The sequence below is a fragment of the Atractosteus spatula genome, chromosome 8, assembly GCF_055471065.1.
Source record: "Atractosteus spatula isolate fAtrSpa1 chromosome 8, fAtrSpa1.hap1, whole genome shotgun sequence".
Classification (NCBI taxonomy): Eukaryota; Metazoa; Chordata; class Actinopteri; order Semionotiformes; family Lepisosteidae; genus Atractosteus; species Atractosteus spatula.
The window spans coordinates 2,633,299-2,705,008 of record NC_142713.1 but is presented as its reverse complement, the minus strand read 5'-3'; the positions used below and the strand labels follow the sequence as shown (position 1 = coordinate 2,705,008).

At 51.9% G+C, this 71,710-nt stretch overlaps 4 protein-coding genes across 6 annotated transcripts in view; all 4 read right to left on the bottom strand.

The window, feature by feature from the left end:
* The window catches only part of chmp2a (charged multivesicular body protein 2A), a 23,018-nt gene extending 12,057 nt beyond the window's left edge, over nt 1-10,961 (bottom strand). Inside the window, exons 1-3 of the mRNA XM_088922719.1 lie at nt 10,735-10,961; nt 8,880-9,047; nt 6,232-6,411 (exon numbers count right to left, since the gene is read on the bottom strand). Of these exons, the coding sequence (XP_088778845.1) occupies nt 6,232-6,411; nt 8,880-9,047 (348 nt within the window). The 5' untranslated portion in view covers nt 10,735-10,961. The remainder of the gene's footprint in view (nt 1-6,231; nt 6,412-8,879; nt 9,048-10,734) is intronic.
* A 1,876-nt stretch (nt 10,962-12,837) lies between these two features.
* On the bottom strand, nt 12,838-25,123 carry ube2m (ubiquitin conjugating enzyme E2 M). 2 transcript variants are annotated; one of them, XM_088922716.1, is made up of 7 exons: nt 24,182-25,123; nt 23,422-24,079; nt 21,315-21,409; nt 19,886-19,924; nt 19,572-19,675; nt 19,420-19,483; nt 12,838-14,816 (listed from the first exon to the last, which is right to left on the bottom strand). In XM_088922716.1, exons 2-7 carry the CDS (start codon nt 23,534-23,536, stop codon nt 14,676-14,678), a joined length of 558 nt encoding a protein of 185 aa, XP_088778842.1. In that variant the 5' UTR covers nt 23,537-24,079; nt 24,182-25,123; the 3' UTR covers nt 12,838-14,675. The 2 variants fall into 2 exon arrangements, with proteins under 2 accessions (XP_088778842.1, XP_088778843.1); XM_088922717.1 differs by having other exon boundaries at nt 24,206-25,114.
* Nucleotides 25,124-27,584: 2,461 nt separating this feature from the next.
* On the bottom strand, nt 27,585-49,426 carry LOC148829066 (CD82 antigen-like). Of its 2 annotated transcripts, none has more exons than XM_088922715.1 (9): nt 49,255-49,426; nt 41,689-41,756; nt 40,565-40,637; nt 39,460-39,584; nt 38,932-39,006; nt 37,961-38,068; nt 35,818-36,159; nt 35,155-35,238; nt 27,585-27,985 (listed from the first exon to the last, which is right to left on the bottom strand). In XM_088922715.1, the coding sequence occupies exons 2-9, from the start codon at nt 41,752-41,754 to the stop codon at nt 27,908-27,910; spliced, it is 951 nt and encodes a 316-aa protein (XP_088778841.1). In that variant the 5' UTR covers nt 41,755-41,756; nt 49,255-49,426; the 3' UTR covers nt 27,585-27,907. The 2 variants fall into 2 exon arrangements, with proteins under 2 accessions (XP_088778841.1, XP_088778840.1); XM_088922714.1 differs by lacking the exon at nt 49,255-49,426 and adding an exon at nt 48,200-48,416.
* Nucleotides 49,427-53,504: 4,078 nt separating this feature from the next.
* Nucleotides 53,505-64,839, bottom strand: LOC148829065 (uncharacterized). Its single transcript, XM_088923831.1, has 13 exons — nt 64,772-64,839; nt 63,948-64,104; nt 63,591-63,755; nt 62,677-62,781; nt 62,448-62,537; nt 62,195-62,350; nt 59,535-59,758; nt 59,260-59,421; nt 57,567-57,679; nt 57,326-57,440; nt 57,136-57,234; nt 55,330-55,501; nt 53,505-53,638 (listed from the first exon to the last, which is right to left on the bottom strand). Exons 1-13 carry the CDS (start codon nt 64,811-64,813, stop codon nt 53,505-53,507), a joined length of 1,734 nt encoding a protein of 577 aa, XP_088779957.1. The 5' UTR covers nt 64,814-64,839.
* Nucleotides 64,840-71,710: the final 6,871 nt, after the last annotated feature.

Below are 71,710 nucleotides of genomic sequence, written 5' to 3'. Positions count from 1 at the left end.
AGATACAGGACAGTCTCACAGTACAGAGCCCTACGGGGACAGTGTGATCCAGATACAGGACAGTCTCACAGTACAGACCCGTACGGGGAGAGTGTGATCCAGATACAGGACAGTCTCACAGTACAGAGCCGTACGGGGACAGTGTGATCCAGATACAGGACACTGTCTCACAGTACAGAGCCTACGGGGACAGTGTGATCCAGACACAGGACAGTCTCACAGTACAGAGCCGTACGGGGACAGAGGAGCTACAGTGTGATCCAGACACAGGACAGTCTCACAGTACAGAGCCGTACAGGGACAGTGTGATCCAGATACAGGACAGTCTCACAGTTCAGAGCCATACGGGGACAGTGTGATCCAGATACAGGACAGTCTCACAGTTCAGAGCCATACGGGGACAGAGGAGCTACAGTGTGATCCAGATACAGGACAGTCTCACAGTACAGAGCCATACGGGGACAGAGGAGCTACAGTGTGATCCAGATACAGGACAGTCTCACAGTACAGAGCCGTACGGGGACAGTGTGATCCAGATACAGGACAGTCTCACAGTACAGAGCCGTACAGGGACAGTGTGATCCAGATACAGGACAGTCTCACAGTTCAGAGCCATACGGGGACAGTGTGATCCAGATACAGGACAGTCTCACAGTTCAGAGCCATACGGGGACAGAGGAGCTACAGTGTGATCCAGATACAGGACAGTCTCACAGTACAGAGCCATACGGGGACAGAGGAGCTACAGTGTGATCCAGATACAGGACAGTCTCACAGTACAGAGCCGTACGGGGACAGTGTGATCCAGACACAGGACAGTCTCACAGTACAGAGCCGTACGGGGACAGTGTGATCCAGATACAGGACAGTCTCACAGTACAGAGCCGTACGGGGACAGTGTGATCCAGATACTGGACAGTCTCACAGTACAGAGCCCTATGGGGACACAGGAGCTACAGTGTGATCCAGACACAGGACACTGTCTCACAGTACAGAGCCGTACGGGGACAGTGTGATCCAGACACAGGACAGTCACACAGTACAGAGCCGTACAGGGACAGTGTGATCCAGATACAGGACACTGTCTCACAGTACAGAGCCGTACGGGGACAGTGTGATCCAGATACAGGACAGTCACACAGTACAGAGCCGTACGGGGACAGAGGAGCAACAGTGTGATCCAGATACAGGACACTGTCTCACAGCACAGAGCCGTACAGGGACAGTGTGATCCAGACACAGGACAGTCTCACAGTACAGAGCCGTATGGGGACAGTGTGATCCAGACACAGGACAGTCACACAGTACAGAGCCGTACGGGGACAGAGGAGCTACAGTGTGATCCAGATACAGGACACTGTCTCACAGTACAGAGCCGTACGGGGACAGTGTGATCCAGATACAGGACACTGTCTCACAGTACAGAGCTGTACGGGGACAGTGTGATCCAGACACAGGACAGTCTCACAGTACAGAGCTGTACGGGGACAGTGTGATCCAGACACAGGACAGTCTCACAGTACAGAGCCGTACGGGGACAGAGGAGCGACAGTGTGATCCAGACACAGGACAGTCTCACAGTTCAGAGCCGTACGGGTACAGAGGAGCTACAGTGTGATCCAGACACAGGACAGTCTCACAGTACAGAGCCGTACGGGGACAGTGTGATCCAGACACAGGACAGTCTCACAGTACAGAGCCGTACGGGGACAGTGTGATCCAGATACAGGACAGTCTCACAGTTCAGAGCCGTACGGGGACAGAGGAGCAACAGTGTGATCCAGATACAGGACAGTCACACAGTACAGAGCCGTACGGGGACAGTGTGATCCAGATACTGGACAGTCTCACAGTACAGAGCCCTATGGGGACAGAGGAGCTACAGTGTGATCCAGACACAGGACACTGTCTCACAGTACAGAGCCGTACGGGGACAGTGTGATCCAGATACAGGACACTGTCTCACAGTACAGAGCCGTATGGGGACAGTGTGATCCAGATACAGGACACTGTCTCACAGTACAGAGCCGTACGGGCACAGTGTGATCCAGATACAGGACAGTCTCACAGTACAGAGCCCTACGGGGACAGTGTGATCCAGATACAGGACAGTCTCACAGTACAGACCCGTACGGGGAGAGTGTGATCCAGATACAGGACAGTCTCACAGTACAGAGCCGTACGGGGACAGTGTGATGCAGATACAGGACAGTCTCACAGTACAGAGCCGTACGGGGACAGTGTGATCCAGATACAGGACACTGTCTCACAGTACAGAGCCTACGGGGACAGTGTGATCCAGATACAGGACAGTCTCACAGTACAGAGCCGTACGGGGACAGAGGAGCTACAGTGTGATCCAGACACAGGACAGTCTCACAGTACAGAGCCGTACAGGGACAGTGTGATCCAGATACAGGACAGTCTCACAGTTCAGAGCCATACGGGGACAGTGTGATCCAGATACAGGACAGTCTCACAGTTCAGAGCCATACGGGGACAGAGGAGCTACAGTGTGATCCAGATACAGGACAGTCTCACAGTACAGAGCCATACGGGGACAGAGGAGCTACAGTGTGATCCAGATACAGGACAGTCTCACAGTACAGAGCCGTACGGGGACAGTGTGATCCAGATACAGGACAGTCTCACAGTACAGAGCCGTACAGGGACAGTGTGATCCAGATACAGGACACTGTCTCACAGTACAGAGCCGTACGGGGACAGTGTGATCCAGACACAGGACAGTCTCACAGTACAGAGCCGTACAGGGACAGTGTGATCCAGATACAGGACACTGTCTCACAGTACAGAGCCGTACGGGGACAGTGTGATCCAGATACAGGACAGTCTCACAGTACAGAGCCGTACGGGGACAGTGTGATCCAGATACAGGACAGTCACAAAGTACAGAGCCCTACGGGGACAGTGTGATCCAGATACAGGACAGTCTCACAGTACAGAGCCGTACGGGGACAGTGTGATCCAGATACAGGACACTGTCTCACAGTACAGAGCCGTACGGGGAAAGTGTGATCCAGATACAGGACAGTCTCACAGTACAGAGCCGTACGGGGACAGAGGAGCTACAGTGTGATCCAGACACAGGACAGTCTCACAGTACAGAGCCGTACGGGGACAGAGGAGCAACAGTGTGATCCAGATACAGGACAGTCACACAGTACAGAGCCGTACGGGCACAGTGTGATCCAGATACAGGACAGTCTCACAGTACAGAGCCCTACGGGGACAGTGTGATCCAGATACAGGACAGTCTCACAGTACAGACCTGTACGGGGAGAGTGTGATCCAGATACAGGACAGTCTCACAGTACAGAGACGTACGGGGACAGTGTGATCCAGATACAGGACAGTCTCACAGTACAGAGCCGTACGGGGACAGTGTGATCCAGATACAGGACACTGTCTCACAGTACAGAGCCTACGGGGACAGTGTGATCCAGATACAGGACAGTCTCACAGTACAGAGCCGTACGGGGACAGAGGAGCTACAGTGTGATCCAGACACAGGACAGTCTCACAGTACAGAGCCATACGGGGACAGTGTGATCCAGATACAGGACAGTCTCACAGTTCAGAGCCATACGGGGACAGAGGAGCTACAGTGTGATCCAGATACAGGACAGTCTCACAGTACAGAGCCGTACGGGGACAGTGTGATCCAGACACAGGACAGTCTCACAGTACAGAGCCGTACGGGGACAGTGTGATCCAGATACAGGACAGTCTCACAGTACAGAGCCGTACGGGGACAGTGTGATCCAGATACTGGACAGTCTCACAGTACAGAGCCCTATGGGGACACAGGAGCTACAGTGTGATCCAGACACAGGACACTGTCTCACAGTACAGAGCCGTACGGGGACAGTGTGATCCAGACACAGGACAGTCACACAGTACAGAGCCGTACAGGGACAGTGTGATCCAGATACAGGACACTGTCTCACAGTACAGAGCCGTACGGGGACAGTGTGATCCAGATACAGGACAGTCACACAGTACAGAGCCGTACGGGGACAGAGGAGCAACAGTGTGATCCAGATACAGGACACTGTCTCACAGCACAGAGCCGTACAAGGACAGTGTGATCCAGACACAGGACAGTCTCACAGTACAGAGCCGTACGGGGACAGAGGAGCTACAGTGTGATCCAGACACAGGACAGTCTCACAGTACAGAGCCATACGGGGACAGTGTGATCCAGATACAGGACAGTCTCACAGTACAGAGCCGTACGGGGACAGAGGAGCTACAGTGTGATCCAGACACAGGACAGTCTCACAGTACAGAGCCATACGGGGACAGTGTGATCCAGATACAGGACACTGTCTCACAGTACAGAGCCGTACGGGGACAGTGTGATCCAGATACAGGACACTGTCTCACAGTACAGAGCTGTACGGGGACAGTGTGATCCAGACACAGGACAGTCTCACAGTACAGAGCTGTACGGGGACAGTGTGATCCAGACACAGGACAGTCTCACAGTACAGAGCCGTACGGGGACAGAGGAGCGACAGTGTGATCCAGACACAGGACACTGTCTCACAGCACAGAGCCGTACAAGGACAGTGTGATCCAGACACAGGACAGTCACACAGTACAGAGCCGTACGGGGACAGAGGAGCTACAGTGTGATCCAGATACAGGACACTGTCTCACAGTACAGAGCCGTACGGGGACAGTGTGATCCAGATACAGGACACTGTCTCACAGTACAGAGCTGTACGGGGACAGTGTGATCCAGACACAGGACAGTCTCACAGTACAGAGCCGTACGGGGACAGTGTGATCCAGATACAGGACACTGTCTCACAGTACAGAGCCGTACGGGGACAGTGTGATCCAGATACAGGACACTGTCTCACAGTACAGAGCCGTACGGGGACAGTGTGATCCAGATACAGGACACTGTCTCACAGAACAGAGCTGTACGGGGACAGTGTGATCCAGACACAGGACAGTCTCACAGTACAGAGCCGTACGGGGACAGAGGAGCGACAGTGTGATCCAGACACAGGACAGTCTCACAGTTCAGAGCCGTATGGGGACAGTGTGATCCAGACACAGGACAGTCTCACAGTACAGAGCCGTACGGGGACAGTGTGATCCAGATACAGGACACTGTCTCACAGTACAGAGCCGTACGGGGACAGTGTGATCCAGACACAGGACAGTCTCACAGTACAGAGCCGTACAGGGACAGTGTTATCCAGATACAGGACACTGTCTCACAGTACAGAGCCGTACGGGGACAGTGTGATCCAGATACAGGACAGTCTCACAGTACAGAGCCGTACGGGGACAGTGTGATCCAGATACAGGACAGTCACACAGTAAAGAGCCCTACGGGGACAGTGTGATCCAGATACAGGACAGTCTCACAGTACAGAGCCGTACGGGGACAGTGTGATCCAGATACAGGACACTGTCTCACAGTACAGAGCCGTACGGGGACAGTGTGATCCAGACACAGGACAGTCTCACAGTACAGAGCCGTACGGGGACAGTGTGATCCAGATACAGGACACTGTCTCACAGTACAGAGCCGTACGGGGACAGTGTGATCCAGATACAGGACAGTCTCACAGTACAGAGCCCTACGGGGACAGTGTGATCCAGATACAGGACAGTCTCACAGTACAGAGCCGTACGGGGACAGTGTGATCCAGATACAGGACACTGTCTCACAGTACAGAGCCCTACGGGGACAGTGTGATCCAGATACAGGACAGTCTCACAGTACAGAGCTGTACGGGGACAGAGGAGCTACAGTGTGATCCAGTTACAGGACACTGTCTCACAGTACAGAGCCGTACGGGGACAGTGTGATCCAGATACAGGACAGTCACACAGTACAGAGCCCTACGGGGACAGTGTGATCCAGATACAGGACAGTCTCACAGTACAGAGCCGTACGGGGACAGTGTGATCCAGATACAGGACACTGTCTCACAGTACAGAGCCGTACGGGGACAGTGTGATCCAGACACAGGACACTGTCTCACAGTACAGAGCCGTACGGGGACAGTGTGATCCAGACACAGGACACTGTCTCACAGTACAGAGCCGTACGGGGACAGTGTGATCCAGACACAGGACAGTCACACAGTACAGAACCGTACAGGGACAGTGTGATCCAGACACAGGACAGTCTCACAGTTCAGAGCCGTACAGGGACAGTGTGATCCGGACACAGGACAGCCTCACCTGTCTGTTCATGGTGGCCATGGCCTTCGTCACGCCCTTCATAGCCTGGGCCATGCTGTTGTTGGACTTCAGCGTCTGGATCTTCAGGCTGACGGCCTGGATGTTCGCCCTCATCATGATGAACTTCTTCACGTAGCGCCGCGTCCGGACCAGGTCCTTCGCCATGATCTTCACCGCGTCCTGAAAACAAGCACAGCGCCCGCCCGTCATCACGGAGGAGGCTCATCGGGAGACCTCCCCTTCCGCAGCGATCCGAAACATCCCGGATACCACCATCCCCCAGTCTATCCCAACAGCCAACACTGAAAGGCCGATAACTCCCTGAGAAAAATCACCAGTCTGCCGTCGGTAGACAGCGTGGACTGAAATGAATATTGACAGTGTATAATGAAGCTCTACAGAGCAGAATGAGACAGATCTGAGAATATAATGAAAATCTGGGTCATGATGTGACAGAAAAAACTTCTGCAACCGGATACATTCCAGGGTTTAAGGGAGTGTCCCAGACCGACAGGCTGGAGGAGCTGAGTCTCTTCAGTCTGAAGGGAGTGTCCCACACTGACAGGCTGGAGGAACTGAGTCTCTTCAGTCTGAAGGGAGGGTCCCAGACCGACAGGCTGGAGGAGCTGAGTCTCTTCAGTCTGAAGGGAGTGTCCCACACCGACAGGCTGGAGGAACTGAGTCTCTTCAGTCTGAAGGGAGGGTCCCAGACCGACAGGCTGGAGGAGCTGAGTCTCTTCAGTCTGAAGGGAGTGTCCCACACCGACAGGCTGGAGGAACTGAGTCTCTTCAGTCTGAAGGGAGGGTCCCAGACCGACAGGCTGGAGGAGCTGAGTCTCTTCAGTCTGAAGGGAGTGTCCCACACTGACAGGCTGGAGGAGCTGAGTCTCTTCAGTCTGAAGGGAGTGTCCCACACCGACAGGCTGGAGGAACTGAGTCTCTTCAGTCTGAAGGGAGGGTCCCAGACCGACAGGCTGGAGGAGCTGAGTCTCTTCAGTCTGAAGGGAGTGTCCCACACTGACAGGCTGGAGGAACTGAGTCTCTTCAGTCTGAAGGGAGGGTCCCAGACCGACAGGCTGGAGGAACTGAGTCTCTTCAGTCTGAAGGGAGTGTCCCAGACCGACAGGCTGGAGGACCTGAGTCTCTTCAGTCTGAAGGGAGGGTCCCACACTGACAGGCTGGAGGAACTGAGTCTCTTCAGTCTGAAGGGAGTGTCCCACACCGACAGGCTGGAGGAACTGAGTCTCTTCAGTCTGAAGGGAGTGTCCCACACCGACAGGCTGGAGGAACTGAGTCTCTTCAGTCTGAAGGGAGTGTCCCACACCGACAGGCTGGAGGAACTGAGTCTCTTCAGTCTGAAGGGAGTGTCCCACACCCACAGGCTGCAGGAACTGAGTCTCTTCAGTCTGAAGGGAGTGTCCCACACCGACAGGCTGGAGGAGCTGAGTCTCTTCAGTCTGAAGGGAGTGTCCCAGACCGACAGGCTGGAGGACCTGAGTCTCTTTAGTCTGAACGGAGTGTCCCACACCGACAGGCTGGAGGAACTGAGTCTCTTCAGTCTGAAGGGAGTGTCCCAGACCGACAGGCTGGAGGAGCTGAGTCTCTTCAGTCTGAAGGGAGTGTCCCACACCGACAGGCTGGAGGAACTGAGTGTCTTCAGTCTGAAGGGAGTGTCCCACACCCACAGGCTGCAGGAACTGAGTCTCTTCAGTCTGAAGGGAGTGTCCCACACCGACAGGCTGGAGGAGCTGAGTCTCTTCAGTCTGAAGGGAGTGTCCCAGACCGACAGGCTGGAGGACCTGAGTCTCTTTAGTCTGAAGGGAGTGTCCCACACCGACAGGCTGGAGGAACTGAGTCTCTTCAGTCTGAAGGGAGTGTCCCACACTGACAGGCTGGAGGAACTGAGTCTCTTCAGTCTGAAGGGAGTGTCCCAGACCGACAGGCTGGAGGAGCTGAGTCTCTTTAGTCTGAAGGGAGTGTCCCACACTGACAGGCTGGAGGAACTGAGTCTCTTCAGTCTGAAGGGAGTGTCCCAGACCGACAGGCTGGAGGAGCTGAGTCTCTTCAGTCTGAAGGGAGTGTCCCACACCGACAGGCTGGAGGAACTGAGTCTCTTCAGTCTGAAGGGAGTGTTCCACACTGACAGGCTGGAGGAACTGAGTCTCTTCAGTCTGAAGGGAGTGTCCCACACTGACAGGCTGGAGGAACTGAGTCTCTTCAGTCTGAAGGGAGTGTACCACACTGACAGGCTGGAGGAACTGAGTCTCTTCAGTCTGAAGGGAGTGTCCCACATTGACAGGCTGGAGGAACTGAGTCTCTTCAGTCTGAAGGGAGTGTCCCACACTGACAGGCTGGAGGAACTGAGTCTCTTCAGTCTGAAGGGAATGTCCCACACCGACAGGCTGAGGGAACTGAGTCTCTTCAGTCTGAAGGCAGTGTCCCACACTGACAGGCTGGAGGAACTGAGTCTCTTCAGTCTGAAGGCAGTGTCCCACACTGACAGGCTGGAGGAACTGAGTCTCTTCAGTCTGAAGGGAGTGTCCCACACTGACAGGCTGCAGGAACTGAGTCTCTTCAGTCTGAAGGGAGTGTCCCACACTGTGTCTGACATGACCCGCCACCAACCCCTCAATCAACGTCCTCTCTACCATCTGGCCCTGCTTGGCCATCTTCTTGATGTCGGCGATGATCTTCTTCTCCTGCTGCTCCAGCCTCTGCCGCTCGCGGTCCAGATCCCTCATGGCCCGGTTCAGAGCCCGCTGGTTCTGCCGGAGCATCTCCTCAGGAGTCTTCCTCTTCCCAAACAGGAAATCCATCTGAGAAAGAGAGAGAGAGAGGGGTTAATACAGACACACTGACTGGACACTCCAGTACATTAACAATGCACTGAGAGAGAGAGGGGTTAATACAGACACACTGACTGGACACTCCAGTACATTAACACTGCACTGAGAGAGAGAGGGGTTAATACACACACACTGACTGGACACTCCAATACATTAACACTGCACTGAGAGAGAGGGGGGTTAATACAGACACACTGACTGGACACTCCAGTACATTAACACTGCACTGAGAGAGAGAGGGGTTAATACAGACACACTGACTGGACACTCCAGTACATTAACACTGCACTGAGAGAGAGAGAGAGAGGGGTTAATACAGACACACTGACTGGACACTCCAGTACATTAACACTGCACTGAGAGAGAGAGGGGTTAATACACACACACTGACTGGACACTCCAGTACATTAACACTGCACTGAGAGAGAGAGGGGTTAATACAGACACACTGACTGGACACTCCAGTACATCAACACTGCACTGAGAGAGAGAGGGGTTAATACAGACACACTGACCAGACACTCCAGTACATTAACACTGCACTGAGAGAGAGGGGGGTTAATACAGACACACTGACTGGACACTCCAGTACATTAACACTGCACTGAGAGAGAGAGGGGTTAATACAGACACACTGACTGGACACTCCAGTACAGTATTTCAATGTGTGAAATACTGAAAACATGTATTGAACTATAGACATGTAATATATTGGGAAAAGCCGTGAATACTCCAGCAACAGCCACTACCTGGCTCGACAAGAACATAAGCTCTTCCGCTCACATCTTTACACTCTAGATAAGCCATTTCTCTGCACTACCTACCACCCCTAATGGAACTACAGTACATGTTTTTTGTTGTTACATATTATTTTGCTGTGTTAAAACCTTGGGAGTGGCTTAAACTGTTCTGATCGCACGTTGCCTCCTTTAAAGCAGTCGATCAGATAAACTAGTTCAGGTGGGTAGCTGCGTCAGCATGCGTAGGCTGCAAAGGAACAAGTAATAGGTTTATTCCATGCTGAAAAAAAGAAGAAAGAGAACACAACGTTTCGGCCGTGGAGCCTTCTTCAGGTGTGACACCTGAAGAAGGCTCCACGGCCGAAACGTTGTGTTCTCTTTCTTCTTTTTTTCAGCATGGAATAAACCTATTACTTGTTCCTGATCAGATAAACTACCAAGAAGAGCTCGAGTACCACGATGACTCCGCAGGGAAGGGGGGAGGGCGATTAGGGATGGGCGATTACGTCACGTTCGCCGTCTGACGTCACAGGGGAAACCTCGATCAGGAGGATATCGGGTTTCCGTGACAACCGTCTTTCGTTTAAAAAATGACCTTCCATAGCGATCGACAGCAGTGTGTGGTAATGGTGGCTTGCAGTAAAAAAAAAAATGCCAGCTCGGTGAGAAACCGTCACGGCGGAAACAAATTTAACACTGACCGTATCGGCTGAGTATTTCCGCCTTAGAACCACTCATTTAAAATGACGGCAGAAACAGTCATCGCGTCCGGGTTGACAAACACTGCTAAGCCTGCCGCTCAGATCGTAACACTGCTCTCAGTGGAACCAGCAGGCTCAGCGCGGCGGAAAAATAATGTCGTTATTGTGGGCTCGACCCCGGGCCTACCGGACCGGAGCCTCGCCTGCCCCTCTCACCGTCTCTCTCTCTCCTCAGTCCGGCTGTCTCTCGGCGATCGGGGTCGGTTTCTACCCCGGGGTTACCTCTCCCCACCCTGAAACTCCTGGTTGTTTATCCGCTTTCTCTAACACCCCCCCGTCTCGTCCTCAGCTCTTGCGAGTCCCGTCTTGTTTATTATTTTCGCCTCGGTCACTTCCTGGTCGCCGCGCTTCCTGTTTCCGCCCCCCTCCGCCCTCACTGCGCCTGCGCGGCGCCGACGTCACTGCCGCATGACCACGCCCCCCCCATGCTTGCCGACGTGCGTGGGTTTAAAGGCGGCGTGTTAGGGCGCAGCTTGCACTAGGGGAAAAATCAAGTTTATTTGCGATGAATCTGTCAGTAAGTCTAGGTTGAGACCGGGTGGTTGAGAGCGCAGCTTGACGTTCCGTTATTTTATGCCAGACGGCAAAACGACGTTTATTTACAAATCCCTCTGTTAGTAATTCTGGGTGGAGATCGCCTCGCCACACGAGGAAGTCTGACGCTACCCCCTCAGAAGGTGCAAATGCAGTCTTCAACACCCTTAAAAACCCGAAGACAAAAACCCCCACCGCCGAGGCGTACGAGCATGTGAGCTGCTTGCGTCGTGATGTAGAATGACCTCTGGCACTGACCCGCTTGGTGTTCTCTTCACTCGTCCGAGTCTGTTCTATACCTTTTTCTCCTTTTGTATTATGTGACGTGAAATAAAAGTTGTTTGTTTTTTTTAAAGTAAGAGGGAAGGCAGGGCGGTTGGTTTCCATTGCCCTGGGGCGGTTGGACAGGATCTCCAGCTGACCAGGTGCCGACACCTGGAAACACAGCACGGAACACAAGGGCATTTAATGGCCCCGCGTGTTTCGTGTCGTCATCGCCGCGGAAAGACGCATCTCGGTCGCTGAAGTCGGTATTCTGCTGCCACCTCAGACACGGGACGCGGGTGGAAACTCCTCCCCCGCGCGCTCAGCAGGTGCGAAGAGCTTTGATCACTGATCACGGGGGGGTTGAGTCGATACGCGTTAGATCGATGCGGCGAGTCAATGAAAGGACAGGAAACTCCGAAAAGATTCAGGAGTTTTTATTGCTTGATGTAGAAGCCGTGTAAGACTTTTTGAGGTATAGCGCCGAGACAGAGGGCGTCTCTCGAGAAGAGTAGGGGTGTTACACCCTGGCCTTTACCCCTCATGGCCTCCTAATAACCCCCCCTCTCTGAACTGGCTTCATCCCTCTGCTCTCCTCCCCACTGAGAGCTGGTGTGTGTGAGAGGACTGGAGCATCATCCAGGTGGGGCTGCACACTGGTGGGGGTAGTGGGATTCCCCCTGACCTGGGAAGAGCTCTATACAAGTGTAAGGGTGATTATTATTATTATTATTATACAGTAACAGACTCTCTTACTGTGGTATAATAAAGTACACTTTTGTATTGGAGCACCAGTCATGGCCTCCTAATAATCCTCATCTATTAACTGGCTTCATCACTCTGCACACTGGTGGGGGTAGTGGGATTCCCCATTGCCTGTAAAGAGCTCTGAGTGGAGGGTCCAGAAAAGTGCTATATAAGGAATTACAAATTCCTCTCCGCTAAAAAATGCACAGAACTCCTCCTGGAGTGCTCACACGCACAGGGGGTGGTTTCCAATAAATGCCTGCAGCACTGCATATACTGGAACCTGTGTAAAGGTCAGGCAAGAGCATTTAAAACTGAGAACAGGAGGCTCTACTGTACACAGAGGGCGGTGGGGGAGTGGAACAAGCTGCTCAGCCCTGTTGTTGGAACCAATACCCTGGCTTCTCTCCAGACACAGCTGGGTGAGCTCCTCCAGTCAGGACAGGAGGCTCTTCTTTACACAGAGGGTGGTGGGAGAGTGGAACAAGCCGCCCAGCCCTGTTGTTGGAGCCGATAACCCGGCTTCTCTCCAGACACAGCTGGATGAGATCCTGAGATTAACTACCAACCACCAAACCAGCTGATCTCTCGTTTATAACTTACAGTGATTGTTAGAACGTAAGTAGACACAGACAGGTCAAAGACATACCTAGACACCAATACACCAGGTATAAAAACTGCATACATACAAGTTGCATAATCTTTAAACACAACTACTTAAAAAAACACTTTATTTTTTATTTATCCAGCTTTTCAGTACAGAGTTGACTGTTTAATTAATTTCACTATTATTTATATTTTCATTAATATCATAATCAGTGTTTGTTGCCCATGAACAGCTGGGATTTAATATACAGGATATAACTGTAACTTTGTGCCCCTTCACACTCAGACCCGCCCCCCAACGGTACACTACTACTACCCAGGATCCCCTAATCCAGCCCTGCGTCCGTTTCCGTCTTCCAATAGTGTACTGGTGTGTGTCAGCAATCAGCATCACCGCGTTTATAGTCCTGTCCAGTGTGTATCCACGGCAGTCCAGTCAGGGTGTAAGCCAGGGTGTACTTGCGACTGTGCAGTCGGGGTGTAAGCCAGGGTGTACTCGCGACTGTGCAGTCGGGGTGTAAGCCAGGGTGCATCCACAACCCTCCGGTCAGGGTATAAATGAGGGTGCATCCACAACCCTCCAGTCAAGGTGCAAGTCAAGGTGTACTCACGACCGTGCAGTCAGGGTGTAAGTCAGGGTGTATCCACAACAGTGCAGTTGGGTTTGTAATTCAGGGTGTACCCACGACAGTGCAGTGGGGTGTAAATGAGGGTGTACCCACGACAGTGCAGTCGGGTGTAATTCAGGGTGTACCCACGGCAGTGCAGTCGGGGTGTAATTCAGGGTGTACCCACGGCAGTGCAGTCGGGGTGTAATTCAGGGTGTACCCACGACAGTGCAGTGGGGGTGTAAATGAAGGTGTACCCACGACAGTGCAGTGGGGGTGTAAATGAAGGTGTACCCACGACAGTGCAGTCGGGTTTGTAATTCAGGGTGTACCCACGACCGTGCAGTCGGGTGTAAATGAGGGTGTACCCACGACCGTGCAGTCGGGGTGTAAGTCAGGGTGTACCCACGACCGTGCAGTCGGGGTGTAAGTCAGGGTGTACCCACGACCGTGCAGTCGGGGTGTAAGTCAGGGTGTATCCACAACAGTGCAGTGGGGTTGTAATTCAGGGTGTACCCACGACAGTGCAGTCGGGTGTAAATGAGGGTGTACCCACGACCGTGCAGTCGGGGTGTAAATGAAGGTGTACCCACGACAGTGCAGTCGGGGTGTAAATGAGGGTGTACCCACGGCAGTGCAGTGGGGGTGTAATTCAGGGTGTACCCACGGCAGTGCAGTGGGGGTGTAATTCAGGGTGTATCCACGGCAGTGCAGTGGGGGTGTAAATGAGAGTGTACCCACGACCGTGCAGTCGGGGTGTAAATGAGGGTGTACCCACGACCGTGCAGTCGGGGTGTAAATGAGAGTGTACCCACGACCGTGCAGTCGGGGTTGAATTCAGGGTGTATCCATGCCAGTCCAGTCGGGGTGTAATTCAGGGTGTATCCATGCCAGTCCAGTCAGGGTGTAATTCAGGGTGTATCCACGACAGTGCAGTCGGGGTGTAATTCAGGGTGTATCCATGCCAGTCCAGTCGGGGTGTAATTCAGGGTGTATCCACGACCGTGCAGTCGGGGTGTAATTCAGGGTGTATCCATGCCAGTCCAGTCGGGGTGTAATTCAGGGTGTATCCACGACAGTGCAGTCGGGGTGTAATTCAGGGTGTATCCATGCCAGTCCAGTCGGGGTGTAATTCAGGGTGTACCCACGACAGTGCAGTCGGGGTGTAATTCAGGGTGTATCCACGACAGTCCAGTCAGCGTACGCCAGTGTATCCACGACAGTCCAGTCAGCGTGTACATCAGGGTGTATCCACGACAGTCCAGTCAGCGTCCGTCAGTGTCTCCACGACAGTCCAGTCAGCCTGTACTAACAGCGGTCCAGTCGGGAGTCTCGGCGTTACTTGAGGCAGCGCTCAAAGTAAGTGGCCCCCACATAGCCACCCCGCAGGGACCTCTGGACGTTCTGCTCAAACAGCCGGCGATTCGTCTGCAGGACCTCCGCTGCCTCCTTGTTGAGGGGGTCCTCTGGATTGGGCTCCTGCACAATTGAAACGGAGTCAGTTTAAACACACGCAAACTCCCCACTGGGGCAGGCTGCTGCAGGGTCATTATTAACAGAGACTGCCTCCACACTGACTATACTACTGTCAATACAGTGTACTGAATACTATCCAGTGAAGAGAGTACTACCTCTCTTTACTGAGGAGGCCCTATAGAGACACTATTCACAACCTCTCTTTACTGAGGGGGCCCTATAGAGACACTATTCACAACCTCTCTTTACTGAGGGGACCCTATAGAGACACTATTCACGACCCCTCTTTACTGAGGAGGCCCTATAGAGACACTATTCACCACCCCTCTTTACTGAGGGGGCCCTATAGAGACACTATTCACAACCTCTCTTTACTGAGGGGGCCCTATAGAGACACTATTCACAACCTCTCTTTACTGAGGGGGCCCTATAGAGACACTATTCACAACCTCTCTTTACTGAGGGGGCCCTATAGAGACACTATTCACAACCTCTCTTTACTGAGGGGGCCCTATAGAGACACTATTCACAACCTCTCTTTACTGAGGGGGCCCTATAGAGACACTATTCACAACCTCTCTTTACTGAGGAGGCCCTATAGAGACACTATTCACAACCTCTCTTTACTGAGGAGGCCCTATAGAGACACTATTCACAACCTCTCTTTACTGAGGGGACCCTATAGAGACACTATTCACGACCCCTCTTTACTGAGGAGGCCCTATAGAGACACTATTCACCACCCCTCTTTACTGAGGAGGCCCTATAGAGACACTATTCACAACCTCTCTTTACTGAGGGGGCCCTATAGAGACACTATTCACAACCTCTCTTTACTGAGGAGGCCCTATAGAGACACTATTCACCACCCCTCTTTACTGAGGAGGCCCTATAGAGACACTATTCACAACCTCTCTTTACTGAGGAGGCCCTATAGAGAGACTATTCACAACCCCTCTTTACTGAGGAGGCCCTATAGAGACACTATTCACAACCTCTCTTTACTGAGGAGGCCCTATAGAGACACTATTCACAACCTCTCTTTACTGAGGGGACCCTATAGAGACACTATTCACGACCCCTCTTTACTGAGGAGGCCCTATAGAGACACTATTCACCACCCCTCTTTACTGAGGAGGCCCTATAGAGACACTATTCACAACCTCTCTTTACTGAGGAGGCCCTATAGAGACACTATTCACAACCTCTCTTTACTGAGGGGACCCTATAGAGACACTATTCACGACCCCTCTTTACTGAGGAGGCCCTATAGAGACACTATTCACCACCCCTCTTTACTGAGGAGGCCCTATAGAGACACTATTCACAACCTCTCTTTACTGAGGGGGCCCTATAGAGACACTATTCACGACCCCTCTTTACTGAGGAGGCCCTATAGAGACACTATTCACCACCCCTCTTTACTGAGGAGGCCCTATAGAGACACTATTCACAACCTCTCTTTACTGAGGGGGCCCTATAGAGACACTATTCACAACCTCTCTTTACTGAGGAGGCCCTATAGAGACACTATTCACCACCCCTCTTTACTGAGGAGGCCCTATAGAGACACTATTCACAACCTCTCTTTACTGAGGAGGCCCTATAGAGAGACTATTCACAACCCCTCTTTACTGAGGAGGCCCTATAGAGAGACTATTCACAACCCCTCTTTACTGAGGAGGCCCTATAGAGACACTATTCACAACCTCTCTTTACTGAGGAGGCCCTATAGAGACACTATTCACAACCTCTCTTTACTGAGGAGGCCCTACAGAGACACTATTCACAACCTCTCTTTACTGAGGAGGCCCTATAGAGACACTATTCACCACCCCTCTTTACTGAGGGGGCCCTATAGAGACACTATTCACAACCCTCTTTACTGAGGAGGCCCTATAGAGACACTATTCACAACCTCTCTTTACTGAGGAGGCCCTACAGAGACACTATTCACAACCTCTCTTTACTGAGGAGGCCCTATAGAGACACTATTCACCACCCCTCTTTACTGAGGGGGCCCTATAGAGACACTATTCACAACCTCTCTTTACTGAGGAGGCCCTATAGAGACACTATTCACAACCTCTCTTTACTGAGGGGGCCCTATAGAGACACTATTCACAACCCCTCTTTACTGAGGGGGCCCTATAGAGACACTATTCACAACCTCTCTTTACTGAGGAGGCCCTACAGAGACACTATTCACAACCTCTCTTTACTGAGGAGGCCCTACAGAGACACTATTCACCACCCCTCTTTACTGAGGGGGCCCTATAGAGACACTATTCACCACCCCTCTTTACTGAGGAGGCCCTATAGAGGCACTATTCACAACCTCTCTTTACTGAGGAGGCCCTATAGAGACACTATTCACAACCCCTCTTTACTGAGGAGGCCCTATAGAGACACTATTCACAACCCCTCTTTACTGAGGAGGCCCTATAGAGACACTATTCACAACCCCTCTTTACTGAGGAGGCCCTATAGAGACACTATTCACAACCCCTCTTTACTGAGGAGGCCCTATAGAGACACTATTCACAACCTCTCTTTACTGAGGAGGCCCTATAGAGACACTATTCACAACCTCTCTTTACTGAGGAGGCCCTATAGAGACACTATTCACAACCTGTCTACTGAGGGGGCCCTATAGAGACACTATTCACCACCCCTCTTTACTGAGGGGGCCCTATAGAGACACTATTCACCACCCCTCTTTACTGAGGGGGCCCTATAGAGACACTATTCACCACCCCTCTTTACTGAGGGGGCCCTATAGAGACACTATTCACAACCTCTCTTTACTGAGGAGGCCCTACAGAGACACTATTCACAACCTCTCTTTACTGAGGAGGCCCTATAGAGACACTATTCACCACCCCTCTTTACTGAGGAGGCCCTACAGAGACACTATTCACAACCCCTCTTTACTGAGGAGGCCCTATAGAGACACTATTCACAACCTCTCTTTACTGAGGATGCCCTATAGAGACACTATTCACAACCTCTCTTTACTGAGGAGGCCCTATAGAGACACTATTCACAACCTCTCTTTACTGAGGGGGCCCTATAGAGGCACTATTCACCACCCCTCTTTACTGAGGGGACCCTATAGAGACACTATTCACAACCTCTCTTTACTGAGGAGGCCCTATAGAGACACTATTCACAACCCCTCTTTACTGAGGAGGCCCTATAGAGACACTATTCACCACCCCTCTTTACTGAGGGGACCCTATAGAGACACTATTCACAACCTCTCTTTACTGAGGAGGCCCTATAGAGACACTATTCACAACCTCTCTTTACTGAGGAGGCCCTATAGAGACACTATTCACAACCCCTCTTTACTGAGGAGGCCCTATAGAGACACTATTCACAACCTCTCTTTACTGAGGAGGCCCTATAGAGACACTATTCACAACCCCTCTTTACTGAGGAGGCCCTATAGAGACACTATTCACAACCCCTCTTTACTGAGGAGGCCCTATAGAGACACTATTCACAACCTCTCTTTACTGAGGAGGCCCTATAGAGACACTATTCACAACCTCTCTTTACTGAGGAGGCCCTATAGAGACACTATTCACAACCTCTCTTTACTGAGGAGGCCCTATAGAGAGACTATTCACAACCCCTCTTTACTGAGGGGGCCCTATAGAGACACTATTCACAACCTCTCTTTACTGAGGGGACCCTATAGAGACACTATTCACAACCCCTCTTTACTGAGGGGGCCCTATAGAGACACTATTCACAACCCCTCTTTACTGAGGGGGCCCTATAGAGACACTATTCACAACCTCTCTTTACTGAGGGGACCCTATAGAGACACTATTCACAACCCTCTTTACTGAGGGGGCCCTATAGAGACACTATTCACAACCATCTTTACTGAGGGGGCCCTATAGAGACACTATTCACAACCTGTCTACTGAGGGGGCCCTATAGAGACACTATTCACAACCTCTCTTTACTGAGGGGACCCTATAGAGACACTATTCACAACCTGTCTACTGAGGAGGCCCTATAGAGACACTATTCACCACCCCTCTTTACTGAGGAGGCCCTATAGAGACACTATTCACAACCTGTCTACTGAGGAGGCCCTATAGAGACACTATTCACAACCTGTCTACTGAGGGGGCCCTATAGAGACACTATTCACCACCCCTCTTTACTGAGGAGGCCCTATAGAGACACTATTCACGACCCCTCTTTACTGAGGAGGCCCTATAGAGACACTATTCACAACCTCTCTTTACTGAGGAGGCCCTATAGAGACACTATTCACAACCCCTCTTTACTGAGGAGGCCCTATAGAAAGACTATTCACCACCCCTCTTTACTGAGGAGGCCCTATAGAGACACTATTCACAACCCCTCTTTACTGAGGGGGCCCTATAGAGACACTATTCACAACCTCTCTTTACTGAGGGGACCCTATAGAGACACTATTCACCACCCCTCTTTACTGAGGGGGCCCTATAGAGGCACTATTGTATAGTGTGGGGGGGGTTTCAGCTGGGATCCAAGCACCCCCAGGCCTTCTGACCCCCCCCAGGCCTGGAGCTGCGAAGAGCAGGAGCACCTCTCTACTCACCAGAAACAGATACTGTAATCCGTAGATAATGGAGTTTACCGTCAACACTGGCTTCCAGTCCTCCCTGAGAAAGAGAGAGAGAGATGAGTGTCAACAGGGGGGACCCCGAGTGGAGCGCGACCGCACCCCGCCCTGAGCGCGGCCCCCCCTACCTCAGGATGTTCAGACAGACGTTGCCCTCCAGGTCGATGTTGGGGTGGTACACCATCGTTTCACACTTCACTTTTGGGGGGTCGTGGGGGTATCCCTGTCCCACCTGCCCGGGTCAGAGGTTAAATTGGAAAGTGACTCTCAAATTCTCAGCCAGACCGGGACAAACCCCCCCCCCCAAAGATAGAGAGAACCGCACACAGATGGGACGATCGCAGAAGAGCAGAAACGCCACAGAGGAAGGGAACAGAGTGGGACTAGCAGGCAGACAGGTCCAGGCAGACCCAAACGCATTAAAACAAGCCGAGAGTCTCACCTTGAAGCTGAAGACAAACCTGCCGCCTTTGTAGAAACCCTGAAAGGAGAGGACGAGGCAAGGTCAGATCCGGAGAGCAGGACAGCGGGGAGGGGGGCGTCTGTGGGATTCAGGCACGGGCCGAGCCGGAATGACGTCTGGCTGAAGCGGACCCGCCGAACCAGCATCGCCCGGCTCTGTACCGCAGCCTCGCCGGCCCCTCTCCACACAAGCTCACACACTCTCTCTCTCGCTTAAAAACAAATGCTCCGTGCCCAGGAGAAGAGAAAGAGACGGTGCTTTCCCCCACCCCCCCAGAAGATGCAGTTAAATGTGATCACAGCCCAGCGACAATGTTGGTCGTGTCTTGGCTGATTTTACCCCCTTTTCCTCCTGTGCAACTCTGCCTCACAGGGATGTAACAGGATAACGACAGTTTACCGCACAGTCAGGGCTAAACTGACCGCCAATTAGGTCTACTTCCAAATAATACATACAAGCACTCCGAAGGATTTTGTGAGCAATACTGTACGCTGGTGTTTGAAGAACAGGCCACATGAAGGCACCAGTGTATATCTGTTTTGTAAAAGTCCCCAGTCATTGATCGAGGTTACTGTGACTTGTGGCAGGCAGCCCTCAGACGTGAACGCAAGAAAGGGGGCAAACGAGAGGCATTCTGGCCCGTTGGGTAGTTCACGGCATTTCGACCGGAGGATCTCGGCCAGCTGTTTCTTTACACAGAGGGTGGTGGGAGGGTGCAACGGTGGCAGAACAAGCTGGTTGAAACCGATGTCCTGGTTTCTTTCAAGACACAGCTGGAGGAGATTCTCCAGTCGGGACAGTAGCCAGTTCTTTACAAAAGAAGTGGAGGGAGGGTGGAACAAGCCGAACAAACCGCGCGATAAGACCCTTGATTTGATTAGCTATTAACTACCAGCGAAACCAGATGGGGCTGAATGGTCCCTCTAATTTACTTTACACGGGGGGGGGGTGGGAGTGGGGAACGAGCTGCCCAGCCACGTTGTTGAAGCCGATACCCCGGCTTCTCTCCAGACACAGCTGGGTGAGCTCCTCCAGTCAGGACGGGGGGGGGCTTCTTTACATCAAGAGTGGTGGGGGTGGGGAACAAGCTGCCGAGCCCTGTTGCTGAAGCCGATACCCCGGCTTCTCTCGTTCGCAGCTGGATGAGATCCGGGGATCAATTAACTACCAGCGACCCGGACGGGACTACCAGGCCGGACCGCCGCCTCGCGCCTGCGACCCGTCTTTGCCGCCACGGCGTCAAAGGGGATTACGGAGCGAGACGGGGCGGGGGGGGAAGGGGGGGGGCGTAAAAAAAAAAATCCCAAGGCAGGGGGGCAATCAGTGAGCACGAAAAACAAAATCCACATCAAACGGACAAACAAACTCGGAGAGTCGAGGAAGGAGGCCGACAGGCCGGCTCGCTCACCTCGTCGGGAGAGATGACGAGCTTGAAATTCAGCAGGTCGTCCTGGTCCGGGAACACGATCTCGCACGTCTTCGGGAGGTTGAGCTCATTGATATCTGTGGGAAGACGGGGGGGACGGGGGGGGGGGGGGGTCCCCGATCCTGTGGTTATCCTGCGGGCGTGCCGGTGAGCGGCGTGGAACTCGTCGAATTAAGAAGGACCCTCCCCACCGACCGCCGAAACCACGTTGATGAGGGCAGGTGGACCCCTAGCCCCCCCCCACCCCACACACCTCTGCCACCAGGCTCGTCGCTTCAGCTAATCCTTAATCGGACCAATTAACGGGGCAGTTCGATCAGAACCTCTGGTGGGCTTTTCTTCTCCTTTGAGAAGCCACCTTTAAAAGGCGCTATATATATATATAAAATGAAGTTTTGCTACCACTGCTACTACTTAAAGGCCTCAAGGCTGGAGATGAAGTTACTAATGAAGCACGACAGCGGAAAGGCCACCCTAACACCTCCAGAACCTGAAGGCAACTGAGGAGTTCGCCTTACACCTATTACTCAGTCCATCAAGAGCTCAGGTGGAGGGGGAGCCAGCGGGTACTGGGGTCCCCCAAGACCGGGACTGGGAACCCCTGGGCTACAAGAGCCCCATCTTCGTGGTTCTGAGCAAAGGAGACCCGCGAGGTCGGGATGGGATTCGAAAAACCTTCCCAACACCCAAGGGTCACCCCCGAACCGGAACCCCAGGGACGAGACCCCCCGAGATCGACTAAGGGGAGTCCCCCCCACCCGCCCCAATATCCAACCCGAGGAGGCTCCAGTGGGAACGTTGGGGTCCTCAATCCGAAATTAACCCCCTTCCCCTGCTAGCGCTCCACGGCGCCCAATGCGAATCACATCCCAGTTTGGCAGCGAGACAGATTGTCCCCAGGGCCGCCCCCTGCTCTCTCTTCGTGTACCCCCCCGGGCACTGGAGGGACTGTAACCCTAACCCCCCCAAACGCAGACACCGGCCGAGTCGCCCCCAGCGCAGGGCGGGAGTGACACCAGGGCAGACGGCAGCCCTGCGGGACAAGGGACAAACGACAAAGTAAATCAGAATCAAGTCCTGACACTCATACAGCGCCTGTCTGGACCCTCCACTCCGAGCTCTTCCCAGGTCAGGGGGAATCCCACTACCCCCACCAGTGTGCAGCCCCACCTGGATGATGCTCCAGTCCTCTCCCACACACCAGCTCTCAGTGGGGAGGAGAGCAGAGGGATGGAGCCAGTTCAGAGAGGGGGGTTATTAGGAGGCCATGAGGGGTAAAGGCCAGGGGGGGAATTTGGCCAGGACACTGGGGTAACACCCCTACTCTTGTCGAGAGACACCCTGGGATTTTTAATGACCACAGAGAGTCAGGACCTCGGTTTTGTCTCATCCGAAGGACTTCGCCTGTTTACAGTCTAGTGTCCCCGTCACTATACTGGCGCATGAGGACCCACACAGACCGCAGGGTGAGCGCCAGTACTCTCACCACACCACCGACCAGCAGGGAGAGGGAGAACAGAGTGACGAAGCCAGTTCACACCAACCCCCCTATTTTGGGGTCAGTTATTCTGTAACCCCCCCCCGTGTGGCAGGTGACCTTTTCTCTCTCCAGTGTATACAAACCTCAGCAGCACCTGTTCCCACACAGCTATACAGTCACCACGCGAAACAACAAAACCAGGAGAAGCCAACCTCACCCTGCACAAGAAGCAAGAACGCTAAAAAAAAGACATGCGGGGTGAGGGTCAGGGCTGCTTGGCTTTTAAAAAAGTTTTTTGTGTGTGTGTGTGCGTGCAGACGAGTCAGTCTAAACGCATGAAACCCCGCGGCTGGGTGACGCAGCGAGAGCGAAAGCCGGCGGGACTCCGCGCCTGTGCGCGGCCGCCACTGGAGGACCCCGGACCCGGCCTGGCTCCCCTACTCGAGACCGGGGCTTCGCGCTCTCGGGGAACGGAGTCGCCCCAGCCAGGCCGCGGGGAGGAGGAGGAGGAGGGGGGCCTCGCCTCCCCTCCCCTCAAAACAAGCGGAGTTCCCCCCCAGTTCCCCCCCTCCCCCGAGCCCACCCGTCCCCCCCCCGGTGGGTGCGCACCTTTCTGGATGCGCAGCTGGGCCGCGCTGGCCTTCTTGCCCCCGGCTCCGGCCCGGTTGCCCCCGGCCGACTCCTCGTCCTTCTTCTGCTGCTTCAGCGAGAACAACTTGATCATCTTGCCCGCGGAGGTGGAGGAGGAGCCCCGTGTCGCTCCTGCTCTTGCGGCTGCCGGCGGTTCTGGTTCCGGGGGGGGGGGGGAGGAGGAAGAGGAGGAGGAGGAGGAGGAGGAGGAAGGGGAGGCGGTGGTAGTTTTGGGTCGCCTGTGATCAAATTCTTTCACTTAGCTTCGTTTCGGGTTATGGGGGTCAGGAGGAGGAGGAGGAGGAGGTGGAGGGGGTTGGCAGAAAGCAGGACCCTTCTCTCCCTCCTCGTCTCTCCGGCAACGTGGGGGCTCCCCCCCTTCCGTGAGCCGCCTGGAAAATTGCGGGGTGCCGGGACACAGCGCACCCCCTCCAGAAGAAAATACCCCCCCCCCCCCCCCCAACAGAGGCAGGAGGGATCTCAGGCGGCGGGCACTGCCGGTTTTTTTTTTTGGATTTTGTTGGCGGGCGTCGGGGCAGGGCTCGGATCCGAGGCCTGGCCTGGCCTGGGCTGCGCTGGGCTGGGCTGGGCTCCGGCAGCCGGTGTCGGCGAAAGCCGGCAGGAAGAAGACGCCGTACTTGATGGGCGAGGGGGAGAGAAACAGAGAAGAGAGGTTGCTGTGGGGGGGGGGGACAGCAGATAGAAGGTTATGAAAACGAACGAATTGGCTTTTATTTACCTTCTCCCCCCTGCGCCAACAAACCTTTTTATCTCCCTTCTGCTTCTCCGCTGCGCCGTCTTGAGTCCCCGGACTCGGATCAAGCCCCCCAACGTCTTCTCTCCCTTGGCTTTTTTTTTTTCGCTTGCAATCGAAACCCTCCGAAACTCGGCAGTTTTAAATCATTTATCTCTACCTATCTACCTCTCTATATATCCGCCGGGGGTGGGGGAGGGCAGTCCTTCCTCAATCGCCGGCTGTTATCCAGACTCCACGGGTGAGGGGTGAGAGGGAGACACGCAGTCGGGCGTGCTGTCGCGTCTTCTCTCCTCCACGCTGGTGGTAATTATTATTATTATTATTATTGTTGTTGTTGCGTTGCTGTTGTTGCTAGCGCTCCAAGTGCAGAGATCAGGGTAGGAGGGGAGAGGAGGGGAGAGGGAAACCGCATCCCCGCTAGCTCTGTCTCCGTCCCATCTTCGTCCCGCAAAGCCAGAGGCGACGTTGACGGACGGGCGGGCGGAGGCGAGTTCAGTCTTCCTGGCAAAACCCCCCCCCCGCGGTTTTAATGGCGAGAAAGGCTATTTTTGTTAAAGTATATTTAATTTTTAAAAAAAAAATTATTATTATTTTTTTTTTTTACAAAACTACAGGCTGACGGTTTTGCAGCAGCGGCGGTTACCACACACACACACAAAAAAAAAAACAACAAAACGCAGACCCGAGCAAAGCCGGCTGTAGAGTCAAGATCCCCGCCGTGTTCGCCTCCGAGACGGACACGGGGATGGATACCGTCTTCTTCTTCCACTAGTCTGGTGAAGAATAACACTCAAACGTCTGTATTTGTTTTCCCCCCTTCCCCTGTTTTTTTTTTTTTCTTCCCCACCGCAAAAGACACGATCGGCCGGACTCAAACCAGAGACAACTAGGCCCCTCTTCTCCGCGCACTGCAGCCTGGGACACGCCGCGCGGCCTCGGCGTGTGACGTCACGGGGCGGGCTGCGTCACCCGCCGTCCGGCGCCGCACTGCGCAGGTGCCCGGGCGCCGTGGCTAGAGAGAAAGTCATTGTAATAGGCGCGCAAGTAAATGAACAATAAGAAGAAGAACTGCTTACACTCCACTCAAAAGCGCTGTACAGGTAATGGGGAATCCCACAACCACCACCAGTGTGCAGAATCCACCTATGTAGGTCATATTTTCCTGTAGCCAGTCGCTGGTGCCAACATATTTCTGTAGTTATGGGTGTTAGTACTAAGTTTTGGGTTTTCCCATAGGGCACAGAAATAATACAAATCCTTATCTTCATTTAAAAAATGTACTGGACTGACTTTACTGCGAGCTGGATTAGTTATGAACTGGGATTATAATCAGACTCCCACTGACACTGACAGAGCAGCCTGAGACGCTCCAGGCTGGACTGGACTGACTGGACTGGGAGCTGGATTAGTTATGAACTGGGATTATAATCTGACTCCACTGACACTGACAGAGCAGTCTGAGACTCTCCAGGCTGGACTGGACTGACTGGACTGGGAGCTGGATTAGTCATGAACTGGGATTATAATCAGACTCCACTGACACTGACAGAGCAGCCTGAGACGCTCCAGGCTGGACTGGACTGACTGGACTGGGAGCTGGATTAGTTATGAACTGGGATTATAATCTGACTCCCACTGACACTGACAGAGCAGTCTGAGACTCTCCAGGCTGGACTGGACTGACTGGACTGGGAGCTGGATTAGTTCTTCACTGGGATTATAATCAGACTCCACTGACACTGACAGAGCAGTCTGAGACTCTCCAGGCTGGACTGGACTGACTGGACTGGGAGCTGGATTAGTTCTTCACTGGGATTATAATCAGACTCCACTGACACTGACAGAGCAGTCTGAGGCTCTCCAGGCTGGACTGGACTGACTGGACTGGGAGCTGGATTAGTTATGAACTGGGATTATAATCTGACTCCCACTGACACTGACAGAGCAGCCTGAGACGCTCCAGGCTGGACTGGACTGACTGGACTGGGAGCTGGATTAGTTATGAACTGGGATTATAATCTGACTCCCACTGACACTGACAGAGCAGCCTGAGACGCTCCAGGCTGGACTGGACTGACTGGACTGGGAGCTGGATTAGTTATGAACTGGGATTATAATCTGACTCCCACTGACACTGACAGAGCAGTCTGAGACTCTCCAGGCTGGACTGGACTGGGAGCTGGATTAGTTATGAACTGGGATTATAATCAAACTCCCACTGACACTGACAGAGCAGTCTGAGGCTCTCCAGGCTGGACTGGACTGACTGGACTGGGAGCTGGATTAGTTCTTCACTGGGATTATAATCAGACTCCACTGACACTGACAGAGCAGTCTGAGGCTCTCCAGGCTGGACTGGACTGACTGGACTGGGAGCTGGAGTAGTCATGAACTGGGATTATAATCAGACTCCACTGACACTGACAGAGCAGTCTGAGGCTCTCCAGGCTGGACTGGACTGACTGGACTGGGAGCTGGATTAGTTATGAACTGGGATTATAATCAGACTCCACTGACACTGACAGAGCAGTCTGAGACTCTCCAGGCTGGACTGGACGGACTGGACTGGGAGCTGGATTAGTTCTTCACTGGGATTATAATCAGACTCCACTGACACTGACAGAGCAGTCTGAGACTCTCCAGGCTGGACTGGACTGACTGGACTGGGAGCTGGATTAGTTATGAACTGGGATTATAATCAGACTCCACTGACACTGACAGAGCAGTCTGAGACTCTCCAGGCTGGACTGGACGGACTGGACGGAGCTGGATTACTTATGAACTGGGATTATAATCAGACTCCACTGACTGACAGAGCAGTCTGAGACTCTCCAGGCTGGACTGGACTGACTGGACTGAGAGCTGGATTAGTTCTTCACTGGGATTATAATCAGACTCCCATTGACACTGACAGAGCAGTCTGAGACTCTCCAGGTTGGACTGGACTGACTGGACTGGGAGCTGGATTAGTTATGAACTGGGATTATAATCAGACTCCACTGACACTGACAGAGGAGTCTGAGGCTCTCCAGGTTGGACTGGACTGACTGGACTGGGAGCTGGATTAGTTATGAACTGGGATTATAATCAGACTCCACTGACACTGACAGAGCCGCCTGAGACTCTCCAGGCTGGACTGGACTGACTGGACTGGGAGCTGGATTAGTTATGAACTGGTATTATAATCAAACTCCACTGACACTGACAGAGCAGTCTGAGTCTCTCCAGGCTGGACTGGACTGGGAGCTGGATTAGTTGTGAACTGGGATTATAATCAGACTCCCACTGACACTGACAGAGCAGTCTGAGACGCTCCAGGCTGGACTGGACGGACTGGACTGGGAGCTGGATTAGTTATGAATTGAGACTTCAATCAGACTACAGAGACGGGACCAGTCATTTAATTCAAAAATAGGTTTAAATATACATCTGTTTACACACATATTACAAAGGTCATCATTCTCAAATTTATACAAAACATCAAAGAAAAAATAATAAAAAAACAACACAACAGCAAAAAATATATAATAATGACAACATCTTAAAATTATAATACAAATAAGAAAACTGTTGTTCCTGCTCTTCGCGGTGAGGAATTGCACTTGGAATTCATCATGCAAGCAGATGAGTCCAATAACACTGCAGGATTCAGGGACAGGGGGTGGGAGAGACTCCGGGAATACTGGGATACTTCAGCGTCAAAAGGGCTCAGGTGAAGCGAGTCAGCTTGTCGTAGTCCAGCTTGAACTGCCTATACAGATACATCGAAAGGATCATACCAAAGAGCTGGAGAGAGAGAGAGAGAGAGAGGGGTTAATACACACACACTGACTGGACACTCCAGTACATTAACACTGCACTGAGAGAGAGAGAGGGGTTAATACAGACACACTGACTGGACACTCCAGTACATTAACACTGCACTGAGAGAGAGAGGGGGGTTAATACAGACACACTGACTGGACACTCCAGTACATTAACACTGCACTGAGAGAGAGAGGGGTTAATACAGACACACTGACTTGACACTCCAGTACATTAACACTGCACTGAGAGAGAGAGGGATTAATACAGACACACTGACTGGACACTCCAGTACATTAACACTGCACTGAGAGAGAGAGGGGTTAATACACACACACTGACTGGACACTCCAGTACATTAACACTGCACTGAGAGAGAGAGGAGTTAATACAGACACACTGACTGGACACTCCAGTACATTAACACTGCACTGAGAGAGAGGGGTTCATACAGACACACTGACTGGACACTCCAGTACATTAACACTGCACTGAGAGAGAGGGGGGTTAATACACACACACTGACTGGACACTCCAGTACATTAACACTGCACTGAGAGAGAGAGAGGGGTTAATACACACACACTGACTGGACACTCCAGTACAGTAACACTGCACTGAGAGAGAGAGGGGTTAATACAGACACACTGACTGGACACTCCAGTACATGAACACTGCACTGAGAGAGAGAGGGGGGTTAATACACACACACTGACTGGACACTCCAGTACATTAACACTGCACTGAGAGAGAGGGGGGTTAATACACACACACTGACTGGACACTCCAGTACATTAACACTGCACTGAGAGAGAGAGGGGTTAATACAGACACACTGACTGGACACTCCAGTACACTAACACTGCACTGAGAGAGAGAGGGGTTAATACAGACACACTGACTGGACACTCCAGTACAGTAACACTCCACTGAGAGAGAGAGGGGTTAATACAGACACACTGACTGGACACTCCAGTACATTAACACTGCACTGAGAGAGAGAGGGGTTAATACAGACACACTGACTGGACACTCCAGTACATTAACACTGCACTGAGAGAGGGGTTAATACACACACACTGACTGGACACTCCAGTACATTAACACTGCACTGAGAGAGAGAGAGGGACAGTCTGTTTTACCTTGCCAGTACTCAACATAAAAATCTCTGTGATGCAGAGAGAGACAAAGAGATCAAAGTCACAATCAAAGCCGTGAAAAACAAGACAACACTACACAACACAAGCACACAAATATGTAGTGAATCATTATAAGCATAATGTTATGGATATTACACACACTGCATGCAGCAAGCGGCATAAGTAGGCACAACTTATGACATCACACCAGTCCACTCCACTACAATCACACTGTTCTTAATCACAAGTCGACTGCACTCCGATCCGATCCACTCCAGGTTTTACAACATCATGAGTCAAATTCCTATTGCAAACCAGCCTGATCCCGGCTTTTGCATGCAACGTCACCAACCAGCATCTCATTGTAAGCACCAGTTTCAGAACACTGTAAAACCTGGAGTGGATCGATCAGACTGCCATTATAAACCAGTGTGATCTGCTCCAGGTTTTGCAATGTTATTGATCGGATTCCAACTACACACCCGTCTGATCCACTCCGGCTTTTACAGCGTTATCAATCCGATTCTCATCTCACGCCAGTCTGATCCACTCCGGGTTTTACGGTGTGATCAATCCGATTCTCATCTCACGCCAGTCTGATCCACTCCGGCTTTTACACTGTAAAACCTGGAGTGGATCAATCGGACTCCCGTTATAAACCAGTGTGGTCTGCTCTAGGATTTATAGTGTTCTTAACTGGAATCCAACTACACGCCAGTCTGATCCGCTCCGGCTTTTACAGTGTTATCAATCCGATTCTCATCGCACGCCAGTCTGATCCGCTCCGGGTTTTACAATGTTATCAATCCGATTCTCATCGCATGCCACTCCGATCCGCTCCGGCTTTTACAACGTTATCAATCAGATTTCCAAAGCACGCCTTTGTGTGACCCTCTCCGGGTCTTGAAGTGCTTCTAATCGCAGTCCCACCGCAGGCCGGCCTGATCCGCTCCAGGCTTTACCGGCTACAGAGCTCCTGAAGAGCCCCCAGCCCCCAGAGGCCGGAGACGCGTGACGACAGAGCTGGAGTGGCAAGAGGGGCAGAGCACCCACACACTGGCACGCCAGCGGACCGGCACGCTGGGACCTGGAGGGCTGAAAGAGCCTGTTCTCGGGAGCCGGGCGCCGACACAGGGAGAGACACATGAACACCAGCAGGCTGACACACTGGCAGAACTGAAAGAGAGGGGGGGGGGTGGGGGAGGGGTTGAGAAAGAGACACCGCCGGCTGTTTTAACCCCCTTTCCCCCCGGTATTAATCCCACTGCCAGGGCAATCCAGTCCGGACCAGCCCGGGTTTTACCATGTCATCAGTCAGGCTCTCATTGTAAGCACCAGCTTAATTACACTGTAAAACCTGGAGTGGATCAATCGGACTCCCGTTATAAACCAGTGTGGTCTGCTCTAGGATTTATAGTGTTCTTAACTGGAACCCAACTACACGCCAGTCTGATCCGCTCCGGGTTTTACAGTGTGGTCAATCCGATTCTCATCGCACGCCAGTCTGATCCGCTCCGGGTTTTACAGTGTGGTCAATCCGATTCTCATCGCACGCCAGTCTGATCCGCTCCGGGTTTTACAGTGTGATCAATCCGATTCTCATTGCACGCCAGTCTGATCCGCTCCGGGTTTTACAGTGTTATCAATCCGATTCTCATCGCACGCCAGTCTGATCCGCTCCGGCTTTTACAGTGTAAAACATGGAGTGGATCAATCGGACTCCCGTTAGAAACCAGTGTGGTCTGCTCTAGGATTTATAGTGTTCTGAACTGGAATCCAACTACACGCCAGTCTGATCCACTCCGGGTTTTACAGTGTTATCAACCTGATTCTCATCGCACGCCAGTCTGATCCACTCCGGGTTTTACAGCGTGATCAATCCGATTCTCATCGCATGCCAGTCTGATCCGCTCCGGGTTTTACAGTGTTATCAATCCGATTCTCATCGCATGCCAGTCTGATCCGCTCTGGGTTTTACAGTGTGGTCAATCCGATTCTCATCACACGCCAGTCTGATCCGCTCCGGGTTTTACAGTGTGATCAATCCGATTCTCATCGCACGCCAGTCTGATCCGCTCCGGGTTTTACAGTGTAAAACCTGGAGTGGATCAATCGGACTCCCATTATAAACCAGTGTGGTCTGCTCTAGGATTTATAGTGTTCTTAACTGGAATCCAACTACACGCCAGTCTGATCCGCTCCGGGTTTTACAGTGTGATCAATCCGATTCTCATCGCACGCCAGTCTGATCCGCTCCGGCTTTTACAGTGTAAAACCTGGAGTGGATCAATCGGACTCCCATTATAAACCAGTGTGGTCTGCTCTAGGATTTATAGTGTTCTTAACTGGAATCCAACTACACGCCAGTCTGATCCACTCCAGCTTTTACAGTGTTATCAATCCGATTCTCATCGCACGCCAGTCTGATCCGCTCCGGCTTTTACAGTGTAAAACCTGGAGTGGATCAATCGGACTCCCATTATAAACCAGTGTGGTCTGCTCTAGGCTTTATAGTGTTCTTAACTGGAATCCAACTACACGCCAGTCTGATCCGCTCCGGGTTTTACAGTGTGATCAATCCGATTCTCATCGCACGCCAGTCTGATCCGCTCCGGGTTTTACAGTGTTATCAATCCGATTCTCATCGCATGCCAGTCTGATCCGCTCCGGGTTTTACAGTGTGGTCAATCCGATTCTCATCGCACGCCAGTCTGATCCACTCCGGGTTTTACACTGTAAAACCTGGAGTGGATCAATCTGACTCCCATTAGAAACCAGTGTGGTCTGCTCTAGGATTTATTGTGTTCTGAACTGGAATCCAACTACACGCCAGTCTGATCCACTCCGGGTTTTACAGTGTTATCAACCTGATTCTCATCGCACGCCAGTCTGATCCACTCCGGGTTTTACAGCGTGATCAATCCGATTCTCATCGCATGCCAGTCTGATCCGCTCCGGGTTTTACAGTGTGGTCAATCCGATTCTCATCACACGCCAGTCTGATCCGCTCCGGGTTTTACAGTGTGATCAATCCGATTCTCATCGCACGCCAGTCTGATCCGCTCCGGCTTTTACAGTGTAAAACCTGGAGTGGATCAATCGGACTCCCATTATAAACCAGTGTGGTCTGCTCTAGGATTTATAGTGTTCTGAACTGGAATCCAACTACACGCCAGTCTGATCCACTCCGGGTTTTACAGTTTTATCAATCCGATTCTCATCACACGCCAGTCTGATCCACTCCGGGTTTTACAGTTTTATCAATCCGATTCTCATCGCACGCCAGTCTGATCCACTCCGGCTTTTACAGTGTGGTCAATCCGATTCTCATCGCACGCCAGTCTGATCCGCTCCGGGTTTTACAGTGTTATCAATCCGATTCTCATCGCACGCCAGTCTGATCCGCTCTGGGTTTTACAGTGTGGTCAATCTGATTCTCATCGCACGCCAGTCTGATCCGCTCCGGGTTTTACAGTGTGGTCAATCCGATTCTCATCGCACGCCAGTCTGATCCGCTCCGGGTTTTACAGTGTTATGAATCCGTGTTATTAATCACGGCTCTAGGTCGTGTAATCAACCACCTTTGCTCATCATTACCGTTAACGAAGGGGGGCGCAGATTCCGATGAGTCTGCATGCCCCCCAGTTTCATGCCCAGGGAAAGCGGGGCGTCTGCTCCGGGCAGCGTGACCTGATTCCGGCTCGCCCTCGGAGCAGACGCCGACCCGGGCCCCCACACCTCGCCGGGAGGAGACCAGCGTCGTCGTGGTCTCTCGGGGGGCAACGCTAGCGACTTCGCCGCGGCCAGCAGCACGCTGCTCGACACCACCTGTCAAGCGACAGGCCCGGTCAGGTGAGGAGAGCACCAGGCCAGCCTGTGACGCGGCCCAGGGTGAGATCAGCAGGAAGGCGGGGCGCTGGCTCTGTGGCTCGGGATCTGCGCCTGTGGCTGGGAGGTTGCCGGTTCGAATCCTGCGGCCCAGCAGAGGAATCCTACTCCGTGGGGCCCCTGAGCGAGGCCCTTCACCCCAGCTGCTCCAGGGGCGCCGTATAAATGGCCGACCCTGCGCTCTGACCCCCAGCTTCTCTCCCTGTCTGTGTGTCTCATGGAGAGCAAGCTGGCGTCTGCGCAAAGACAAACTCCTAATGCAAGAAATTGTATCCGGCCAATAAAGTGATCTGTACAGTGGCTGTACAGGGACAATTCCCACCCATTTTTCGTAGCAGCTGGGATCTGAACAGACACAAGCGACCTCTCGGCCTGCTCTCGCCTGTATCCTATAGGATAAGTCTGCAGCAGCTGGGCTCTGAGCAGACACAAGCGATCTCTCGGCCTGCTCTCGCCTGTATCCTATAGGATAAGTCTGCAGCAGCTGGGCTCTGAGCAGACACAAGCGACCTCTCGGCCTGCTCTCGCCTGTATCCTATAGGATAAGTCTGCAGCAGCTGGGCTCTGAGCAGACACGAGACCTCTGGGATAAGTCTGCAGCATCTGGGCTCTGAGCAGACACGAGACCTCTCGGGCTGCTCTCGCCTGTATCCTATAGGATAAGTCTGCAGCAGCTGGGCTCTGAGCAGACACAAGCGATCTCTCGGCCTGCTCTCGCCTGTATCCTATAGGATACGTCTGCAGCAGCTGGGCTCTGAGCAGACACAAGCGACCTCTCGGCCTGCTCTCGCCTGTATCCTATAGGATACGTCTGCAGCAGCTGGGCTCTGAGCAGACACAAGCGATCTCTCGGCCTGCTCTCGCCTGTATCCTATAGGATACGTCTGCAGCAGCTGGGCTCTGAACAGACACAAGCGATCTCTCGGCCTGCTCTCGCCTGTATCCTATAGGATAAGTCTGCAGCAGCTGGGCTCTGAGCAGACACGAGACCTCTCGGCCTGCTCTCGCCTGTATCCTATAGGATACGTCTGCAGCAGCTGGGCTCTGAGCAGACACGAGACCTCTCGGCCTGCTCTCGCCTGTATCCTATAGGATACGTCTGCAGCAGCTGGGCTCTGAGCAGACACAAGCGACCTCTCGGCCTGCTCTCGCCTGTATCCTATAGGATACGTCTGCAGCAGCTGGGCTCTGAGCAGACACGAGACCTCTCGGCCTGCTCTCGCCTGTATCCTATAGGATACGTCTGCAGCAGCTGGGCTCTGAGCAGACACGAGACCTCTCGGCCTGCTCTCGCCTGTATCCTATAGGATACGTCTGCAGCAGCTGGGCTCTGAACAGACACGAGACCTCTCGGCCTGCTCTCGCCTGTATCCTATAGGATAAGTCTGCAGCAGCTGGGCTCTGAGCAGACACAAGCGACCTCTCGGCCTGCTCTCGCCTGTATCCTATAGGATACGTCTGCAGCAGCTGGGCTCTGAGCAGACACAAGCGATCTCTCGGCCTGCTCTCGCCTGTATCCTATAGGATAAGTCTGCAGCAGCTGGGCTCTGAGCAGACACAAGCGACCTCTCGGCCTGCTCTCGCCTGTATCCTATAGGATACGTCTGCAGCAGCTGGGCTCTGAGCAGACACGAGACCTCTGGGATAAGTCTGCAGCATCTGGGCTCTGAGCAGACACGAGACCTCTCGGGCTGCTCTCGCCTGTATCCTATAGGATACGTCTGCAGCAGCTGGGCTCTGAACAGACACGAGACCTCTGGGATAAGTCTGCAGCAGCTGGGCTCTGAGCAGACACGAGACCTCTCGGCCTGCTCTCGCCTGTATCCTATAGGATAAGTCTGCAGCAGCTGGGCTCTGAGCAGACACGAGACCTCTGGGATAAGTCTGCAGCAGCTGGGCTCTGAGCAGACACGAGACCTCTGGGATAAGTCTGCAGCAGCTGGGCTCTGAGCAGACACGAGACCTCTGGGATAAGTCTGCAGCAGCTGGGCTCTGAGCAGACACGAGACCTCTGGGATAAGTCTGCAGCAGCTGGGCTCTGAGCAGACACGAGACCTCTCGGCCTGCTCTCGCCTGTATCCCCCCCTGCTCCCCTGTGTGTTTCCGTCCGCTGGGCTGTCTCACCTCCACTGCTACCACAGCAGCACAGACTCCCAGGATCAGCGTGAGGTTCTGCTTCAGCCACTTTGTAATCCCCAGCTTGCAGCCCTGGAAAAGAGAGAGTATACCGGCTGTAATGTAGACGCTCATCTTATCCTTATCCTTATCTTCATCTTCATTCCACATTCTCATCGTCATCCTCATCCTCACTTTCATTCTGATCCTCATCCTTATTCTCACAGAAATCTTCATCCTCACCCTCCTCCTCTTCCTCATTCTTATCCTTATCCTCAACCTCAGTCTCAATCTCATCTTCATCTTAGTTCTCATCCTCACCCTCATCCTCTTTCTCATCATCCTCATCTTCATTCTCATTCTTGTCCTCATCCTCAGTCTCATCCTTTCTTTTCATCCTCATCTTCATCCTCAATCTCATCCTCTTTCTTATCCCAATCCTCACCCTCATGCTCTTTCTCATCATCCTCATCTTCATCCTCAATCTCATCCTCTTTCCTATCCCAATCCTCACCCTCATCCTCTTTCTCATCATCCTCATCTTCATCCTCAATCTCATCCTCTTTCTTATCCCAATCCTCACCCTCATCCTCTTTCTCATCATCCTCATCTTCATCCTCAATCTCATCCTCTTTCTCCTCCTCCTCCTCCTCATTCTCGTTGGACGCTCACCTGTTCGTAAGGTTGTCCATAGCAGACCTGCCTTGGCGGAGAAGAGCTGGAGGGGTTGACAGGCGTGGAGGTGGTGGAATAAGTCTCTGAGCTGTTATCACCATAAAACTGCTCAGTAACGTTATACACGTCACCTGATTCAGTCGTGTTATCACCGAAGACATCCAAGACATCCAAGACACTTGAATTATTGCTATACATGTCACCCTGCTCAGTCTTGTTATGGCTGTCACCCTGCTCAGTCTTGTTGTTGGTGACAGTCTGGCTTCCACGAATACAGGAACAGGCATAGTTTTGTTTCTGGTGCCAGTCCTGAAAACCGTCCCAGCCACAGCACTGCATCTGAAAGAGACATAGATGTACTTGAAGCAGCCACCCTCATAACACCGTATTACAGTAAAGTCACTGTCACACCACTGTATGACAGTAAAGTGACCCTCATAACACCGTATTACAGTAAAGTCACTCTCACAACACTGTATGACAGTAAAGTGACCCTCATAACACCGTATTACAGTAAAGTCACTCTCACACCACTGTATGACAGTAAAGTGACCCTCATAACACCGTATTACAGTAAAGTCACTCTCACACCACTGTATGACAGTAAAGTGACCGTCACAACACCAGATTACAGTAAAGTCACTCTCACAACACTGTATGACAGTAAAGTGACCCTCATAACACCGTATTACAGTAAAGTCACTGTCACACCACTGTATGACAGTAAAGTGACCGTCACAACACCATATTACAGTAAAGTCACTCTCACAACACTGTATCACAGTAAAGTGACCCTCATAACACCGTATTACAGTAAAGTCACTGTTACACCACTGTATGACAGTAAAGTGACCCTCATAACACCGTATTACAGTAAAGTCACTGTCACACCACTGTATGACAGTAAAGTGACCGTCACAACACCGTATTACAGTAAAGTCACTGTCACACCACTGTATGACAGTAAAGTGACCGTCACAACACCATATTACAGTAAAGTCACTGTCACACCACTGTATGACAGTAAAGTGACCCTCATAACACCGTATTACAGTAAAGTCACTGTCACACCACTGTATGACAGTAAAGTGACCCTCATAACACCATATTACAGTAAAGTCACTGTCACACCACTGTATGATAGTAAAGTGACCCTCACAACACCATATTACAGTAAAGTCACTGTCACACCACTGTATGACAGTAAAGTGACCGTCACAACACCATATTACAGTAAAGTCACTCTCCCAACACTGTATTACAGTAAAGTCACTGTCACACCACTGTATGACAGTAAAGTGACCCTCATAACACCGTATTACAGTAAAGTCACTGTCACACCACTGTATGACAGTAAAGTGACCCTCACACCACCATATTACAGTAAAGTCACTGTCACACCACTGTATGACAGTAAAGTGACCCTCACAACACCATATTACAGTAAAGTAACTGTCACACCACTGTATGACAGTAAAGTGACCGTCACAACACCATATTACAGTAAAGTCACTGTCACACCACTGTATGACAGTAAAGTGACCGTCACAACACCATATTACAGTAAAGTCACTCTCACAACACTGTATTACAGTAAAGTCACTATCACACCACTGTATTAGCGTACAGTCACTCTCACACCACTGTATGACAGTAAAGTCACTCTCACACCACTGTATGACAGTAAAGTGACCCTCACAACACCATATGACAGTATAGTCACTGTCACACCACTGTATTAGAGTACAGTCACTCTCACAACACTTTATGACAGGAAAGTCACTGTCACACCACTGTATTAGAGTACAGTCACTCTCACAACACTGTATGACAGTAAAGTCACTCTCACACCACTGTATTAGAGTACAGTCATTATCACACGACTTAATTACAGTAAAGCCACTATAATAACACTGTATTGCAGTAAAGTCACCATTTCACCAATATATTAGAGTACAGTCACCATTCCTCCAATTGATTACAGTACGGTCACTATTTCATCACTGTATTACAGTACACTACTATCACATCGCTGAAGTATAGTAAGGTCACTGACACTAGTAAACTACAGTAAAGTCACTGTCACACCACTGTAGAACTGTGCAGTGCAAGGTTGCGCTCCTACAGTATATTACAGTACCTGTTTCTGTACAAATTCCAGGGTTGGCTCAAAATGCTTCATTTCAGAATTTTCGTCCCCAAAACCAGCGATGAGCTGTTTCACAGCTTTCTGCATTCTGCTTTCCACCTGGGAGAGAGAGACAAACTTGATAAAATACCGCGGAGACAATTTCGTTTTGCATTCTTCATTTGTGTCACGACTGTTCCAAGAACGTTTATCGGGATCGGCTCGATACCAATCATGTTCAATCAGACCAATCAGTGTGATCCCTCAATCCATTTTCAAACCACTTGTTCCGAATCAGGGTCTTGGGGTAGCTGGGCACAAGACAGGGTGAACCCTGGACAAACACTCACACTCACACACCAGGGCCAGTCCATCACAGGACACACACAAACAGGACACACTCACACCAGGGCCAGTCCATCACAGGACACACTCACACACCAGGGCCAGTCCATCACAGGACACACACAAACAGGACACACTCACACCAGGGCCAGTCCATCACAGGACACACTCACACCAGGGCCAGTCCATCACAGGACACACTCACACCAGGGCCAGTCCATCACAGGACACACACAAACAGGACACACTCACACCAGGGCCAGTCCATCACAGGACACACTCACACCAGGGCCAGTCCATCACAGGACACACTCACACCAGGGCCAGTCCATCACAGGACACACACACAGACACGCTGGGGTCTGTTTTCCCAGAAGCCAATTCACCTGCCAGCGTGTCTTTGGACTGTGGGAGGAAACCGGAGCACCCAACTTTAATGCAATGCGATTACGGGGAGAGCATGCAAACTCCACACAGACAGCACCCAGGCAACTGAACCCAGGGCCTCAGCAGCACCGGCAGTACGGTTAACCACTGCACCACCGTGCCGCCAAATAAGTCTACTATTAGCTACTGTTTGCCACTGCTCTCCTTCGTCTCCACCATATCGCTGCCTTCATCATCCTCAAGTGTCTCACCGTCTTCCACTGCGTATACAGGAGAATTCCCCCGATGATCTGAGAAGCCAGCAGCAGGACCAGCAAGAAGAAATACTGCAAAAGAACAGGAGCCTAAGATCAGCAGTCCACCAGTGATCCGCGATTCCACTGGTTCTGTGTCTGAAATCGCACAGCGCTCGTCTGCTGGTCTCCATATGAATGACCCAATAATCTCCCCACACAAGGTGCCCTTATTTTCTCGGCTGCTCCACACTGGCTAACCAGTGGGACTCCAGATTCAAAAAGTCTTCACAGTCCCAGTGTCACAATACTACAAGACTGGACAAGCCCCCAGCTACGTCCTGACAGCCAATCAATTAAATGCCATCCGGGCTCCCTAATTAGTCATTACAAGTTGAGAATAACACAATTAGCAAGTACGATAATAAACTGTTTACATGTCTAATTTCAAGTTCAGTTGCTCCAATTGGCAATTCATTCAAATAATACAGTAGCAATATTTACAAAGTAAGAGTTAATCCATTAGCTCAGTACTGGAGGACTCACCATTCCCAGCATGCACCGCACCTCCTTCAAGGCACCCAGACACCCGAAGAACCCGATCGCCATGGTGAAGACCCCACCCCCCGCCAGGATGTATGAAAAGAAGGAGAGAGAGACTGGGGGAGAGACTGCAATAAAGACAGTGAGAGGGGTTAATACAGACACACTACTGGACACTCCAGTACATGAACACTGCACTGAGAGAGAGAGGGGTTAATACAGACACACTGACTGGACACTCCAGTACATGAACACTGCACTGAGAGAGAGAGGGGTTAATACACACACACTGACTGGACACTCCAGTACAGTAACACTGCACTGAGAGAGAGAGGGGTTAATACACACACACTGACTGGACACTCCAGTACATTAACACTGCACTGAGAGAGAGAGGGGTTCATACAGACACACTGACTGGACACTCCAGTACATTAACACTGCACTGAGAGAGAGGGGTTAATACAGACACACTGACTGGACACTCCAGTACATTAACACTGCACTGAGAGAGAGGGGGGTTAATACACACACACTGACTGGACACTCCAGTACAGTAACACTGCACTGAGAGAGAGAGGGGTTAATACACACACACTGACTGGACACTCCAGTACATTAACACTGCACTGAGAGAGAGAGGGGTTCATACAGACACACTGACTGGACACTCCAGTACATTAACACTGCACTGAGAGAGAGGGGTTAATACAGACACACTGACTGGACACTCCAGTACATTAACACTGCACTGAGAGAGAGGGGGGTTAATACAGACACACTGACTGGACACTCCAGTACATTAACACTGCACTGAGAGAGAGGGGGGTTAATACAGACACACTGACTGGACACTCCAGTACATTAACACTGCACTGAGAGAGAGAGGGGTTAATACAGACACACTGACTGGACACTCCAGTACATTAACACTGCACTGAGAGAGAGAGGGGTTAATACAGACACACTGACTGGACACTCCAGTACATTAACACTGCACTGAGAGAGAGAGGGGTTAATACAGACACACTGACTGGACACTCCAGTACATTAACACTGCACTGAGAGAGGGACAAAATATTTAAACTGAAAATTTAAAAATACTTACAAATTATGGAAATGAAGGTGGTTTCATCAAACAAAATCCAGAGCCCAAGAGAAAGTAATGTTGCTCCTAGAATCTGAGAGAGAGAGGGGGGTTAATACAGACACACTGACTGGACACTCCAGTACATTAACACTGCACTGAGAGAGAGAGGGGTTCATACAGACACACTGACTGGACACTCCAGTACATTAACACTGCACTGAGAGAGAGGGGGGGGTTAATACAGACACACTGACTGGACACTCCAGTACATTAACACTGCACTGAGAGAGAGAGGGGTTAATACAGACACACTGACTGGACACTCCAGTACATTAACACTGCACTGAGAGAGAGAGGGGTTAATACAGACACACTGACTGGACACTCCAGTACATTAACACTGCACTGAGAGAGAGAGAGGGGTTAATACAGACACACTGACTGGACACTCCAGTACATTAACACTGCACTGAGAGAGAGAGGGGTTAATACAGACACACTGACTGGACACTCCAGTACATTAACACTGCACTGAGAGAGAGAGAGGGGTTAATACAGACACACTGACTGGACACTCCAGTACATTAACACTGCACTGAGAGAGAGAGGGGTTAATACACACACACTGACTGGACACTCCAGTACATTAACACTGCACTGAGAGAGAGAGGAGTTAATACAGACACACTGACTGGACACTCCAGTACATTAACACTGCACTGAGAGAGAGAGGGGTTAATACACACACACTGACTGGACACTCCAGTACATTAACACTGCACTGAGAGAGAGAGGAGTTAATACAGACACACTGACTGGACACTACAATACATATGGATAACAAAGATCATTATGTTAACAGAAGCAGCACATTTTTACACCAGCGAAGTGTAGCAGCACCGTGGTGACAGAGGGGAGCCATTCTGAACCAGCAGCCCCACTACACACAGCTGAGCAGGTGGAGAAGTGAGACACTGCAGCTTCACCAGTCGAAATTAACGAGCAACATTAAGAGTCTAGAACTACATCTCCCAGCAACCCCCGAGCCCCTGACTCACTGCCGACAGGTGCATGCTGGGAGGCCTTTTTTTTTCATTCGTTCTGTACAATTTCCGAGCAGAGTGTCGTCACAGCATACTTACGAAGAAGAAGAGGTTGAACAGGAAGAGGAAATACTTGGTGAAATCGATACACGCCTTGGATCCCATGGCTGCAAAACAGAAAAACACCAAATATTAACAATGGTAAAGCTGACTGACTGACTGATTGATTGATTGATTGATTGATTGATTGATTGGTGAGGAAACAGTGCCTCCTATCCTTGCCCTGGTAGAGTGGGAAAACTGAGGTGCACATGGCTACTAGGAAGAGGAATGCAGGATGAGAGCCCAGGTGCTGAAATAAAGACAGCTGCAACTCTGACATTTCTGTTCATTTTAAGAGAGTGGAATCCGCATGGAAGTGCAGGCTCTCCTGTACACAGAGGGGGGTGGGGGTGGGGAACAAGCTGCCCAGCCCTGTGGTTGAAGCCGATACCCTGGCTCCTCTCCAGACACAGCTGGATGAGACCCTCCAGTCAGGACAGGAGGCTCTCCTGTACACAGAGGGGGGTGGGGGTGGGGAACAAGCTGCCCAGCCCTGTGGTTGAAGCCGATACCCTGGCTTCTCTCCAGACACAGCTGGGTGAGCTCCTCCAGTCAGGACAGGAGGCTCTGCTGTACACAGAGGGTGGTGGGGGTGGGGAACAAGCTGCCCAGCCCTGTGGTTGAAGCCGATACCCTGGCTTCTCTCCAGACACAGCTGGGTGAGCTCCTCCAGTCAGGACAGGAGGCTCTTCTGTACACAGAGGGGGGTGGGGGTGGGGAACAAGCTGCCCAGCCCTGTGGTTGAAGCCGATACCCTGGCTTCTCTCCAGACACAGCTGGGTGAGCTCCTCCAGTCAGGACAGGAGGCTCTTCTGTACACAGAGGGGGGTGGGGGTGGGGAACAAGCTGCCCAGCCCTGTTGGTCAAGCCGATACCCTGGCTTCTCTCCAGACACAGCTGTACGAGATCCTCCAGTCAGGACAGGAGGCACGTCTTTACACAAAGGGTGGTGGGAGAGTGGAACAAGCTGCCCAGCTATACTCTTGAAGCCGATACCCTGGCTTCTCTCAAGATCAAGAGCTGGGTGAGACTAACCACCGAAAGGCTTTGGGCTGAAGGGTCTCCCCTCGTTTGTAACTGTTCCCATGGTCGATCTCAGATGGCGAAGGCTCAGCCAATGGCATGCCCTGTTTAAGTTTCCGTGGCGACAACTGCACCCTGGGCAGGTACATCACACTGCACAACTGAACCTACGTGTGCAGCACTTCCTCTTCCAGACAGGATGTTGCTCTGCGGCGAGAGGAAGTTGTGGTCCACACCAATCTAACAGCTCCCCTGTGGTGCCCCGAGACCAGGGCTCTCTGATGTGAGAGACGCAGGATTGAGGGTCAGAAGCAAAGGCCGAGTTTATGGTTTATAAATCCGGTTGATCAAGGGCAGTAAAGCTCACTGACGTATAGCACGCAATGGCAAAACCATGGTTAACGCACAGAGGTCTGCTCCTCCCACACGACCGCTTCATCCTGGAAACTGCAGTGCAGAAATCACAGGAAAAAACCAACAAATACGAGGCTCAGCATCAGAACACAACCTGAACACACACACACAGACACACACCAGGGCCAGTCCATCACAGGACACACACACAGACACACACACACACCAGGGCCAGTCCATCACAGGACACACACACAGACAGACACACACACACACACCAGGGTCAGTCCATCACAGGACACACACACAGACACACACACAGACACACACACAGACACACCAGGGCCAGTCCATCACAGGACACACACACAGACACACACACTCACACCAGGGCCAGTCCATCACAGGACACACACACACACACTCACACCAGGGCCAGTCCATCACAGGACACACACACACACACACACACTCACACCAGGGCCAGTCCATCACAGGACACACACACACACACACACACACACACACAACACACACCAGGGCCAGTCCATCACAGGACACACACACGCACGCACGCGCACACGCACACGCACATGCACACGCACACGCACACGCGTGCACACACACACACATACACACACATACACCAGGGCCAGTCCACCACAGGACACACACACAGACACACACACACACACTCACACCAGGGCCGGTTTTCCCAGAAGCCAATATACTTCCCAGCATGTCTCTCGACCGCGGGAGGAAACCAGAGGACCTGGGGGAAACCCACACGAACACGTGGAGAACGTGCAAACTCCACACAGACAGCACCCCAGGCCCGGAATCGAACCCGGGGCCCCGGCGCGGTGAGGCAGAAACGCTCACTGCTGCACCACTGTGCCGCCCTCCACCCAATAAAACAGGATCGCTGAAATCGAATCCTGCTCATGTTTTAAACCTGCCATCCCTCACATGGAGTCTGGCCGGTCGCAGGACTTGCAAAAACTTGCACTCCTGTCTTTTCCCCAGCCAGCTTTTCGAACCGTAAAGCGATTTTCAGGAACTGGGGCTGCCGCGCCGTTGCTCCCGACGATGAGCCCTGCCGCATCACGGCAGGACGATGGCGTTCAGCGACTCAACAGCCATTTTCGGCCGTCTCTAGCTCAGGTCGGTCAGCGCGCTTGCGTTCGCTCTGAACACCCCGGCACCCTCCCCCACCTGCAGAGCGCCGCTACGCGCGTCAAGTGTCCGGCCACCGTTACCACCGCCGAGCGAGCTGCACCGTGGGGGAGGAGACGTCAGCGACCACTTCCTGACGTCCTGAGGTCCGCAGAGCAGCGAGAGAGAGAGAGGGAAGGCAGATCGGGCCGATCAGAAGGGGCTCTTTCCAGGGGTGCACACTCAACCAAGAATATAACAGCGGTAGGAGAAGAGCCGGCGCTCTTAACGAAACGCGCCGAGCCCAGTCCCTAAACAAAGCAAAGGTCAGGAAGCCGGAGATGCGAATCCGAAATCGTTCGTCTTAGCGAGAGAAGCTGACGGAGTTCAGGTTGGAGGGGGCCAGCTGACAAGAAAGGCGGGGAACCCCCCCCCGGGTGCAAAAAAGGATCAGGCAGGTGGTGCGTGCTGTTGCAGAGGAATGACTTGAGTGGTTTTTTCCCCCGACCGGATTGGAATACAGTGTCATCGTACAAGAAATACCCCTGCAGCTCCCTGGGGCCCGGCGTCCCCCCAGCTGGAAAAAAAACGCCCGGCCGAGGTGATCCATGAGTCCCCGGGGAACCGGAGACCAGCTGGGGCCAGGCGTGAAGATGCCCCATTCCGTAGGACACAGCAAGGCCCAGGGAGTGATTCCAGTCTCCAGGAGCCCCGTCCTCTCAGTCCAGTTTCCCCCAGAGTCTCATCCGGGCTTTTCGTGGAGAATCTGCCCCGAGAGACCCGGGATTCCCGCGGACACAGCTCAGAGGAACTGGGTCTCTTCGGTCCTGGAGAGATCAATAGTAATTCTTTACACTTCTATGGCGCCTGTCTGGACCCTGCACTCAGAGCTCTTCCCAGGTCAGGGGGAATCCTTCTACCCCCACCAGTGTGCAGCCCCACCTGGATGATGCTCCAGTCCTCTCACACACACCAGCTCTCAGTGGGGAGGAGAGCAGAGGGGTGAGGCCAGTTCAGAGAGGGGGGTTATTAGGAGGCCATGAGGGGTAAAGGCCAGGGGGGAAATTTGGCCAGGACACTGGGGTGACACCCCTACTCTTGTCGAGAGACACCCTGGGATTGTTAATGACCACAGAGAGTCAGGACCTCGGTTTTACGTCTCATCTGAAGGACGGCGCCTGTTTACAGTCTAGTGTCCCCGTCACTGTACTGGGGCATGAGGACCCACACAGACCGCAGGGTGAGCGCCCCCTGCTGGCCCCACTGACACCAAATGAGAATGAGACGGTGGGGGAGGAAGGACTTGAATGTAAGAAAGGGGACAGATGACAGGAGCAGTTAATTGGTTAATTGGCCAGTTCAAGGGAGGGGCTGCTGACAGAGCCCAGCTCAAGGACGGGGCGGGGGCAGGCGCTCCGGGACCGAGAGTGAGCGGTCACGATTCCGGATCGAGCACAGCAGCGGAGCAGCGAGAGCTGAAAACAGGAAACATCTTTGCAGAGCGTGTCAGGGGTGGAGAGGTAGCGAGGAGGACGAGAGACCTGCCAGCTCTTCGGCGGGACGGGTTTCCGTGGAGGAGCTGTCCCGGGTTCGAGGCTCAGCTCGCCCTGCCTCCCGCTCGATCCCCGTGCACGGCTCGGGCCCGAGAGCTCAGCGCTGTGCAGCAGAGCGCTGCCGACAGGAAACCAGCCTGACTAAAATAAACCCTGTGAGAGCCTGCAGGTGTCCTCGCTTCTCCTGCTGGGTATCGGTCACGTCTCACTGCCTCCTCTCTCTCTCTCTCTGTCTCTGTCTCTGTCTCTGTCTCTGTCTCTGTCTCTGTCTCTGTCTCTGTCTCTGCCATCAACTCCTCTCTCCTGTCCACATCTCTCTCCTCTCTCTCTGTGTCTCTGCTTCTTCGATCACCTCCTCTCTCCTCTCTCTCCTGTCCACATCTCTCTCCTCTCTCTCTGTGTCTCTGTTTCTTCCATCACCTCCTCTCTCCTCTTCTCTCTCTCTGTCGTTCACCCCACCCCCCTCTGTTCATGTTTACATCGCTCTGTTGCTCTCGATCCGTCACCCCTCCCTTGCTTGTGGTCTGAGCATGTGTGCCCCAGTGACTCCCTCAGACACCGGGAGAGATGAAACACAGGTCAGGCACAGCCCCACCCCACCTCTGCCCCAGCCCAGCACACATTCCGGTGCTGTCAGTGAGAGTCCCGGTGCACAGCAGTCTGATCCACTCCTGTCTTTACAGTGCTGTCAGTGAGAGTCCCGGTGCACAGCAGCCTGATCCACTCCTGTCTTTACAGTGCTGTCAGTGAAAATCCCGGTGCACAGCAGCCTGATCCACTCCTGTCTTTACAGTGCTGTCAGTGAGAGTCCCGGTGCACAGCAGCCTGATCCACTCCTGTCTTTACAGTGCTGTCAGTGAGAGTCCCGGTGCACAGCAGCCTGATCCACTCCTGTCTTTACAGTGCTGTCAGTGAGAGTCCCGGTGCACAGCAGCCTGATCCACTCCTGTCTTTACAGTGCTGTCAGTGAGAGTCCCGGTGCACAGCAGTCTGATCCACTCCTGTCTTTACAGTGCTGTCAGTGAGAGTCCCGGTGCACAGCAGTCTGATCCACTCCTGTCTTTACAGTGCTGTCAGTGAGAGTCCCGGTGCACAGCAGTCTGATCCACTCCTGTCTTTACAGTGCTGTCAGTGAGAGTCCCGGTGCACAGCAGCCTGATCCACTCCTGTCTTTACAGTGCTGTCAGTGAGACTCCCGGTGCACAGCAGTCTGATCCACTCCTGTCTTTACAGTGCTGTCAGTGAGAGTCCCGGTACACAGCAGTCTGATCCACTCCTGTCTTTACAGTGCTGTCAGTGAGAGTCCCAGTGCACTGCAGTGTGATCCACTCCTGTCTTTACAGTGCTGTCAGTGAGACTCTCGGTGCACAGCAGTCTGATCCACTCCTGGCTTTACAGTGCTGTCAGTGAGACTCTCGGTGCACAGCAGTCTGATCCACTCCTGTCTTTACAGTGCTGTCAGTGAGAGTCCCGGTGCACAGCAGTCTGATCCACTCCTGTCTTTACAGTGCTGTCAGTGAGAGTCCCGGTGCACAGCAGTCTGATCCACTCCTGTCTTTACAGTGCTGTCAGTGAGAGTCCCGGTGCACAGCAGTCTGATCCACTCCTGTCTTTACAGTGCTGTCAGTGAGAGTCCCGGTGCACAGCAGTCTGATCCACTCCTGTCTTTACAGTGCTGTCAGTCAGACTCCCGGTGCACAGCAGTCTGATCCACTCCTGTCTTTACAGTGCTGTCAGTGAGAGTCCAGGTGCACAGCAGTCTGATCCTGGGCTGGATCTGATAGACAACACTGTAAAACGAAACTGTGGGAATCTGGCAGACAAGACTGTAAAACCCGGAGTGGATCACACTGCTGTGCACTGGGAATCTCACTGACAGCCTGAACCATTTGCCATCATTCCTTATATAAGGATGTATACGTGTCCTGTATACAATTCACATGTACAGTCTGAGAGTCGAGCACCGTGTTGACTGGGTTGGGCCCGCGGGGGTATCGAGTGTCTCTCTGCGCTCGGGACCGTTCAAGACGCCGGATTAAATGACTGACTGCTGAAATATTAATCCAGGTAACCAGACCTGTGTCTCTGAATCTGAAAAGCACGGCTCGGTGTATCGAAACACGCCGCCCGTCACACGCTCTGTTCAGCGCCTCAAACACTACCCCCCCCCCCACACACACACACACAAACACATTTTGAAACTTGAACTTTGTATGCAACTACATCTCAGACACCACGAGTTATATAGTCGATTTTTTTTTTAAACTTCATTTTCCGTAATACCTCGGCTCCACGGTTTACCGTACCAACACAAGGAACGGGGTGAGGGTGGGGTGGTGGGGTGAGGCGAATTCCTCGCCCCGGAGAGCCGAAATTTAACAAACGAAAACGACCCCAAACACAACAAAAAAAAAAACACAAACCGCAAAGTTCGCAGCGGTGCAGCCGACCAGGGCGAGCCGAGCGCGTCGGGGTTCTGTCGCCTTTCCGCTGGAAAGAAACCTCCGCTCGCACCTCCCCGGAGCGACGGCAGACCGACAGACGGAGATGTACTGTACAACGCGGCTCTCTCAGACCGCCGCTCTTCCGTGGGTCTCGCACTCCCCCTCGGCTCGCAGGTGGCGAGTTAACCGTGACGAAGTCTGTGATCTGGGCGGGCGAGCGCGCACACACACACATACACACACCCCCACCCAGGGCGCTCTCACGCAGAAATAAAGTACCGCCCGCAAGCGTGAGCAATATCCTCTCCGTTTCATCACTTCTCTCGACGTGCTTTCCCCCCTCCGCTCCTCCATCTCTCTTCCCCCCCCCCCCACGTTATACCTTCCACTGCTGCGAGACACGTTGCAGCCGCTCCACTCCACTCCACTCCACGGCCCCTGGGGAGGATTCTCCGCGCGCCGCGGAGTGGGAGCGTGGGAGCGTGGGACCTGCCCTGTCCCGTCTCTCTCTCTCTCTCTCGCTCGCTCGACGCTCTTAGACGACCCGGCTCAAGCCGTGAGGCAGCCGGCACACGTTTCAGCTTCAAGCCAGGCAACGTGCATCAGACACCCCCCCACGACACCCCACTGCACGGGACGGACGTGGGGCGACCACGTCTGGCCGGGCTGCGGTGTCACCCAGTGCACCCAGTTCAGCTGCAGTCTGGTGCCCCTAAACCGCGCTGTAACACCCGCGTCAAACACCACTCGCCTCACCGCGGAGCGTAACTCCGTCTGCTGGGTTCATCTGTAAGGATGGCCGTGCCTCGTACCGTCTCTCTCTCTCTCACACACACACACGCCCGCCACCTGCTATTATACAGACGAAGCCTTTCACGGCGGAGTTCGGTTCGGGCCGGGCCGGGCCGGGCCGGGCCGGACCGCAGCTGATAAGAGACAGATCCTGTTATCTGCCCCGGGCTCCGTGCAGCCGCTGTTGCCCCCGGGGGGTCCGGGCTCGGTGACCCCCCCCCGCCCCCGCCCTTGTCACTGACCTCTCAGGCTGGACACGGCCACGGCGCGGACAGGTCACGTCCTTCCCCACGCGAACTGCACTGCTCTGCTCTGACACTCGTGAGCGGGACGGCGGCGTGGAGCTGGTGGCTGGTGCCTGGTGGTGTGTCGCTCGTACTGCTGCTGCTATCTGAACCCCACGCTGTCAGTCAGTGACGACAGAGGAAAAGAGTGGGTTTTTTTTTTCAGATGTTCTTCGCTGGAGCTACACACACACAGAGAGAGAGAGAGAGGAGGGGAAAAAAAGTTTCACCTGTTTTGGGTTTTCCGCTCAAAACTTCCGAGCTCGCATTTCCTTTCTTCTTTCTTGGTCTCGTTTCGCTTTTTCGGGGAGATTTTCTGCTACGTCTGTGCGCCCCTTGCAGAGCAGGCGGCCGGCGAGCGGCTCTGACGCCTCCCTCCGTATCATCCCTCTGCCTCCTTCTCTCCTCCCTCGCTATCTCTCCCCACACCGCCCCAGCGGCTGGCCTCTCCCTCCCTCTGCCCCCGCTCGGCCTGAGCCGTCGCCCGGGGGTTTCGTTTGGATTCCCCGCGCTGTGCTCCGACCCGACGCCGTGAAGCTGCTGCCCGGCGCTCCCAGCGACCACAGACGCGCCGGTCCGCCGCCCGCCGGGCCCGAGCGACTGCCCGTCCTGGGTCCAGACCCGCCGTCTTCCAGCTGCAGGGCCGCTGGCTGAGCACGGACTTCCAGGCTGTCCCACACTGCTGCTGCTTTACAGCACACTGCGGGCTGCCAGGCTGTCTGCGAGCGCATGACAGGGTATGACAGTTCATTCTGGTGTATACCAGTTTAATACAGTATATATAACACAGTTCATCATGGTGTATACCAGTTTAATACAGTATATATAACACAGTTCATTCTGGTGTATACCAGTTTAATACAGTATATATAACACAGTTCATCATGGTGTATTACAGTTTAATACAGTATATATAACACAGCTCATCATGGTGTATACCAGTTTAATACAGTATATATAACACAGTTCATCATGGTGTATTACAGTTTAATACAGTATATATAACACAGTTCATCATGGTGTATACCAGTTTAATACAGTATATATAACACAGCTCATCATGGTGTATTACAGTTTAATACAGTATATATAACACAGTTCATCATGGTGTATTACAGTTTAATACAGTATATATAACACAGCTCATCATGGTGTATTACAGTTTAATACAGTATATATAACACAGCTCATCATGGTGTATACCAGTTTAATACAGTATATATAACACAGTTCATCATGGTGTATTACAGTTTAATACAGTATATATAACAGTTTCTCATTGTGTATAACAGTTTAATACAGTATATGTAACACAGCTCATCATGGTGTATTACAGTTTAATATAGTATATATAACACAGTTCATCATGGTGTATTACAGTTTAATACAGTATATATAACAGTTTCTCATTGTGTATAACAGTTTAATACAGTATATATAACACAGCTCATCATGGTGTATAACAGTTTAATACATTATACCACAATTTACCAAGGTGTCATATAGTTTATTACAGTGTATAAACTATAATACATCAAGGTGATTTGTGTTATCACAATGTATATCACACTTCACCCTGGTGTATTACAGTATATAACAGTACACCTTTATATACTATAGTTTATTGGAGTATGCCACAATTTAACATGGTGTATTAGTTTTTTTACACTTCCACAGTTCAAAATGGGGGTATTCTAGTTGATTACAATTAACAAGTGATGGTACATAGTATAAACTGTAACATCATTTAAAGCAGGGTACATATATATTTCACATGGTGTAGATGCAGTAGATAAGATCATTTGAAGCAGTGTAGATACAGACTTGTTACAGCATAGTTACAGTGTATAAACACTAGATACAGGTGTGTCAGTGTGGTAACAGTGTATAAACACTAGATACAGGTCTCTCACAGTGTAGTAACAGCGTATAAACAGTGTAGATACAGGTCTCTCAGTGTAGTAACAGTGTATAAACAGTGTAGATACAGGTCTCTCACAGTGTAGTAACAGCGTATAAACAGTGTAGATACAGGTCTCTCAGTGTAGTAACATTGTATAAACAGTGTAGATACAGGTGTGTCAGTGTAGTAACAGTGTATAAACAGTGTAGATACAGGTCTCTCACAGTGTAGTAACAGTGTATAAACAGTGTAGATACAGGTGTGTCAGTGTAGTAACAGTGTATAAACAGTGTAGATACAGGTGTGTCAGTGTAGTAACAGTGTATAAACAGTGTAGATACAGGTCTCTCAGTGTAGTAACAGTGTATAAACAGTGTAGATACAGGTGTGTCAGTGTAGTAACAGTGTATAAACAGTGTAGATACAGGTCTCTCAGTGTAGTAACAGTGTATAAACAGTGTAGATACAGGTGTGTCAGTGTAGTAACAGTGTATAAACAGTGTAGATACAGGTGTGTCAGTGTAGTAACAGTGTATAAACAGTGTAGATACAGGTGTGTCAGTGTAGTAACAGTGTATGAACAGTGTAGATACAGGTGTGTCAGTGTAGTAACAGTGTATAAACAGTGTAGATACAGGTCTCTCTCAGTGTAGTAACAGTGTATAAACAGTGTAGATACAGGTCTCTCAGTGTAGTAACAGTGTATAAACAGTGTAGATACAGGTCTCTCAGTGTAGTAACAGTGTATAAACAGTGTAGATACAGGTCTCTCACAGTGTAGTAACAGCGTATAAACAGTGTAGATACAGGTCTCTCACAGTGTAGTAACAGTGTATAAACAGTGTAGATACAGGTCTCTCACAGTGTAGTAACAGTGTATAAACAGTGTAGATACAGGTCTCTCACAGTGTAGTAACAGTGTATAAACAGTGTAGATACAGGTCTCTCACAGTGTAGTAACAGTGTATAAACAGTGTAGATACAGGTCTCTCTCAGTGTAGTAACAGTGTATAAACAGTGTAGATACAGGTCTCTCAGTGTAGTAACAGTGTATAAACAGTGTACAGGTCTGGGTTTGTTATGTTATACTGCCAAAACAAAGGAAACTTGAGTAAATGAGGGATACAAAGTCTATCAAAAGTAGGTGTGGTTTCTGAGTTAATTAAGCAATTAACATCCCATTATGCTTAGAGTCATGTATAAAAATGCTGCCTTTTTGTACCAGACCCTGAGCATGATGAAGGGTGACTGTCGAGCCAATCAGTGATGAAGACCGCTGAGCTCGCCGCCGCGTCACCGTGCTGGCCTGGGAGTCTGGGGGAAAGACCTGGTCAGCGAGGGGCCCCTGGAGGAAGGGGGCATTCTCCTCCACCGCGAGGCGCGGGGCCCTGGCTCGAGACACAGACAGGCGAGTCCTCCAGGAGTTCCGAGAGACGCCCGTCTGCGAGTGACGTGGCGCAGAGGCAGGCAGGCAGGCAGGCAGGCAGGCAGTGGGAAAGAGTCTCACAGGAGGTCAGAGGAGTCATCCCTCACACTTCTCATCGAGCGGATGAGCATTTCTGTGGCCCAAGCCAAAAAGAAGCCTACAGGCTCTGTTATGGGGGTGTGGGGAGGGGGGGCATTTTCCTGGTATGGGTTAGGTCCACTCCCCCCCTCAAAGGGCAAGGGAAACGTCAATACACACAAAGCCACTCAGTGTGGATCACTCAGTAACGCTGGGTGATCACGCCCACCCTAGGGTGGAGAAATTCTAAGCCTGATGGGACTGGAATCTCCCGGGTTGACCACGGCCCCCCCGTCCACAGCCCACAAGGGGTCCCCGAAGACCTCGACGAGCTTGAGAACCCCGTACATCGCACGCCGAGGCCACCCCGGTCACCAGATCTCCACTCGGTTTGACACTCATGGGCGCTCCTGCAGTGGCGCCTCCCAACCATGAACAAGACACCTCGTGCTGGGATTTCCCATGGACGCCTGGTGCTGCGCCTCCCCAGCAGAGATCCAGGCACCTGTAGGATCTGAGCTGAGGCTCACTGAAGCTGTGCTGCAGGCTTGTGGTGGACCAGGTGGTGGACCAACCTTCAGGTTGGTGTTTCCTTTAATACGGCAGTTACCTGTACAACAGCTGCGCTGGCATGGTTCCGTCTTCGGCCGTTTGATGGAAAATCTGGAAGTGCCGCACGTTGCCGGAGCAGTGGTTTGTATATTTACGGAGAGAGACGTGGGCGAGTGGTGGGAGAGGAGAGAGGGCGGTTCGAGGAAGAGATCAGGTGCGAGAGAGAGAGAAGTGAGGAGGAGGAGGAGGTCACTCACAGGCCAGTTTGCTGTCAAAGCTGGAGAGCGTGATGGCGAAGGCTTGTAGGGCGCAGAGAGGGAAACTATAGTCCATGGAGAAGACATCATCAGCGACCCGGCCAAACTGCATCACTATATACTCCTCTGAGAGAGAGAGAGACACATCATCACACACCTGGCCAAACTGCATCACTATATACTCCTCTGAGAGAGAGAGAGACACATCATCACACACCTGGCCAACCTGTATCTCTATATCCTCCTCTGAGAGAGAGACACATCATCACACACCTGGCCAACCTGTATCTCTATATACTCCTCTGAGAGAGAGACACATCATCACACACCTGGCCAACCTGTATCACTATATACTCCTCTGAGAGAGAGAGAGACACATCATCACACACCTGGCCAACCTGTATCTCTATATCCTCCTCTGAGAGAGAGACACATCATCACACACCTGGCCAACCTGTATCTCTATATACTCCTCTGAGAGAGAGACACATCATCACACACCTGGCCAAACTGCATCACTATATACTCCTCTGAGAGAGAGAGAGACACATCATCACACACCTGGCCAACCTGTATCTCTATATCCTCCTCTGAGAGAGAGACACATCATCACACACCTGGCCAACCTGTATCTCTATATACTCCTCTGAGAGAGAGACACATCATCACACACCTGGCCAACCTGTATCTCTATATACTCCTCTGAGAGAGAGACACATCATCACACACCTGGCCAACCTGTATCTCTATATCCTCCTCTGAGAGAGAGAGAGACACATCATCACACACCTGGCCAACCTGTATCTCTATATCCTCCTCTGAGAGAGAGACACATCATCACACACCTGGCCAACCTGTATCTCTATATCCTCCTCTGAGAGAGAGACACATCATCACACACCTGGCCAACCTGTATCTCTATATACTCCTCTGAGAGAGAAACACATCATCACACACCTGGCCAACCTGTATCTCTATATACACGTCTGAGAGAGAGAGAGACACATCATCACACACCTGGCCAACCTGTATCTCTATATACTCCTCTGAGAGAGAGACACATCATCACACACCTGGCCAACCTGTATCTCCATATACTCCTCTGAGAGAGAGAGAGAGACACATCATCACACACCTGGCCAACCTGTATCTCTATATCCTCCTCTGAGAGAGAGACACATCATCACACACCTGGCCAACCTGTATCTCTATATACTCCTCTGAGAGAGAGACACATCATCACACACCTGGCCAACCTGTATCTCTATATACTCCTCTGAGAGAGAGACACATCATCACACACCTGGCCAACCTGTATCTCTATATACTCCTCTGAGAGAGAGACACATCATCACACACCTGGCCAACCTGTATCTCTATATACTCCTCTGAGAGAGAGACACATCATCACACACCTGGCCAACCTGTATCTCTATATCCTCCTCTGAGAGAGAGACACATCATCACACACCTGGCCAACCTGTATCTCTATATACTCCTCTGAGAGAGAGAGAGAGACACATCATCACACACCTGGCCAACCTGTATCTCTATATACTCCACTGAGAGAGAGAGAGACACATCATCACACACCTGGCCAACCTGTATCTCTATATACTCCTCTGAGAGAGAGAGAGACACATCATCACACACCTGGCCAACCTGTATCTCTATATCCTCCTCTGAGAGAGAGAGAGAGACACATCATCACACACCTGGCCAACCTGTATCTCTATATACTCCTCTGAGAGAGAGACACATCATCACACACCTGGCCAACCTGTATCTCTGTATCACCACGCTGCCCGCTGTCTCACCGTTGTCGGGATGGATGATCTGGAAGTTCTTGACAGACGCCTGAGTCACGCGGCCGTGGAAGTTAAGGACATACGACTGGGTCCCTTCACTCCAGGAGGGAGGCTTGTTCACCAGGGTGACCAGACTCTCCAGATTCCCATTCTGATAGCGGGAGAGCAGGGTCTCCAGCTCCTGAGAGAGAGGGGTCAACACACACACACTGACTGGACACTCCAGTACACTAACACTGCACTGAGAGAGAGAGGGGTTAATACACACACACTGACTGGACACTCCAGTACACTAACACTGCACTGAGAGAGAGAGGGGTTAATACACACACACTGACTGGACACTCCAGTACATTAACACTGCACTGAGAGAGAGAGGGGTTAATACACACACACTGACTGGACACTCCAGTACATTAACACTGCACTGAGAGAGAGAGGGGTTAATACAGACACACTGACTGGACACTCCAGTACATTAACACTGCACTGAGAGAGAGAGAGGAGTTAATACAGACACACTGACTGGACACTCCAGTACATTAACACTGCACTGAGAGAGAGAGGGGTTCATACAGACACACTGACTGGACACTCCAGTACATGAACACTGCACTGAGAGAGAGAGGGGTTAATACACACACACTGACTGGACACTCCAGTACATGAACACTGCACTGAGAGAGATAGGGGTTAATACACACACACTGACTGGACACTCCAGTACATGAACACTGCACTGAGAGAGAGAGGGGTTAATACACACACACTGACTGGACACTCCAGTACATTAACACTGCACTGAGAGAGAGAGGGGTTAATACACACACACTGACTGGACACTCCAGTACATTAACACTGCACTGAGAGAGAGAGGGGTTCATACAGACACACTGACTGGACACTCCAGTACATTAACACTGCACTGAGAGAGAGAGGGGTTAATACAGACACACTGACTGGACACTCCAGTACATTAACACTGCACTGAGAGAGAGAGAGGGGTTAATACAGACACACTGACTGGACACTCCAGTACATTAACAATGCACTGAGAGAGAAGTTCCCTATTAACGATTCCCACCAAGCTTTTAACAAATCGATGTTTGATGTTATTTATAGGCTTGTGGCTGAACGTATTCTATAACTTTCCCTCCTTCTCCTCTGCTTACACACACGGCACTCTTTCTCCCTCTAGTGGTCGGCGATGAAAATGCACTATTATCTGTACACAGGTACAACCTGCTGTGCATCCAGGGCGGGATCATATAGGGCCGTATTTCACAGTCCCTTGGTGCAAGAACCACTGGACCAGCTGTCCTCCTGGTGTAACAAGACTGGACCTGAACCACAGGACCAGCTGTCCTCCTGGTGTAACAAGACTGGACCTGAACCACTGGACCAGCTGTCCTCCTGGTCTAAGAAGACCGGACCTGAACCACCGGACCGGCTGTCCTCTTGGTGTAATGAGACTGGACCAGAACTACAGGACCAGCTGTCCTCCTGGTCTAAGAAGACCGGACCTGAACCACAGGACCAGCTGTCCTCCTGGTGTAACGAGACCGGACCTGAACCACCGGACCGGCTGTCCTCCTGGTGTAACGAGACTGGACCTGAACCACCGGACCGGCTGTCCTCCTGGTCTAACAGGACCGGACTTTCATCAAAATCATCTGTTCTCCAGTCCAGAAATATAACTAGACTACCTTCAGCAGTAGGAGTTGTAGTAATAATAATTGATCGCCCTCTCTCTCACTCTCCGCAGGCACAGTGAAAGTAACGAGGAGGAGAACAACTTCGGAACGAGGGACTGACGTTGCGTGGCCGAATGGAGACCCTCTCGTCATTCTCCCTCATTCCAGGGATGATCACCGTCATCTTCCTCGGACCCCTGAATCCCATCACGTTCGTCTCCTGAAACGGACCGGGAGGTTAATGCAGAAGCTGACAACCCACTTCAAAGTTCCCGACAGTGTCAAAGAGTTGAGTTCGTGGAGAGACTGACGTAGCAGATGGCGGCCAGCTCCTGCCGTAGAGTCTCCGTCTCGCGGACAAACGGCTTCTTCTCTGGGTTCTCTCCCTGGTCATACACGGTGAACCTTGTACCCAGGACGTTGGAGCTGGAGAAGAAGAGAGGGTTAATACCGACCTAGCGACTTCAGAAGTGGAGCGTGCCAATTTAATTTCTTATCGGTAACGTCGGACATAGACGGAGCGTTGCTAACATTACAGACGCCGAAACGAACCGGAGTTTCCCGATGTAGCTGTCCGTGTCGCGAGAGAGGTCAGTGGGGTCGGTGGAGATGAGGTAGTTAGAGGTCTTGCATTTTTTCCTTTTTCGGCCAGCCATCAGAAAGACCTACGAGATTGAAAATGAGAGAGGACTTGGCATACATGACAGAATGATTAGTACCTAAACCAATTAAAGATTAATAGAATCTGACACAGACCCTAGATGCACACCTAAAACAGAGAGATTAATTTAGACCCTAGAGACACACCTCACATGCAGAGATTAATACAGACCCTAATATAGACCCTAGAGACACACCTCACATGCAGAGATTAATACAGATCCTAATATAGACCCTAGAGACACACCTCACACGCAGAGATCAATACAGATCCTAATATAGACCCTAGAGACACACCTCACATGCAGAGATTAATACAGACCCTAATATAGACCCTAGAGACACACCTCACATGCAGAGATTAATACAGACCCTAATATAGACCCTAGAGACACACCTCACACACACACAGAGATTAATACAGACCCTAGAGACACACCTCACACACACAGAGATTAATACAGACCCTAATACAGACCCTAGAGACACACCTCACACACAGAGAGATTAATACAGACCCTAGAGACACACCTCACACACAGAGAGATTAATACAGACCCTAATATAGACCCTAGAGACACACCTCACACACACAGATTAATACAGACCCTAATATAGACCCTAGAGACAGACCTCACACACACACAGATTAATACAGACCCTAATATAGACCCTAGAGACTGACCTCACACACACACAGATTAATACAGACCCTAATATAGACCCTAGAGACACACCTCACATGCAGAGATTAATACAGACCCTAATACAGACCCTAGAGACACACCTCACACACACAGAGATTAATACAGACCCTAGAGACACACCTCACACACGGAGAGATTAATACAGACCCTAGAGACACACCTCACACACACACACACAGATTAATACAGACCCTAATATAGACCCTAGAGACACACCTCACACACACAGATTAATACAGACCCTAATATAGACCCTAGAGACACACCTCACACACACAGAGATTAATACAGACCCTAATATAGACCCTAGAGACACACCTCACACACAGAGAGATTAATACAGACCCTAGAGACACACCTCACACACACACACAGATTAATACAGACCCTAATATAGACCCTAGAGACACACCTCACACACACAGATTAATACAGACCCTAATATAGACCCTAGAGACACACCTCACACACACAGAGATTAATACAGACCCTAATATAGACCCTAGAGACAAACCTCACACACACACAGATTAATACAGACCCTAATATAGACCCTAGAGACACACCTCACACACAGAGAGATTAATACAGACCCTAGAGACACACCTCACACACACACACAGATTAATACAGACCCTAATATAGACCCTAGAGACACACCTCACACACACAGATTAATACAGACCCTAATATAGACCCTAGAGACACACCTCACACACACAGATTAATACAGACCCTAATATAGACCCTAGAGACACACCTCACACACACAGAGATTAATACAGACCCTAATATAGACCCTAGAGACACACCTCACACACACACAGATTAATAGAGACAGTTTCATGAACGTAAGAAAGTCTACACGTCCCCCTGACCCTCTTGCCGTCACTCCTCTCCAGGTGCAGGTAGTAGGTGGGGAACACGCCCTTCTCCATGCCCTTCCGGTCCCTGGTGATCCTGCACTGCACGGTGACGTCTCGGGGCGCGGGGCGCTGGGCGAACTCCTGCAGGTCCCCGCCCACGGACAGGAGGGAGTCCTTCTGGAAGAAGGGAAGAGCTCACGTCCCGGACACTGCAGCACAATGCGGCTTGACTGGGACAGCGATCACCTCCGCCGCCGCCGCCCGGCCCCCGATTCGCCCTGCGTTACCTTGCTGAGCTGGGAGTCGCTGTCAGAAAGGCGCTGGTTGCGGTTGAGGGGGGCTAGGCTGGAGGTATCCTCTCGGCCCCTTCTTCTCTCCCTCTCTTCCTCGCTTCCTCTGTCCTCTTCTTCTTCCTCCTCCTCCTCCTCCTCCTCCTCCTCGTCCTCGTCCAGCTCGGCCCCTTCCTTGCCGTCTTCGTCCTCCTCGCTGGCGCTGTCTCTCGGTCTCCTGGCTGAGGGGTGCAGAGACACAGAGAGCGGCTCGTCCCTGCCGATCGTCGAGTGGACTCAAACGGGTACGAAGCTGATTTTGGGGGCATTACTAGCTCTCGACCACCTTGAGACTGGCTGCTGCTCGTGGTGCCCACTCGTCTGTGTTCTGGCTACGCCCTGGGGTGTCCAAACCGGGCGACACGGTGGCGCGGGGGTTAGCATCGCCCCCTTGTCATGTGGGGGTTCTGGGTTCGATTCCTGTGGCGCTACGTGTGTGGAGTTTGCACGTTCTCCCCATGTTTGCGCGGGTTTTCTCCCACAGTCCAAAGACAGGCTGGTGTGTGTGTCCTGTGATGGACTGGCCCTGGTGTGAGTGTGTGTGTGTGTGTGAGTGAGTGTGTGTCCTGTGATGGACTGGCCCTGGTGTGAGTGTGTGTGTGTGAGTGTGTGTGTGTGTGTGTGTGTCCTGTGATGGACTGGCCCTGGTGTGAGTGTGTGTGTGTGTCCTGTGATGGACTGGCCCTGGTGTGAGTGTGTGTGTGTCCTGTGATGGACTGGCCCTGGTGTGTGTGTGTGTGTGTGTGTGTGTGTGTGTGTGTGTGTGTGTGTGTGTGTGTGTGTGTGTGTGTGTGTGTGTGTGTGTGTCCTGTGATGGACTGGCCCTGGTGTGAGTGTGTGTGAGTGTGTGTGTGTCCTGTGATGGACTGGCCCTGGTCTGAGTGTGTGTGTGTGTGTGTGTGAGTGTGTGTGTCTGTGTGTGTCCTGTGATGGACTGGCCCTGGTGTGAGTGTGTGTGTGTGTCCTGTGATGGACTGGCCCTGGTGTGAGTGTGTGTGAGTGTGTCCTGTGATGGACTGGCCCTGGTGTGAGTGTGTGTGAGTGTGTCCTGTGATGGACTGGCCCTGGTGTGAGTGTGTGTGTGTCCTGTGATGGACTGGCCCTTTTGTGTGTGTGTGTGTGTGTGTCCTGTGACGGATTGCTGGCCAGTCCAAGGTAAAGTGACTAGAAAAGTGATGGATGGATAGTCGTACAAACTAACCACCTAAATCCAAGGGGTGAAATTATTTCTCAGCGCCGTCTAGTGGGGCTGCTGGTGCAGACCGGCTGCCACAGGCTGGACACTGCACTTCAGGCTCGGATGTTGAGACTTTCCTACTGTACGTATAGGGCTCCGGTATCTTTCGGCATGACAAGCACCGCATAACTGCACTCAATCAATCTGGCGATCACAAGTGCTGACCCAGTACTTACACCCTTGATCTTGATTTTTAACTCTCCAGCCATCGGACACCACGATGGCGCTAACGGATCACGGGACCTGTTTGACAAGGGCGCCGAATGGTGCCATGATTGGAAAGCTCATTGCAGAAGTGTAATCTGATTCTCTCGATTTCATTTTTTTTTCATTTTAGTGCCCTGCTGATGGAGTAGATTTAAGTGTTCTGATGGTGCTGCTCATTCTCTTTTGAACTTGCACGGGATTTGCTGATGGCAGTGACCCTGTCAATCAGACTGCGAGAAGGCGGGGTTGGTCGGCGATCGTCGTCGTGGTCTTGCGTTCAGAAAGGAGGCCCTGATTGGATTCTGACAGCACATGCAGCAGGCAGAACTAATCAATTTGTCACACCGTTCCGTCTGTACCTGTACCCGTCTCTGCATCTGCGTCTGACAGACAGCAGAGTGCTCCTTCTGCTGGAAGGTCACTATTGATCTCTTCTGTCTCAATTACTGGAGCTCTCACTGTCTCATCCCAGAGCATCACTGAGAGAGACAGTACAGCAGAGTGTGGTATAGTTGAGTTACACAAAGCACAGTATAGGTACAGACGCACACAGTACAATTACAGACACACACAGTACAGGTACAGACTCACACAGCACAGCACTGACAAACACACAGTACAGAGGAGATACACACAGCACAGACGCACAGTACAGGTACACACCCACACAATTCAGACTCACACAGTACAGGTACAGACACACACAGTACAGATACAGACTCACACAGCACAGCACTGACATAGTACAGGTACAGACACACAGTACAGTACAGGTACAGACCCACACAGTACAGGTACAGACCCACACAGTACAGGTACAGACGCAGACAGTACAGTACAGGTACAGACTCACACAGTACAGGTACAGACACACAAAACACAGTACAGGTACAGACACACATAGTACTGGTACAGACTCACACAGTACTGGTACAGACTCACACAGTACAGGTACACACAGTACAGTACAGACTCACACAGTACAGACTCACACTGTACAGGTACAGACACAGTACAGTACAGACACAGTACAGTACAGTACAGACTCACACAGTACAGTACAGACACAGTACAGTACAGACACAGTACAGTACAGGTACACACAGTACAGTACAGACTCACACTGTACAGGTACAGACTCACACAGTACAGACTCACACAGTACAGTACAGACCTGTGACAGAAGGAGTCTTGCGCGGTCGCCGTCTCTTCATGGGGGACTGTGGGAAGGGGTCGCTCGCCCAGTCCTTCCTCTCTCCGTCCTCGCTGTCCGACCCCGGGGGCGTGACCTCCGGCCCCGCCAGGGCCACCACAGCGTCTGCCAGCTGGCCTGCGGCGGGAGGGCGAGATGGTGGGGGGGGGGGGGGGGGGCGGACGTCAGTGCCGTCGCCGGGTCACCAGGCCGGAACCCGGCGACGACCCCTTACCTTCCTGCTGCTGGCTGCTCCTCCTGGCCCTGGGTTTCCATGCCGACCGCCGGGGGGGCGTGGTCACGGCGAGCCCCGCCTCCTCCTGGCCTGGAAGCAGGAAAGCAGGAAGCCTGTACTAGCAGCGGAGATCGAGATCACTCCCGACAACAGGGCAGCGGGTCGCGCATGAAGACGTGTCCACACCAGTCCCCTTCCCCAGCCACGAGCCTCGTCTGCTGCCTCTTACCCTCTTCTTTCTTCTTCTTCTTCCTCGGCTTTTTCTCATTCTTTCCTGCGGGGGGCGCTGTCTGCCTCCCCTGCTCTCTCCTCCTGGTGACTGTGCTCTCTGCCTCTGGGGAGAGGAGAGCAGAGGAGAGCAGAGGGATGGAGCCAGTTCAGAGAGGGGGGTTATTAGGAGGCCATGAGGGGTAAAGGCCAGGGGGGAAATTTGGCCAGGACACTGGGGTGATACCCCTACTCTTGTCGAGAGACACCCCGGGATTGTTAATGACCACAGAGAGTCAGGACCTCGGTTTGACGTCTCATCTGAAGGACGGCGCCTGTTTACAGCCTAGTGTCCCCGTCACTATACTGGGGCATGAGGACCCACACAGACTGCAGGGTGAGCGCCCCCTGCTGGCCCCACTCACACCTCTCCCCAGCAGCAGCCTCAGCTTTCCCAGGAGTCTCCCCTCCAGGTACTGGCCAGGCTCACGCCTGCTGGGCTCCAGTGGGGTTTGTCAGCTGGGAGCTGCGGGGTGGTGAAGAGGCCGTGATGTTGGCGTTATTTCACAATGAGCGTGACTCAGCCAGGCAGAGGAAACACACACAGGTGTCAGGAGCAGTGCAGCTCCGGCTGTTTGTTTGTTTTTAGTCTAATATAAATAAAGGCTTGTAAAAGACGGGGCTTGTCTTTGCAATGTTGGGAGGTGGCCGGAATTCACTGATATTCTGCCTGCTTTGAACAGCAGCAGAGCTGAGACTGGCCTAGAAACGAAATGGACATGCTGGCTAAAAATTACAGCTGCCGCCCTGTTCCCGTCTCCCAGGACCGTGATGTCATGTGTTACGTCATCTGTGATGTCATGTGTGAAAAGCACGCAGGGTCCGCATTTCGTTGTACCCTGATACATGTGCCGATAAACGTGAGCTTGAACAGACCTGCTGGGTCCTCCTCCTCCTCCTCCTCCTCCTTGGCTTTCTTCCTTCCCGTCCTGGGCTCTGATTGGCCGCCGGGCGCCGCGGACGCCGTCTCCGAGGAGACGCTGAGCTCCGCCAAGCTGATCTCCTCCAATGGGGGCTCAGGGCGGGGCTCCGGGGGCGGGGCTGCCGGAGTCAATGCAGAGGAGCCCCGGTCAGGCGGACAAGCTGAGCTACACCGTGCGCATGCAGGGTCAGGACTAGCCAGGCAGTAAGACAGTAAGACACAGACTGAGAAGAGGTTAGAAACAGGAGTGAAAAAGGCAGAATCACTGGACCTGGTGTTTCTAAGCCAGGCACTAGGAACTACAATCTCACCACTCAGAGCGGCGCTGCTCTCTGACTGGCTGACAAGGGGCGTCGTGTCCTCAGCTTTGGGGCGCAGTCTCCTGTTCTGGGTTCGAACCTCTGGATTAGCTGTCACCATCTGGGTGTCTGTCCTTCTGCGCTTCTGTCTCTGTACCAGGAGAGAGCGCTAGAGAGAGAGAGAGAGAGAGGGGTTAATGCAGACACACTGACTGGACACTCCAGTACATTAACACTGCACTGAGAGAGAGAGGGGTTAATACACACACACTGACTGGACACTCCAGTACATTAACACTGCACTGAGAGAGAGAGGGGTTCATACAGACACACTGACTGGACACTCCAGTACATTAACACTGCACTGAGAGAGAGAGGGGTTAATACACACACACACTGACTGGACACTCCAGTACATTAACACTGCACTGAGAGAGAGAGGGGTTCATACACACACACTGACTGGACACTCCAGTACATTAACACTGCACTGAGAGAGAGAGAGGGGTTAATACAGACACACTGACTGGACACTCCAGTACATTAACACTGCACTGAGAGAGAGAGAGGGGTTAATACACACACACTGACTGGACACTCCAGTACATTAACACTGCACTGAGAGAGAGAGGGGTTCATACAGACACACTGACTGGACACTCCAGTACATTAACACTGCACTGAGAGAGAGAGGGGTTCATACACACACACTGACTGGACACTCCAGTACATTAACACTGCACTGAGAGAGAGAGAGGGGTTAATACACACACACTGACTGGACACTCCAGTACATTAACACTACAGCGATAAGGGAAAAGCGATTTTCTGCTCACCTGGTTTTCCAGCCTTTGCTGTCGGAGATCCGGGTTTTCCATCTGAGAGAGGTATAGTCTCGGTGGCGAGACACACTTTACACAACGAGACGGGCAGCTACACACGACGGACCGACCGACCGACGCAGTTATATGCCACAACTCCTCTTCACGCCACAGTTCTCTGTCCGCTCGGTCTGTAAGTGGCTTACAGGAGTCTAATGAGCTTTCAGCTCCTCACACACGCCGCCCGACCCAGCGCAGCTCGGAGCTTTTCCTGCACCGGCGTCTGTTCTCACTCGGCTTATCAGCCGTCCAGTCTGTTGCCGGGGCGAGCAGCGCCCTGACAGACAGAGAGGGAGAGGAGACACAGCCAAGGAGGGTGAACACGGAGGGCCGGATGCGGGGCGAGCTCTTGGTGATGGGGGGGGGGGGGGAGAGATCTGGGACAGCAGGTGCGGCACCGCTGTGTGCCGATGAAAGTGTCTCAGAAGAGCTGGCTCTCGGACGGCTGCAGAAGAGCCGTTTTTCTTCTACCTCGGGATGATCAAGTTTATTAAAAGTCCCACCCCCCCTTCCCCAAGACCCACGCCCGCTTGCTTTCTCTCTCAATTCAATTCAAGGTGCTTTATTGGCATGGCCGATTGGGTACGATCAGTGTTGCCAAAGCAACTGAAAATAATCTCTCTCTCTCTCTCTCTCTCTCAGGAGTTCGGAAGTACAGGGCAGTGCTATAATCCCCACCTGAAATCAGGTGCAATTCGTCGATAGAATAGGCCCTTAAAAGAAAAAAAAGAACTGCCCTGTGTGCTCTGTGACCCCGGAGAGTCATGAAATAATCTCCTGGGATCGTTTCCCACTCTGGTTACATCGCACTGAGCGGAGCTGGTGAGCGCCTGGGCGTCTCTTGTTAAAGGGCTAGGAGCCCGGAGAGGGCAGTCGTGCTCATTATCTTCTCCTCTTCAAGTGCGTCTCGTTTCCCGCCCCCGCCCTCCCCTGTCTCCAGTGAAGTGGTCGTGTCTTCTTCGGGACAAGAGCGACACCGTGCGTCTGAGCGGCTTAGCCGATGACGTCAGGGAAAAGCCCCTCTAAACCGCACCCGGGTCTCCCTGGAGACGAGGCGATCCTCACCTCCTGTTCAATTCAATTCAGCTCAACTCAGTTCAAGGTGCTGTATCAGCATGACCGCTGGGTACAATCAGTGTTGCCGAAGCAATTCAAAATAATGAAATTCACACGGAACAAAGCAAAAAATAAAAGTAAAATAAAATCTACAGACATATTACAGACATTTACAATAGAGACATATCATAAAATATTTACATATACTGTAGACGGATGGAGCATTATTGGGAGACAGACTCACTGTTCCCCAGGCTGGGACAGGAGATCACACACTGTATTATTATTATTGAGAGACAGGCTCCCTGTCTGTTCCTCAGGCTGGGACAGGAGATCACACACTGTATTATTATTGAGAGACGGGCTCACTGTCTGTTCCTCAGGCTGGGACAGGAGGTCACACACTGTATTATTATTATTGAGAGACAGGCTCACTGTCTGTTCCTCAGGCTGGGACAGGAGATCACACACTGTATTATTATTATTGAGAGACAGGCTCACTGTCTGTTCCTCAGGCTGGGACAGGAGATCACACACTGTATTATTATTGTTGAGAGACAGGCTCACTGTCTGTTCCTCAGGCTGGGACAGGAGGTCACACACTGTATTATTATTATTGAGAGACAGGCTCACTGTTCCTCAGGCTGGGACAGGAGATCACACACTGTATTATTATTATTGAGAGACAGGCTCACTGTCTGTTCCTCAGGCTGGGACAGGAGATCACACACTGTATTATTATTATTGAGAGACGGGCTCACTGTCTGTTCCTCAGGCTGTGACAGGAGATCACACACTGTATTATTATTATTGAGAGACAGGCTCACTGTCTGTTCCTCAGGCTGGGACAGGAGATCACACACTGTATTATTATTATTGAGAGACAGGCTCGCTGTCTGTTCCTCAGGCTGGGACAGGAGATCACACACTGTATTATTATTATTGAGAGACAGGCTCGCTGTCTGTTCCTCAGGCTGGGACAGGAGATCACACACTGTATTATTATTATTGAGAGACAGGCTCACTGTCTGTTCCTCAGGCTGGGACAGGAGATCACACACTGTATTATTATTATTGAGAGACAGGCTCACTGTCTGTTCCTCAGGCTGTGACAGGAGATCACACACTATTATTATTATTGAGAGACAGGCTCACTGTCTGTTCCTCAGGCTGGGACAGGAGATCACACACTGTATTGTTATTATTGAGAGACGGGCTCACTGTCTGTTCCTCAGGCTGTGACAGGAGATCACACACTGTATTATTATTATTGAGAGACAGGCTCACTGTCTGTTCCTCAGGCTGTGACAGGAGATCACACACTGTATTATTATTATTGAGAGACAGGCTCACTGTCTGTTCCTCAGGCTGGGACAGGAGATCACACACTGTATTATTATTATTGAGAGACGGGCTCACTGTCTGTTCCTCAGGCTGGGACAGGAGATCACACACTGTATTATTATTATTGAGAGACGGGCTCGCTGTCTGTTCCTCAGGCTGGGACAGGAGATCACACACTGTATTATTATTATTGAGAGACAGGCTCACTGTTCCTCAGGCTGGGACAGGAGATCACACACTGTATTGTTATTATTGAGAGACGGGCTCACTGTCTGTTCCTCAGGCTGTGACAGGAGATCACACACTGTATTATTATTATTGAGAGACAGGCTCACTGTCTGTTCCTCAGGCTGGGACAGAAGATCACACACTGTATTATTATTATTGAGAGACAGGCTCGCTGTCTGTTCCTCAGGCTGGGACAGGAGATCACACACTGTATTATTATTATTGAGAGACAGGCTCGCTGTCTGTTCCTCAGGCTGGGACAGGAGATCACACACTGTATTATTATTATTGAGAGACAGGCTCACTGTCTGTTCCTCAGGCTGGGACAGGAGATCACACACTGTATTATTATTATTGAGAGACAGGCTCACTGTCTGTTCCTCAGGCTGGGACAGGAGATCACACACTGTATTATTATTATTGAGAGACAGGCTCACTGTCTGTTCCTCAGGCTGGGACAAGAGATCACACACTGTATTATTATTATTGAGAGACAGGCTCACTGCTCCTCAGGCTGGGACAGGAGATCACACACTGTATTATTATTATTATTGAGAGACAGGCTCGCTGTTCCTCAGGCTGGGACAGGAGATCACACACTGTATTATTATTATTGAGAGACAGGCTCACTGTCTGTTCCTCAGGCTGGGACAGGAGATCACACACTGTATTATTATTATTGAGAGACGGGCTCACTGTCTGTTCCTCAGGCTGTGACAGGAGATCACATACTGGGCTGCCAGTTCAACTGAGTTCCCTCCTCCCTCTCCCAGTAGGACAGGGACCAGTCGTGATTCTGGCAGGTGTGGGAACTCTGGGATTAGATTTCTGAATTTAGAAAAATTTCTGAATGTTTCTCTAATCCCAGAGTATCTGTCACAGTGCAGTAGGAAGTGCACCTCTGTCTCTATTTCTCCCCGCTGGCAGTGGGAGCACAGCCTGTCCTCTCTGGACAGCCAGGTCTGCCTGTGTCCAGTGTCCAGGCTCTGGTCACTGAGCCTGTCCTTTCTGGGCAGCCAGCTCTGTGTCCAGTGTCCAGGCTCTGGTCACTGAGCCTGTCCTCTCTGAACAGCTAGATCTCACTGTGTCCAGTTTCTATGGCCAGGCTGTGGTCACTGAGCCTGTCCTCTCTGGGCAGCCAGGTCTGCCTGTGTCCAGTGTCTGTGTCCAGACTGTGGTCACTGAGCCTGTCCTCTCTGGACAGCCAGGTCTGCCTGTGTCGCCCAGTTTCTATGGCCAGGCTGTGGTCACTGAGCCTGTCCTCTCTGAACAGCTAGATCTCACTGTGTCCAGTTTCTATGGCCAGGCTGTGGTCACTGAGCCTGTACTTCGTCAGGGTGTGTTTCTGTTTGCTGTTTCTTCTCTCTCCCACGGAAATTCAAACTCCAACAGCTTTATTGACGTGACCTGTGGATGACAGTGGCGCCAGGACTCACACGTCCACAGCCTCAAGAGGACAAGAACGCAACTCTGTTGTTAAGAGAGGCTAGCTCCCAATGGCGTTCCTCGCCAGGAATTATGATAATAATGATAATGAAAATAAGCATTTATTGAAATCATTTAAAACCTCCTGTCGACACTTCGGAGATGAGTCCTCAGGTCCTGCGACATGCTTGTGTCTGTTGTGAGGAGACGCCAACGGAACAGGCTGATGTCTCCAGGAATGACAAACTCTTATTCTCCTGAGCGCAGTAATAGAGGAAGAGGAACCAGGAATCAGGCTCCAGAACAGCAGAGAAACAGCTCAAATACGACACAGCCCCCAGAAGAGCTGGAAGGCATTTAGCGACGCCTGTACGTGAAACGGGCTTGTATCAGCCGTGAAGACGCGCGGCTCTTCCGGTCCTGAGCGCGGTGTTAGAGGCAGAGGAGGCGCGCCTGCAGTGGACAGGGGACGATCTGTCTGTCCAGCCCTGAGCTCGACGAGGAGGGGACTCGAACCCACCCGTGCACAGCCCACGGGGGTAGCCGTCCATCGCCTGGACCACCCGGCCACCTCGTCACGGTTAATGAGGTGTTGCGCTCAGAATGATCATCATATTTTGTCAGAAAGTTTCTGGCTTCGTCAGAAACAGCTGTCATTCCACTGGGGTGGTCCACACCCACACGCCCAGGACACAGAAGATCTGATCTTATATACACATGAGCGGATCTGCAGGATACCTGATCCCCCGAGCTCCTTTGCTGGGTTTCAGTGTTATTCTTACTGCAGGGTTGGGTGTGTGGTGGTCCAGTGGTCAGTAGGGCTCACCCCCGGACTCCAGGTCCTATTCCACTCCCACTCGTGACTTCCCCCTGGGAGCCTGCGCTGTGCTGGACATGCTGTTGACCACGGGGGGGCTCTCGGGCAGAGCTGGATCACAGGGGCCCCTGTAGAGGAGGAGGAGGGGGGGGGGTCCCCTCTGCCGGCGCCGTGGCCGAGCTGGTTAAAGCACCCGTCTCGTCAACAGGAGATCCGGGGTCCGAATCCCAGCATGCCCTGCAGGGATCGCCCTCATCAGCGGGGACCGGTCCTGTGCGAGTTTCCATTTCCTTCCTGGAACAGCTCGGTCACGCCCTGCTCCCAGCCTCACCTGCGGCTGCCAGCCGGCTCTCCTCACTCAGCTCCGTGAATCATAATCGTTCTAATGAATTCATGACTGCTGTCCACCCTCTGACCTCTTTACTTCCTTCTGTGTCCCGCCAGCCCCTTACGAACAAGGATCCTTCAACCCCCCCCAAAAAATAAAGTTTTCTGTCTCTATAGAATCGCACTCTTACACTGACAAATACCTCTCTTGGCTTTGAAAAGTATAATACTTGCACGTTTTTTTTCATCTTTCTTGGTCTTGCGCTGTGCGGAAATTCTTCACCTGTCCACAAGGGGGCGCTGCTGGCCACATTATGCCTGCGAGCTCTCACTGGGCATTTCCTGTTGTTCTCCTGGTCCGCTGATAGTCTTTTATTTCGTTCATTAATAATAATAATAATCCCTCACACTTCTAAAGCCCCTGTCTGGACCCTCCACTCAGAGCTCTTCCCAGGTCAGGGGGAATCCCACTACCCCCACCAGTGTGCAGCCCCACCTGGATGATGCTCCAGTCCTCTCACACACACCAGCTCTCAGTGGGGAGGAGAGCAGAGGGATGGAGCCAGTTCAGAGAGGGGGGTTATTAGGAGGCCATGAGGGGTAAAGGCCAGGGGGGAAATTTGGCCAGGACACTGGGGTAACACCCCTACTCTTGTCGAGAGACACCCTGGGATTGTTAATGACCACAGAGAGTCAGGACCTCGGTTTTACGTCTCATCTGAAGGACAGCACCTGTTTACAGTCTAGTGTCCCCGTCACTATACTGGGGCATGAGGACCCACACAGACCGCAGGGTGAGCGCCCCCTGCTGGCCCCACTCACACCTCTCCCAGCAGCAGCCTCAGCTTTCCCAGGAGTCTCCCCTCCAGGTCCTGGCCAGGCTCACACCTGCTGGGCTCCAGTGGGGTTTGTCAGCTGGGAGCTGCAGGGTGACACGGCTGCTTAGAAAACTCACTTTATCAAATGTTTTTCCAAGGTAGTCAGAGATGATTCAGGTTTCCTGCGTTCCCTGGGTGAACTCCCCTCTGCGCAGGGCTACCGCACTCTGCTGGCCAGTAAAAGTAACCCTATCCCCTCTCGCTCACTTTCCCTCTCTCTCCCGGGGACAGATGGAGGCAGGATTATCTGTGTGATTTTAGGCAAAGATTAGTCAACGCACAGACGCTCAGTGTGGGAGGATGGGAGAGACTGAGAGTAAAGGAGAGACTGATATTGAGAGACTCCAGTACATTAACACTGCACTGAGAGAGAGAGGGGTTAATACAGACACACTGACTGGACACTCCAGTACATTAACACTGCACTGAGAGAGAGAGGGGTTAATACAGACACACTGACTGGACACTCCAGTACATTAACACTGCACTGAGAGAGAGAGAGAGAGGGGTTAATACAGACACACTGACTGGACACTCCAGTACATTAACACTGCACTAAGAGAGAGAGGGGTTAATACAGACACACTGACTGGATACTCCAGTACATGAATACTGCACTGAGAGAGAGAGGGGTTAATACAGACACACTGACTGGACACTCCAGTACATGAACACTGCACTGAGAGAGAGAGGGGTTAATACAGACACACTGACTGGACACTCCAGTACATTAACACTGCACTGAGAGAGAGAGGGGTTAATACAGACACACTGACTGGACACTCCAGTACATTAACACTGCACTGAGAGAGAGAGAGA

Bases quoted from the DNA above. Each gene is read 5' to 3' on its own strand.
- ube2m (XM_088922716.1), bottom strand. From the start codon at position 23,536: ATGATCAAGTTGTTCTCGCTGAAGCAGCAGAAGAAGGACGAGGAGTCG. The intron at 19,676-19,885 runs GTGAGACTCTCG...TGACCCGGGCAG, and splicing joins GGTTTGTCTTCAGCTTCAAG to GTGGGACAGGGATACCCCCA. The intron at 14,817-19,419 runs GTGAGTAGAGAG...TCAATTGTGCAG, and splicing joins GATTACAGTATCTGTTTCTG to GAGCCCAATCCAGAGGACCC.
- LOC148829065 (XM_088923831.1), bottom strand. From the start codon at position 64,813: ATGGAAAACCCGGATCTCCGACAGCAAAGGCTGGAAAACCAG. The intron at 62,351-62,447 runs GTAAGGGGTCGT...CTCCCGCCGCAG, and splicing joins GAGCAGCCAGCAGCAGGAAG to GCCAGCTGGCAGACGCTGTG. The intron at 59,422-59,534 runs GTAACGCAGGGC...TTCTTCCAGAAG, and splicing joins GCGACTCCCAGCTCAGCAAG to GACTCCCTCCTGTCCGTGGG.
- LOC148829066 (XM_088922715.1), bottom strand. From the start codon at position 41,754: ATGGGATCCAAGGCGTGTATCGATTTCACCAAGTATTTCCTCTTCCTG. The intron at 39,007-39,459 runs GTGAGTCCTCCA...GTTCTTTTGCAG, and splicing joins TGCGGTGCATGCTGGGAATG to TATTTCTTCTTGCTGGTCCT. The intron at 35,239-35,817 runs GTGAGCGTCCAA...TCTCTTTTCCAG, and splicing joins ATGGACAACCTTACGAACAG to GGCTGCAAGCTGGGGATTAC.